Below are 61,729 nucleotides of genomic sequence, written 5' to 3' on the forward strand. Positions count from 1 at the left end.
GTGTCCTCGGCGATGATGGTGACGTCGCAGAACTGGCCCCGCAGGCGCTGCTCGTTCAGCTCCAGCAGCAGCGCCCGGCAGTGCCCGGCGTCCGACACCTCCACGACCGGAGCCATCCCCGCGCCGGCCACCTGCGGGGGGAAAAAACGGGGGCACGGGGTCACCTGGGTGGGCAGGGCCACGGTTTGGGTCACCTGGGTCTTTATTTGGGGTCACCCAGACACCTGGTTCACAATTTGGGGTCACCTGGGTGGGCGGGGCCACAGTTTGGGGTCACCTGGGTGGGTGGGGCCACGGTTTGGGGTCACCTGGGTTTTTATTTGGGGTCACCCAGACACCTGGTTCACAATTTGGGGTCACCTGGGTTCTTATTTGGGGTCACCCAGACACCTGGTTCACAATTTGGGGTCACCTGGGTGGGTGAAACCACCATTTAGGGTCACCTGGGTCCTTATTTGTGGTCACCCAGATACCGGGGTCCCCTTTTTGGGGTCACCTGGGTGGGTGGAGCTACAATTTGGGGTCACCCAGACACCTGGGTCCCCTTTTTGGGGTCATCTAGACACCTGGTTCACTATTTGGGGTCACTCAGGGGTTTTGGGGTCACTCTGGGGTTCAGTGTCCCCAGGTCCCTGTGGGGTTTTGGGGTCACTCTGGGGTTCAGTGTCCCCAGGTCCCTGTGGGGTTTTGGGGTCACTCTGGGGTTCGCTGTCCCTGTGGGGTTTTGGGGTCACTCTGGGGTTCGCTGTCCCCGGGTCCCTGTGGGGTTTTGGGGTCACTCTGGGGTTCGCTGTCCCGGGGTCCCTGTGGGGTTTTGGGGTCACTCTGGGTTCGCTGTCCCTTGTGGGGTTTTGGGGTCACTTTGAGGTTCACTGCTCCCCGGGTCCCTGTGGGGTTTTGGGGTCACTCTGGGGTTCGCTGTCCCTGTGGGGTTTTGGGGTCACTCTGGGGTTCAGTGTCCCCAGGTCCCTGTGGGGTTTTGGGGTCACTCTGGGGTTCAGTGTCCCCTCTCCCGGGGTCCCTGTGGGGTTTTGGGGTCACTCTGGGGTTCGCTGTCCCGGGGGGTTTTGGGGTCACTCTGGGGTTCGCTGTCCCGGGGTCCCTGTGGGGTTTTGGGGTCACTCTGGGGTTCGCTGTCCCTGTGGGGTTTTGGGGTCACTCTGGGGTTCGCTTGTCCCGGGGTCCCTGTGGGGTTTTGGGGTCACTCTGGGGTTCAGTGTCCCCTCTCCGGGGTCCCTGTGGGGTTTTGGGGTCACTCTGGGGTTCGCTGTCCCGGGGTCCCTGTGGGGTTTTGGGGTCACTCTGGGGTTTCGCTGTCCCTGTGGGGTTTTGGGGTCACTCTGGGGTTCGCTGTCCCCGGGTCCCTGTGGGGTTTTGGGGTCACTCTGGGGTTCAGTGTCCCCTCTCCCGGGGTCCCTGTGGGGTTTTGGGGTCACTCTGGGGTTCGCTGTCCCGGGGTCCCTGTGGGGTTTTGGGGTCACTCTGGGGTTCGCTGTCCCTGTGGGGTTTTGGGGTCACTCTGGGTTCGCTGTCCCCTCTCCCGGGGTCCCTGTGGGGTTTTGGGGTCACTCTGGGGTTTTGGGGTCCCCTCTCCCGGGGTCGCTGTCCCCGGCCCGGCGCCGCCATTTTGCGTCGGGGCCTGCCCGGCCTGAGGCGGCTCAAAATGGCGGACGGGAGCGAACCAACGGGAAGGAATGGCGGGGGGAGCGGGGGAAAAGGGCAGAACCATCGGGAACTGCGGGGGAAGCAGGGGCAGAACCACCAGCAGTGCTCCAGTATCCCCCAGTGCCCCCCAGTATCCCCCAGTGCCCCCCAGTATCCCCCAGTGCCCCCCAGTGCCCTCCCAGTATCCCCAGTGCCCTCCCAGTATCCCCCAGTGCCCCCCAGTATCCCCCAGTGCCCTCCCAGTGCCTCCCAGTGCCCTCCATTGCCCCCCCAGTATCCCCCAGTATCCCCCAGTGCCCCCCAGTATCCCCCAGTGCCCCCCAGTGTCCCCCACTGCTCTGCCTCAGTATCCCCCAGTATCCCCCAATGCCCCCCCAGTATCCCCCAGTGTCCCCCAGTGCCCTCCCAGTATCCCCCAGTGCCCTCCCAGTGCCCCCCAGTGGCCTCCGAGTATCCCCAGTGCCCCCCAGTATCCCCCAGTGCCCCCCCAGTGCCCCCCAGTATCCCCCAGTGCCCCCCAGTATCCCCCAGTGCCCCCCCAGTGCCCCCCAGTATCCCCCAGTGCCCCGAGTGCCCTCCCAGTGTCCCCCATTGCTCTGCCTCAGTATCCCCCAGTATCCCCCAGTGCCCCCCAGTGCCCCCCAGTGCCCCCCAGTGCCCCCCAGTGCCTCCCAGTGCCCCCCAGTATCCCCCAGTGCCCCCAGTGTCCCCCATTGCTCTGCCTCAGTATCCCCCAGTATCCCCCAGTGCCCCCCAGTGCCCCCCAGTGCCCCCCAGTATCCCCCAGTATCCCCCAGCGCCCCACCTGTGTGCGGGGGCCCTCATGGACTGGGTGTTGCAGCTCCGGGGGTCCTCGGGGAGGGGTCACAGCCGGCCGGGCCTCCTGGAGGGGGGGACACCGGGACAGGGGTCACAACACCGGGATTTGGGACGGAACACCCGGATCTGGGGGGGAACACCCGGATTTTGGGGGGGAACACCCGGATTTGGGGTACTCAGGGTCATTGGAGGGGTCACAACACCCGGATTTGGGACGGAACACCCGGATTTGGGGTGAAACCCCCGATTTGGGGGGGGAACACACGGTCTAGGTTTAAAACACCCGGATTTGGGGGGGAACACCCAGATTTGGGGGTACTCAGGGTCATTGGAGGGGTCACAACAGCGGGATTTGGGAAGGAACACCCGGATCTGGGGGGGGAACACCCGGATTTGGGGGGGAACACCCGGATTTGGGGGTACTCAGGGTCATTGGAGGGGTCACAACACCCTGATTTGGGATGGAACACCCGGGATTTGGGGTGAAACCCCCGGATTTGGGGGGGAACACACGGTCTTGGGTTTAAAACACGCAGATTTGGGGGGGAACACCCGGATTTGGGGGTACTCAGGGTCATTGGAGGGGTCACAACAGCGGGATTTGGGAAGGAACACCCGATCTGGGGGGGAACACCCGGATTTGGGGGGGAACACCCGGATTTGGGAAGGAACACCCGGATTTGGGGTGAAACCCCCGGATTTGGGACGGAACACCCAGATTTGGGGGGGAACACCCGGATTTGGGGGGGAACACCCGGGCTTGGGTTTAAACACCCAGATTTGGGGAGAACACCTGGATTTTGGGGGAAACACCCGGATTTGGGGGTACTCAGGGTCATTGGAGGGGTCACAACACCCGGATTTCAGGGAATACCTGGATTTGGGTGTAAAACACCTGGATTTGTGGGGGAACACCCGGATTTGGGTGTAAAACACCCGGGTTTAGGAGAGAACACTCAGATTTGGGTTTTAAAACACCCAGATTTGGGGTGAAACACCCGGATTTGGGGGGAAAACACCCGGATTTGGGTGTAAAACACCCGGAATTAGGAGGGAACACCAGATTTGGGTCTAAAACACCCAGATTTGGGATGAAACACCCGGATTTGGGGGAAAACACGCGGATTTGTGTGTAAAACACCCGGATTTAGGAGAGAACACCAGATTTGGGTGAAACACCCGGATTTGTGTGTAAAACACCCCGGATTTTGTGTAAAACACCCGGATTTAGGAGAGAACACCCAGATTTGGGTTGAAAACACCCAGATTTGGGGTGAAACACCCGGATTTGGGGGAAAACACCCGGATTTGGGTGTAAAACACCCGAACTTAGGAGAGAACACCCAGATTTGGGTTTAAAACACCCAGATTTGGGGTGAAACACCCGGATTTGTGGGAAAAACACCCGGATTTGCGTGTAAAACACCCGGATTTAGGAGAGTAACACCCAGATTTGGGTTTAAAACACCCGGATTTGGGGGAAAACACCCAGATTTGCGTGTAAAACACCGGACTTTGGAGGGAACACCCAGATTTGGGTTTTAAACACCCAGATTTGGGGGTGAAACACCCGGATTTGGGTGTAAAACACCCGGATTTAGGAGGGGAACAACCAGATTTGGGGTGAAACACCCGGATTTGGGGGAAAACACCCGGATTTGGGGGAAAACACCCAGATTTGCGTGTAAAACACCGGGATTTAGGAGGGAACACCCAGATTTTGGGTTTAAAACACCCAGATTTGGGGTGAAACACCCAGATTTGGGTGTAAAACACCCGGATTTAAGAGAGAACACCCAGATTTGGGTTGAAAACACCCGGACTTAGAAGGGAACACCCAGATTTGGTTTTTAAAACACCCAGATTTGGGTGTAAAACACCCGGATTTAAGAGACAACACCCAGATTTGGGTTTAAACACCTGGACTTAGGAGGGAACACCAGATTTGGGTGTAAAACACCCAGATTTAGGAGGGAACAACCAGATTTGGGGTGAAACACCCGGATTTGGGGTGAAACACCCGGATTTGGGGGAAAACACCCGGATTTAGGAGGGAACAACCAGATTTGGGGTGAAACACCCGGATTTGGGGGAAAACACCCGGATTTGGGGGAAAACACCCAGATTTGCGTGTAAAACACCGGGGATTTAGGAGGGAACACCCAGATTTGGGTTTAAAACACCCAGATTTGGGGTGAAACACCCAGATTTGGGTGTAAAACACCCGGATTTAAGAGAGAACACCCAGATTTGGGTTGTTGAAAACACCCGGACTTAGAAGGGAACACCAGATTTGGTTTTAAAACACCCAGATTTGGGTGTAAAACACCCGGATTTAAGAGACAACACCCAGATTTGGGTTTTAAAACACCTGGACTTAGGAGGGAACACCCAGATTTGGGTGTAAAACACCCAGATTTAGGAGGGGAACAACCAGATTTGGGGTGAAACACCCGGATTTGGGGTGAACACCCGGATTTGGGGGAAAACACCCGGATTTAGGAGGGAACAACCAGATTTGGGGTGAAACACCCGGATTTGGGGGAAAACACCCGGATTTGGGGAAAACACCCAGATTTGCGTGTAAAACACCGGGATTTAGGAGGGAACACCCAGATTTGGGTTAAAAACACCCAGATTTGGGGGTGAAACACCCAGATTTGGGTGTAAAACACCCGGATTTAAGAGAGAACACCCAGATTTGGGTTGAAAACACCCGGACTTAGAAGGGAACACCCAGATTTGGTTTTAAAACAACCCAGATTTGGGTGTAAAACACCCGGATTTAAGAGACAACACCCAGATTTGGGTTTAAAACACCTGGACTTAGGAGGAACACCCAGATTTGGGTGTAAAACACCCAGATTTAGGAGGGAACAACCAGATTTGGGGTGAAACACCCGGATTTGGGGTGGAAACACCCGGATTTGGGGGAAAACACCCGGATTTGGGTGAAACACCCAGATTTGGGGGAAAACACCCAGATATGCGTGTTAAACACTGGGATTTAGGAGGGAACACCCAGATTTGGGGTGAAACACCCGGATTTGGGGGTACCCCGGGTCATCGGAGGGGTCACAACACCCGACGCGGGTGACAAAGAGACGGCGAGGGATTCTCCAGAGTGATGCCGCCGTCACAGCAAGGGGACGGGCGTGATGTCATCGGGGGTGGAGAGTGATGTCATCACATGGGAGAGTGACGTCATGGGTCAGGGCTGGTTGTCGTTGTGAGGGGAGGGGTGTGACGTCACAGCGGCGGGGGGGGGTTGAGGGCGACATGACGTCACCACAAGGGGACACCGGTGACAACACGGGGGGGTGGGGCGGTGTGGACGTCATCGAGGTGACGTTGTGGGGGGGTGTGTCGCACCCAGCGGGGGGGGAGGGGGGGGACAAGGGGGGTGGGGACAGCAACAGCTGAGGGCAGGGGGTGACACCTGGGGGGGGGGGGGTGGGGAGGTGACACAGGTGGGAGGGGGGCGGGGACAACCTGACGCTACAACCGGAACCTCGCTACAACCGGAACCTCACGGGGGAATTTTGGGGGGGGGAAGGGGGGGGGGAGGAAAAGGCGGCGGGACCCCCTCCCCCCACCGTGCACCCCCTCCCCTTCCCCCGGGACACCCCCAAACCCCTCCCCCATCGCCCGGAACAGCCCGCGAGGGGATCCCGAGGGTCACCCGGGGGGGGAGGGGGGACACCCAACCCTCCCCCCCCCTCCCCCCCCAGCCGTGCCCCCCGCCCCCGCCCCCCCAGGTACCCCCGGAGCCGCCTGACAGCGGCGTCCCGTCCGCGACGTCACCGGGGGGGGGGGGGGAGGGGGGAGTGTCACCCAACCGTTACCATGGGAACAACCCCCCCCCTCCTCCTCCCCAGACCCCTCCCCTTCCCCGTCCGGACACACCTTTCACCTGCGGCCAATCAGGGGGAAGGGAGCGCCAGGCCACGCCCACCCCACCCCCCGCGACCACGCCCATTCCGTTCTAAGGGCCGCGCGCGCGCCGCTGACGTCATGGGCTCACCTGGATGCTCATTGGCTGGGCTGGGAGTGACGTCACGGGGCCCCGTCCTGCCGCGGGCGGTGTTAAAGGAGCAGGCGGAGGCTGAGGGGGCGGGGTCAGAAGGGGCGTGGTTAAAGGGCAGTGGTCAGGAAAGGGGCGTGGTCAAAAGGGAGAATTGGGGGGCAACGCGGAAGTGTGAGCGCGTCACGGGCGGGAGGGGACAACAGGACATGCACAGACAGGTGTGACACACACACACACACTCACCTGCCCACAGGTGTGACACACACACACACACTCACCTGCCCACAGGTGTGACACACACACACACACACACACACCTGCCCACAGGTGTGACACACACACACACACACACCTGCCCACAGGTGTGACACACACACACACACACACCTGCCCACAGGTGTGACACACACACATCTGCACACGCACACAGGTGTGACACACACACACTCACCTGCCCACAGGTGTGACACACACACACATCTGCACACACACAGGTGTGACACACACAAACAGGGTGTGACACGCACACCTGCACACATGCACAGGTGTCACACACACACAGGTGTCACACACACACACACCTGCCACAGGTGTGACACACACACATCTGCACACGCACACAGGTGTGACACACACACATCTGCACACGCACACAGGTGTGACACACACACACACATCTGCACACAGGTGTGACACACACACACATCTGCACACACACAGGTGTCACACACACACAGGTGTCACACACACACACACCTGCCTACAGGTGTGACACACACACACATCTGCACACGCACACAGGTGTGACACACACACACACATCTGCACACAGGTGTGACACACACACACACATCTGCACACAGGTGTGACACACACACACATCTGCACACACACAGGTGTCACACACACAAACAGGTGTGTCACACACACCTGCACACACACAGGTGTCACACACACATCTGCACATGCACACAGGTGTGACACACACACACACACCTGCCCACAGGTGTGACACACACACACACACACACCTGCCCACAGGTGTGACACACACACACACACACACCTGCCCACAGGTGTGACACACACACATCTGCACACGCACACAGGTGTGACACACACACACTCACCTGCCCACAGGTGTGACACACACACACATCTTGCACACACACAGGTGTGACACACACAAACAGGTGTGACACGCACACCTGCACACATGCACAGGTGTCACACACACACAGGTGTCACACACACACACACCTGCCCACAGGTGTGACACACACACATCTGCACACGCACACAGGTGTGACACACACACACACATCTGCACACAGGTGTGACACACACACACATCTGCACACACACAGGTGTCACACACACACAGGTGTCACACACACACACACCTGCCTACAGGTGTGACACACACACACATCTGCACACGCACACAGGTGTGACACACACACACACATCTGCACACAGTGTGACACACACACACATCTGCACACACACAGGTGTCACACACACAAACAGGTGTGTCACACACACCTGCACACACACAGGTGTCACACACACACATCTGCACATGCACACAGGTGTGACACACACACACACACCTGCCCACAGGTGTGACACACACACACATCTGCACACGCACACAGGTGTGACACACACAAACAGGTGTGACACGCACACCTGCACACATGCACAGGTGTCACACACACACAGGTGTCACACACACACACACCTGCCCACAGGTGTTACACACACACACCTGCACGTGCACACAGGTGTGACACACACAAACAGGTGTGACATGCACACCTGCACACGCACAGGTGTTACACACACACACCTGCACGTGCACGCAGGTGTGACACACACACAGAGACACAGGTGTGACACACACACACACCTGTACACACACAGCTGTTACACACACCTGCACGTGCACGCAGGTGTGACACACACACAGGTGTGACACACACACACAGACACAGGTGTGACACACACACCTGCACACACACAGGTGTGACATACACACACACAGTGTGACACACACACACCTGCACACACACAGGTGTGACACACACACACACAGTGTGACACACACACACCTGCACACACACAGGCGTGACACACACACCTGCACACACACAGGTGTCACACACACACACAGGTGTCACACACACACACAGGTGTGACACACACACATGGAGGTGTGACACACACACCTGCATACACACAGGTGTGACACACACACACACACACACAGGTGTGACACACACACCTGCACACACACAGGTGTCACACACACACACAGGTGTGACACACACACACAGGTGTGACACACACAACACACACACACAGGTGTGACACACACACCTGCACACACACAGGTGTCACACACACACACAGGTGTCACACACACACACAGGTGTGACACACACACACCTGCACACACACACAGTTGTCACCCACACACACACATAGACAGAGGTGTGACACACACACACCTGCACACACACAGGTGTGACACACATACACACCTGCATACACACAGGTGTCACACACACACACAGGTGTCACACACACACATGGAGGTGTGACACACACACCTGCACACACACAGGTGTGACACACACACACACAGGTGTGACACACACACACCTGCATACACACAGGTGACACACCCACACAACAGCCACAGCACCTGGTGCACCACGCACCAACACCTGTTCCACACACACAACACACGTGACACGTGTCAGACACAACAACCGCGCACGGGGCACAACACACGCAGCCCCACAACCCCCCCAACAACCGCGCCTGGATGCGCGGTTACGCTCGGACACAACGCACAACCGTGCGCGGGTGTGTGACGCACAGCCGAACACGGGTGTACAACCGCGCGGGGACATGCGACACAGCCAGCCGCGGGTGCACAACCGTACAGGGGATGTGACGCACAACCGAACACGGATGTGACAAACAACCGAACACGTGGATGTACAACCGCACTCAAACTTCTCCCACGCAACCCCCACACGGATGTTTCACCCGCAGAGGGACAACTGTAGATGGAAAACAACCCCCACACAGCCCTCAAACTGACGCACAACCACGCACGGACACTGACACAACCGCACACGGGTGTGACGCGCTCACAGCCACACTCAGAGGCACAACCGCACACGAACAGCCCCCACACAACCCTCGCATGGATGGACAAATGCACAGGGACACGTGACAGGCAGAGACACAGGCGTACACGGACCAACAACCGGACGGGGACAGCTGACGCGCACCCGCAGGGAGGTGTGCGTGAGTGCACAGGCACAGCTGCACAAAGAACACACACACAACCCTCAGTCAGGCGTACAACCGCACAAAACCCCTCATACAACCCTCAGACGGGCGTACAACCGCACAAAAACCCCTCATACAGCCGTCAGTCAGGCGTACAACCGCACAAAAACCCCTCATACAGGCGTCAGTCAGGCGTACAACCGCACAAAAACCCCTCATACAACCCTCAGAAGGGCGTACAACCGCACAAAAACCCCTCATACAGCCGTCCGTCAGGCGTACAACTGCACAAAAAACCCTCATACAGCCGTCAGTCAGGCATACAACGCACAAAAACCCCTCATACAACCCTCAGTCAGGCGTACAACCGCACAAAAAACCCCTCATACAGCCGTCAGTCAGGCGTACAACCACACAAAAACCCCTCATACAACCCTCAGATGGGCGTACAACCGCACAAAAAACCCCTCATACAGCCGTCAGTCAGGCGTACAACTGCACAAAAACCCCTCATACAACCCTCAGACAGGTGTACAACCGCACAAAAACCCCTCATACAACCTCAGACGGGCGTACAACCGCACAAAACCCCCTCATACAGCCGTCAGTCAGGCGTACAACCGCACAAAAACCCCTCATACAACCCTCAGACAGGCATACAACTGCACAAAAAATCCCTCATACGGCGTCAGTCAGGTGTACAACCGCACAAAAACCCCCTCATACAGCCCTCAGACGGGCGTACAACCACACAACAACAAGACACAACCACACAGGGGACACTTGACAGGCAGAGGCACAACCGTCCGTGGACAAACAACCCTCACGCAACCCTCACAGGGGTGCACAACCGCACAGGGACACGACACACAAGCGGACATGAACAGCCACGAGCACACGCAGATGCACAACCCTCACACAAACAACCCTCACACGGATGCACGACCGCACACGGGCGCTTGACAGCAGAGGCACGACCGCACACGGACACGCAACAGCCACGAGCACACACAGGCGCACAACCGCGCGCCAACCAACCCTCACACAGCTCCCACGCGGACGCACAACCAGACACGGACAAACAACCAGACACGGGACTTGACACAAACAACCGGACACGGACAAGCAACCCCCACGCAACCCTGACACAGACACACAACCGCACACCGCGCAAACACCCGCACACGCGCAGCCCCGCACGGACACGACACGCCCGGACAGACAGACAAACGCCCGCACAAACAACCGCACACGCGCAAACACCCGCACACGCACAGCCCCGCACGGACACGACACGCTTGGACAAACAACTGGACGCGCACAAACAACCCCGCGCGCCGGCCCCGGCACACCTGCGCACGCACAACCCCGACCCGTCACCCTCACGGCCGCGCAGGCGCGCCCGGCGCGCACCCCCACAACCCCCCTCAGGCCCCCCCACCCCGGCACAAACACGCGGCCGCCCCCCCCAACCCCCCGCCCGCGTCACCCCTGTCACCCCCCCGCGTCACCCCGTCACCCCCCCGGGGTCCAGCCCCCCCCTCCCAGCAGCATTTGGGGGGGCTGGGGGGTGTCGGGTGTGATTTGGGGGGGACAGAGCAGGGTCCTGGGCGGGGAGGGACGTTTTGGGGTGCGGGGGGGGGGGCGAAGCAGGCACTTTGGGGGGTCCCAGAGCACTTTGGGGGTCCCTGGGGACACTTTGGGGTCCTGCCAGGGTGTTTTGGGAGGGTCCGGGGGGCGTTTGGGGCGTCCGGGGGGGCGGTTGAGGGGGCGGGGGGGTATTTAGGGGGTGGGCGTGACCCGGGCAGTGCGGGGGGTGGGGGTCGCGTTCCCCCCGCCCTGCCCCCCCCCCCCAATCCCGTGGGGGTCGCGGCGCGGTGACAGCGCCGGGAGCGGGGCCGGGGGGAGGGGGGGCGCGGGGACGCCGCGGGGGCGGGGGGGGGGGGGGGGCTCGGGGGTTGGGGGGAGGTCCCGGCGCCCCGTGGGGGTCCCGGGGTGGGGGGTGGGGGGGTCGTTACCGGGGCCTGTCCCGGGGCCGGTGATGTCGCGACGGCGGCGGCGGCGGCGGCACAAGATGGAGGCGGCGCGTTGGGCCCCGGTTGGGAGGGAGGGAGGGACCCCCCCGCCCCACGGCGCGGGGACAAGGGGGGGACACGCGGGGGGATATGGGGGGACACGGGGGGGACACGGGGGGGATATGGGGGGACACGGGGGGGACACGGGGGGGACACGCAGGGGGATATGGGGGGGACATGGGGGGGACACGGGGGGGATATGGGGGGACACGGGGGGGGACACGGGGGGAACACGCAGGGGGATATGGGGGGACATGGGGGGGACACGGGGGGGGATATGGGGGGACACGGGGGGGAGACGGGGGGGATATGGGGGGACACGGGGGGGACACGGGGGGGGATATGGGGGGACACGGGGGGGACACGGGGGGAACACGGGGGGGGATATGGGGGGACACGGGGGGAACACGGGGGGGGATATGGGGGGGAACACGGGGTGGGATATGGGGGGACACGGGGGACACGGGGTGGGATATGGGGGGACACGGGGGGGGACACGGGGGGTATATGGGGGGGACATGGGGGGGTATATGGGGGGGACATGGGGTGGACACGGGGGGGGATATGGGGGGAACACGGGGGGGGATATGGGGGGACACGGGGTGGGATATGGGGGGGACACGGGGGGCGAAATGGGGGGGGATATGGGGGGACACGGGGGGGGATATGGGGGGACATGGGTGGGACACGGGGGGGACGTGAAGGGACATTGGGGGGACACGGGGGGATATGGGGGGACTCGGGGAGGACAGTCGGGGGGACACGGGGGGGGCACAAGCAGGGGTAAAGGGGGGGCAGTGGGACTCAAGAGGGACACGGGGTCATTTGGGGGACACAGCTGTGGGGACAGGGGGACACAAGTGGGGGACACAAGGAGGGGACACAAGTGGGCAGGCAGGGGGACACAGAAGGGACAGGGGACACAGCCAGGGGTGTGACAAAAGTGGGGACGGGGTTTGGGGGGCAGAGTTGGGGGTCAGCAGGACACAAGCAGGGGACACAGGGCTGAGGGGACGGGGGGACACAAGTGGGGACAAAATGACACAAAGCTGGGCACACGAGCACAGCACGCAACGAGACACGGGTGACACAGGAGGGGACACCACGAGACATGGGTGACACTGGCACACAGCTGGGGACACGAGGAGACAGAAGTGGGGACAAATTTGGGGTTACAGTGACACAAAAAAGGACACAGCGAGAGAGAGAGACGGGGACAAAAGCGGGGACACGGGTGCTGCACAGCCGAGGACACAACCACGGTGCCACAGCCCAAAAACTGGGACAAAAAACCGGCGACAAAACCAGGGGACAACGACGCCAGGGCCACAACAGCCACAGCCGGGTGTAGCAGGGACTCTGCTCGGGGTGTGGAGGGGGTGAGGTGTCACCGTGCCCTCGGTGTCACCTCGTGTGGCGTTGTCACTGTGGTGGGGGGTGTTGTGTGTCCGGCTGTGCGGTGTGGGGCTGTCCCGCGGTGTCACAGTCGTGTCGCGGGTCACGTTGTGTGTCCGGCTGTGCCGTGTGGGGCTGTGTCAGGTTGTACCTTTGGGTTGTACCTCAGACTGTGTCACAGTCAGTCACGGGTCACATTTATCGCGTTGCGTGTCCGGCTGTGCCGTGTGGGGTTGTCACACAATTTTGGGTTGTGTCACAGTTGTGTCACGGGTCACATTTGTCGCGTTTTGTGTCCGACTGTACCATGTGGGGTTGTCACACAATTTTGGGTTGTGTCACAGTCGTGTCACGGGTCACATTTGTCACGTTTTGTGTCCGACTGTGCCGTGTGGGGTTGTCACACGATTTTGGGTTGTGTCACACAGTGTCACAGTGACGTCACAGGTCACGTTGTGTGTCCGGCTGTGCTGTGTGGGGCTGTGTCAGGTTGTACCTTTGGGTTGTACCTCAGACTGTGTCACAGTCGTGTCACGGGTCACATTTGTCACGTTTTGTGTCCGACTGTGCCGTGTGGGGTTGTCACACAATTTCGGGTTGTGTCACAGTCACATCACGGGTCCACATTTGTCGCGTTTTGTGTCCGACTGTGCCGTGTGGGGTTGTCACACGATTTTGGGTTGTGTCACAGTCACATCACGGGTCACATTTGTCGCGTTTTGTGTCCGACTGTGCCGTGTGGGGTTTGTCACGCGATTTTGGGTTGTGTCACAGTTGTGTCACGGGTCACATTTGTCACGTTTTGTGTCCGACTGTACCATGTGGGGTTGTCACACGATTTTGGGTTGTGTCACGGGTCACATTTGTCACGTTTTGCGTCCGACTGTGCCGTGTGGGGTTGTCACACAATTTCGGGTTGTGTCACAGTCGTGTCACGGGTCACATTTGTCGCGTTTTGTGTCCGACTGTGCCGTGTGGGGTTGTCACACGATTTTGGGTTGTGTCACACAGTGTCACAGTCACGTCACAGGTCACATTGTGTGTCCGGCTGTGCCGTGTGGGGCTGTGTCAGGTTGTACCTTTGGGTTGTACCTCAGACTGTGTCACAGTCGTGTCACGGGTCACATTGTCGCGTTTTGCGTCCGACTGTGCCGTGTGGGGTTGTCACACGATTTTGGGTTGTGTCACAGTCGTGTCACGGGTCACATTTGTCGCGTTTTGCGTCCGACTGTACCATGTGGGGTTGTCACACAATTTTGGGTTGTGTCACACAGTGTCACAGTGACATCACAGGTCACGTTGTGTGTCCGGCTGTGCCGTGTGGGGCTGTGTCAGGTTGTACCTTTGGGTTGTACCTCAGACTGTGTCACAGTCATGTCACGGGTCACATTTGTCACGTTTTGTGTCCGACTGTGCCGTGTGGGGTTGTCACACGATTTCGGGCTGTGTCACACGGTGTCACAGTTGTGTTACACGTCACGTTGTGGGTCCGACTGTGCCAGGTGGGGTCATGGGTCGGGCTGTACCTTTGGGGTTGTACCTCAGACTGTGTCACAGTCACATCACGTGTCACATTTGTCACGTTTTGCGTCCGACTGTGCCGTGTGGGGTTGTCACACGATTTTGGGTTGTGTCACAGTCATATCACGGGTCACATTTGTCACGTTTTGTGTCCGACTGTGCCGTGTGGGGTTGTCACACGATTTTGGGTTGGTGTCACAGTTGTGTCATGTGTTACATTTGTCACGTTTTGTGTCCGACTGTGCCGTGTGGGGTTGTCACACGATTTTGGGTTGTGTCACAATTGTGTCACAGGTCACATTTGTCACATTTTGTGTCCGACTGTGCCGTGTGGGGTTGTCACACGATTTTGGGTTGTGTCACAGTCGTGTCACTGGTCACATTTGTCACGTTTTGTGTCCGACTGTGCCGTGTGGGGTTGTCACACAATTTTGGGTTGTGTCACACAGTGTCACAGTCACGTCACAGGTCACGTTGTGTGTCCGGCTGTGCCGTGTGGGGCTGTGTCAGGTTGTACCTTTGGGTTGTACCTCAGATTGTGTCACAGTTGTGTCACGGGTCACATTTGTCACGTTTTGCGTCCGACTGTGCCGTGTGGGGTTGTCACACGATTTTGGGTTGTGTCACAGTCGTGTCACGTGTCACATTTGTCACGTTTTGTGTCCGACTGTGCCGTGTGGGGTTGTCACACGATTTTGGGTTGTGTCACGGGTCACATTTGTCACGTTTTGTGTCCGACTGTGCCGTGTGGGGTTGTCACACGATTTTGGGTTGTGTCACAGTTACATCACGGGTCACATTTGTCACGTTTTGTGTCCGACTGTACCACGTGGGGTTGTCACACGATTTTGGGTTGTGTCACACAGCGTCACCGTCGTGTCGCGTGTCACCTCCCGTGTCCGGCTGTGCCGTGCTCACACCATGGCCCGGTGACGCCCTGTGATGTCACCCCCTCCCCTGGTGACACGGGGGAAACTCCCCCCCACTCCTGACCCCCCAAAATCCCCCCCCTGCTCCCCAAATTTTCTCCTTCTCTGCCCCTAAATCCCCCCCCAACCCCTTGTGCTCCCCACAAAACACTGTTTTCCTTCCCCCCCAGGTCCCCCCTCTCTGCCACTGTCCCCCCAGATTTCCCTTTCTTGCCATAATTGTTCCCAAAACCTCCTGCTCCTCTTGGATACCCCTCCCTGACCTCCAAACACCAAAATTCCCCCCCTTTTTTTTTTTTTTTTTCTCCAGTTATGGCCCTGTGGTCTTTCCTGCCCCTACAAAACCCTCCTCCAACATTCTTTTACTGCTCCAGTTGTCCCCCCAAACCCGACTGCTGCCCCAAGACACCCCAAAACCCCCTCCTGCCCCCCTAAATCCCCCTCCTTGTCTGCAGTTGCCCCCCAAACGCTCCTGCCTCTCTAAATGCCCCTTTCCTACCCCAATTATAGCCCCACACCCCTCCTCTTCTGCCCAGCAACCTTCACGCCCTTAATTGTGCCCCCAACCCCTCTTACCCCCCTCAAATTTTCCCTTCCCGCTCCTAAAATACTCCTCCAATAGCGCTGCGCCTCGCCCGGCCCCTTCCCCACCACCCTTCCGGAACAGGCCCCAAAGCCTCGGCCTTTCCCAGCGGCCACAGCCGGGTGGGGAGCGCCGGGAGCGGCCGGGCCGGGCGGGCGAGGCCGGGGCTGCGCAGGCCGCGGCCGGAGCGATGCTTCGCCCATTTCCGGCACCGTCCGCCTTTTTGCTTCGACTTCTTTCGCCATCTATTCGGATGTTTCCGTCATCTTCCGCTCGTGCTTCGGCATCTCTCGATAACTTCCGCCAATGCTTCGGCCAGGTTCCGTCTCTTTCCGTCAGCGTTCGGCCACCGCCGGTTAACTTCGGTCATTTCCGTCACTCTCCGAGGCTCTTCGGCGATCTCCGCCCACTTCCGGCAGTACTTCGGAAATCTCCGGCAGTTCTTCGGAAATCTCCGGCAGTACTTCGGAAATCTCCGTCAATCTCCGCCGACTTCGGAGGTCACCTCGTCAGCCTCTCTCCGCCCCCGCGATCTCTCGGCTCTCCGCCTCAGGGGGGCGGCGCTTTTAAAATAAATTATTCATGAACCGATCCCACCGTGCTGGAAGCGGGGGTTGGGGGGTTACGGTCCGACCACGGCGCGTCCCGTGAGGGCTTCACGGAGCAGCGGGCGACTGCCTGCCCCTTCCCCGCTCGCCGCTCGCCTCACGGGCCGTGACGGGACTCGTCTCTCCCTTTCTTTCCCGCGCCTCCCCCTTTTGCCTGTGGGGCGCTTGGTACGCTCCGGCCACGCCCCCTCCGGCGGCGCGCGGGGGGCCGAGGCTATATAGGCGGCGCCGGTGCCGGGCATCGCTCAGTCGCGCCTTAGAGCGCGGAGCGGCCGGAGCGGGAAAGGGGGAGCTCCGTGCCGGGGGCTCCGTGGGGCGCCGGTTACCCGGTGGGGTTCAAACTCCCCGCTCCCTCAACCCCTCCGTGAAGGGGTCGGTTCCCAACAGTCGGAGCGGCGCGAGGCCGCGGCCCCACCGGCGCCATGCACGGCGGGCCGCCCTCGGGCGACAGCGCCTGCCCGCTGCGCACCATCAAACGAGTCCAGTTCGGGATCCTCAGCCCCGATGAGATGGTACCGGGGCCGGGGCGGCGCGGACGGAACCGCGGGGCCGGCGGCTGAGGGCGAGCGGCGGCGGGAAATGGCGCCGGGGCAGCGAGAGCGGGGGGCGGAGAGGCCCCGTGAGGGGACAGCGCCCCCCACAGGCCCGGGGGGCTGAGAGGGGGAGAGGGGAGAGCTCGGAGCGGGATTTGGGGGGGTCCTCAGGGGGTTCGGGGGCACAAACGAGGTTCTGGAAGGTGTCGGGGTGCCCAGGGAGCCTCTGGAGAGGCCCCGTGAGGGGACAGCGCCCCCCACAGGCCCGGGGGGCTGAGAGGGGGAGAGGGGAGAGCTCGGAGCGGGATTTGGGGGGGGTCCTCAGGGGGTTCGGGGGGCACAAACGAGGTTCTGGAAGGTGTCGGGGTGCCCAGGGAGCCTCTGGGAGAGGCCCCGTGAGGGGACAGCGCCCCCCACAGGCCCGGGGGGCTGAGACGGGGAGAGGGGAGAGCTCGGAGCGGGATTTGGGGGGGGTCCTCAGGGGGTTCGGGGGCACAAACGAGGTTCTGGAAGGTGTCGGGGTGCCCAGGGAGCCTCTGGGAGAGGCCCCGTGAGGGGACAGCGCCCCCCACAGGCCCGGGGGGCTGAGAGGGGGAGAGGGGAGAGCTCGGAGCGGGATTTGGGGGGGTCCTCAGGGGGTTCGGGGGCACAAACGAGGTTCTGGAAGGTGTCGGGGTGCCCAGGGAGCCTCTGGGAGAGGCCCCGTGAGGGGACAGCGCCCCCCACAGGCCCGGGGGGCTGAGAGGGGGAGAGGGGAGCGCTCGGAGCGGGATTTGGGGGGGGTCCTCAGGGGGTTCGGGGGCACAAACGAGGTTCTGGAAGGTGTTGGGGTGCCCAGGGAGCCTCTGGGAGAGCTCTGGGGTGTCCGAGAGTGGCTCAGAATCCCTCGCAGCGTTTGGGCGTCCCTAGGAGTGGCTCAGGGAGCCTCGGGAAGAGTTTTGGGGTACCTGGGGGGTGCCCTGGAGGCCTCGGGAAAAGCACTGGGGTGGCTTGGAGGGGTTTTGGGGTGTCCTGGGAGGGGCTTTAGGTCTCTGGAGGTGTCTGTGGGGGCCTTGGAAGAGCTTCAGGCTGGTGCGAAGGACACTTGGGGTGCCTGGAGGTTTTTAGGGGAATTCTGGAATGGCTTTGGGGCGTCCTGGAGGAGTTTTGGGGGTCCCTGCGAGTCGCTCAGGGAGCCGTGGAGGGGTTTTGGGGGTCCCTGGGAGCTGCTCAGGGGGGCCAGGTGGGATTTTTGGGGTGATTAAAGTGTTTGTTGACACTCGAGGGGGTTACTTGGGGTACCCTCACCCATTTAGGGTTTTTGAGGGGAGCTCGTGGATGAATTTGGGGTTCCCCGGGGGCCTCAGTTTCTCTTTTGCCCCCCAGAAACGGATGTCAGTGACCGAGGGGGGCATCAAGTACCCCGAAACCACCGAGGGGGGACGCCCCAAACTGGGGGGGCTCATGGACCCCCGGCAGGGCGTCATCGAGAGGACGGGGCGGCGCTGCCAGACCTGTGCTGGTGAGTTAGGGGGGTCCCTGAACCCCAAAAATCCCTTCTGAGAGGGGGCCACTGAACCCCAAAAATCCTTCTGAGAGGGGGCCCTCTGAACCCCAAAAAATTCTTCTGAGAGGGGGCCCTGAACCCCAAAAATCCTCTTGGGGGGGCCCCTAAACCCCAAAAATCCTCTTGGGGGGGCCCCCTAAACCCCAAAAATCCTCTTCGGGGGGCCCCTAAAGCCCCAAATCTTCACAGGGACCCTCTCAGCCTCAAAAGTCCCTCGCAAGGAGGGTCTTGAACCCCCACATCTTTCACACGAAGGGCCCTCAACCTCCAGATCTTCACAGGGAGGGGGCCCCCCCCCGAAATTTTCCTGGTTTTGGGGGGGATTTGTTGGTTTTGGGGTGTCCTTTTTTTGTGGGCCTCCCCTTTTTGGGGAGCTCCCCTCATTTTCCTTTCCCCAGATTTCACTTTTGCTCCACCCATGGGATTTCTTGAGGGAGACTTTGGTGTTTTTGGGGGGGGGTTTCCTTCTCTTATTTTGGGGTTCCCTTTTTTGGGGTGATGTCCCCCTTTTTTGGCTTTTCCTTTTTTTGGGGGTTTCCTGTTTTTTTTGGGGTGCTCCCCTTTTTTAGGGTTCTTTTAGGGTTGTTCTCCTCCCAACCCCAAAACCCCATTCTGGGGGGGGGGGGGTTCCCCTCTATCCCAACCCCCTCCCCAATCCAGTTTTGGGGTGTCCCCCAATCCGATTTTGGGGTGTCCCCAGGGAACATGACGGAGTGTCCGGGCCACTTTGGCCACATCGAGCTGGCCAAGCCCGTGTTCCACGTGGGGTTTTTGGGCAAAACCATGAAAATCCTGCGCTGCGTTTGCTTCTTCTCGCTCCAAGCTGCTCGTGGACTCGGTTGAGACCCCAAAAAACCCCGGGGACCCCGATATTTTGGGGGAGGGCTTGGTTTTGGGTGGACAATGGCCCAAAATGGCTCCGTGGTGGCACCTTGGGGACATCTTGGGGACACGTCGGGGATGGGGGGTGGTTGGTGTGGGGTTTGGGGGATTTTGGGACCATTTTGGGGGTGTCCAAAAAGGGAGGTGACAGAGTCAGGGGGTGACAGAGCGAAGGGGACATCAAGAAGCGGTGACAAAATCTGGGGACGCAAAGGGGAGGTGACAAAGTTGGGGGACGTCAGGGAGAGGTGACAAAATTTGGGGGGCCACTGAGAAGAGGTGACAAAATTTGGGGGTACTAAGGGGAGGTGACAAAGTTGGGGGACGCCAGGGAGAGGTGACAAAATTTGGGGGCCACCGAGAAGAGGTGACAAGACTGGGGGTCACTAAGGGGAGGTGACAAAGTTGAGGGACATCAAGAAGTGACAAAATTTGGGGGGTACCAAGGGGAGGTGACAAAGTTGAGGACATCAAGAAGTGACAGAATTTGGGGGTACCAAGGGGAGGTGACAAAGTTGGGGGACATCAAGAAGTGACAAAATTTGGGGGTACCAAGGGGAGGTGACAAAGTTGAGGGACATCAAGAAGTGACAAAATTTGGGGGTACTAAGGGGAGGTGACAAAGTTGGGGGACGCCAGGGAGAGGTGACAAAATTTGGGGGCCACCGAGAAGAGGTGACAAGACTGGGGGTCACTAAGGGAGGTGACAAAGTTGGGGGACATCAAGAAGTGACAAAATTTGGGGGTACGAAGGGGAGGTGACAAAGTTGAGGGACATCAAGAAGTGACAAAATTTGGGGGTACCAAGGGGAGGTGACAAAGTTGAGGGACATCAAGAAGTGACAAAATTTGGGGGGTACCAAGGGGAGGTGACAAAGTTGGGGGACATCAAGAAGTGACAAAATTTGGGGGTACCAAGTGGAGGTGACAAAGTTGGGGGATACAGAGTTGTCACCTGCTGGGCGGTCCTGGAGGTGCTGAGGGACCACAATGGGACAACAGCAGACCCCCAAAATCACCTTTTATGACCCCAAAACCACAACGTGACCCCCCAAAGCGGCCTTTTCCCGCCCCAAAGTGGCATTTTGTGACCCAAACCTGCGTTTTTTTGGGGCAGAACAACCCAAGATCAAGGACATCCTGGGCAAGTCCAAGGGGCAGCCCAAGAAGAGGCTGACCCACGTCTACGACCTGTGCAAGGGCAAGAACATCTGCGAGGGGGGCGAGGAGATGGACCACAAGTTTGGGGTGGAGCAGCCCGAGGGCGACGAGGACCTCACAAGGAGAAGGTGGGCACCCCAAAATCCCCCTTGGTGGCCCCAAAGCTTCTGTTTGTGGCCCCAAAACTTCTCCTTGTGGCCTGTTTTCCCCCTCTTCTCTCCGTTTTAGAGCCAGCAAGTTGTGGCTGCTACCAGCCGCTCTTGCTGCCCCGCTAACGATCTCATTAACATCTCTGTCACCCCAATAATTTCCCTTTTTCACCCCAATAATCCCATTTTTAATTTCAATAGTTTCTACTTTCCCCATTTTAGGGCCACGGCGGGTGTGGGCGCTACCAGCCCCTGTTGCTAACCCCAATAATTCCCCTTTTTCACCCCTGTTACCCTGTTTTTAACCCAAATAATTCTCGTTATCCACCCCAATAATTCCATTGTGCCCCATTTTCCCCCTTTTTAGGGCCACAGGCTGCAGGTGGCTACCAGCCCCTGTGGCTAACCCCTGTAATTCCCCATGTTTCACCCCAAAAATCCCCATTTTTTCACCCCAATAGAATCTCCATTTTTCACCCCAATAACCTCAATTTTTCATCCCAATAATCTCCATTTTTCACCCCAAAAATCTCCATTTTTCACCCCAATATCTCCATTTTTCACCCCAATAATCTCCATTTTTCACCCCAATAACCCCATTTTTCACCCCAAAAATCCCCATTTTTCACCCCAACAATCTCCATTTTTCACCCCAATAACCTCAGTTTTTCATCCCAATAATCTCCATTTTTCATCCCAAAAATCCCAATTTTTCACCCCAACAACCCCAATTTTCACCCCAACAACCCCATTTTGCCCCCTTTTAGGGCTACAGCGGCTGCAGGTGCTACCAGCCCCTATTGCTAACCCCAATAACCCCGCATTTCACCCCAATAATTCCCCACGTTTCGTCCCGATAACCCCACGTTTCGTCCCAATAATCCCATGTTTTGCCCCAAACTCCATGTTTCACCCCAATTACCCCACATTTCACCCCAATTACCCCACATTTCACCCCGATAACCCCACGTTTCGACCCAATAACCCCATGTTTTGCCCCAAACCCCACGTTTCACTTCAATAACCCCACATTTCGTCCCAATAAGCCCGTATTTCACCCCAATTTCTCCACATTTCACCCCAATTACCCCGCATTTCACCCCACTAACCCCACATTTCATCCCAATTACCCCATGTTTTGCCCCAATTACCCCACGTTTCACCCCAATTACCCCACGTTTCACCCCAATTACCCCACGTTTCACCCCAATTACCCCACATTTCACCCCAATTACCCCACATTTCACCCCGATAACCCCACATTTCACCCCGATAACCCCACATTTCGACCCAATAACCCCATGTTTTACCCCAAACCCCAGTTTTCACCCCAAACCCCAAAGTTCACCTTAATTACCCCACATTTCACCCCAATAACCCCACTTTTCGTCCCAATAACCCCACGTTTCACCCCAAACCCCATGTTTTGCCCCAAACCCCGTTTTTCACCCCAATTACCCCACGTTTCACCCCGACAACCGCACGTGTCACCCCAAAAACCCCACGTTTCACCCCGATAACCCCATTTTCCCCCTTTTCCCCCCCCGTTCCAGGGCCACGGCGGCTGCGGGCGGTACCAGCCGCGCATCCGCCGCTCGGGGCTGGAGCTGTACGCCGAGTGGAAGCACGTCAACGAGGACTCGCAGGAGAAGAAGATCCTGCTGAGCCCCGAGCGCGTGCACGAGATCTTCAAGCGCATCTCGGACGAGGAGTGCTTCGTGCTGGGCATGGACCCCAAATTCGCCCGGCCCGAGTGGATGGTGTGCACCGTGCTGCCCGTGCCGCCGCTGTCCGTGCGCCCGGCCGTGGTCATGCAGGGCTCCGCCCGCAACCAGGTGGGGTTTTGGGGTGATTCTGTGGGGGTTCGGGGGGATTCTGTGGAGGTTTGGGGTGATTCTCTGGGGTTTTGGGGTGATTCTGTGGAGGTTTGGGGTGATTCTGTGGAGGTTTGGGGTGATTCTGTGGAGGTTTGGGGTGATTCTCTGGGGGTTCAGGGTCATTCTGTGGGGTTTGGGGTGATTCTCTGGGGTTTTGGGGTGATTCTCTGGGGTTTTGGGGTGAATCTGTGGAGGTTTGGGGTGATTCTGTGGAGGTTTGGGGTGATCCTGTGGAGGTTTTGGGGTGATTCTGTGGGGTTTTGGGGTGATTCTGTGGAGGTTTTGGGGTGATTCTGTGCAGGTTTGGGGTGATTCTCTGGGGTTTGGGGTGATTCTGTGGGGTTTGGGGTGAATCTGTGGAGGTTTGGGGTGATTCTGTGGAGGTTTGGGGTGATCCTGTGGAGGTTTTGGGGTGATTCTGTGGGGTTTTGGGGTGATTCTGTGGAGGTTTTGGGGTGATTCTGTGGAGGTTGGGGTGATTCTGTGGGGTTTTGGGGTGATTCTGTGGGGTTTTGGGGTGATTCTGTGGAGGTTGGGGTGATTCTGTGCAGGTTTGGGGTGATTCTCTGGGGTTTGGGGTGATTCTGTGGGGTTTGGGGTGAATCTGTGGAGGTTTGGGGTGATTCTGTGGAGGTTGGGGTGATTCTGTGGGGTTTGGGGTGAATCTGTGGAGGTTTGGGGTGATCCTGTGGAGGTTTGGGGTGATCCTGTGGAGGTTTTGGGGTGATTCTGTGGGGTTTTGGGGTGATTCTGTGGAGGTTTTGGGGTGATTCTGTGGAGGTTGGGGTGATTCTGTGCAGGTTTGGGGTGATTCTGTGGGGTTTGGGGTGATTCTGTGGGGTTTGGGGTGATTCTGTGGGGGTTTGGGGTGAATCTGTGGGGTTTTGGGGTGATTCTGTGGAGGTTTGGGGTGATTCTCTGGGGGTTTGGGGTGATTCTGTGGGGTTTTGGGGTGATTCTGTGGAGGTTTGGGGTCATTCTGTGGAGGTTTAGGGTGATTCTCTGGGGGTTCGGGGTCATTCTGTGGGGGTTTGTGGTGATTCTGTGGGGGTTTGGGGTGATTCTGTGGGGGTTTGGGGTGATTCTGTGGAGGTTTGGGGTGATTCTCTGGGGGTTCAGGGTCATTCTGTGGGGTTTTGGGGTCATTCTCTGGGGTTTCGGGGGTGTTTGGGGTGATCGGGTGGGTTTTGGGGTGCTCAGGACACCGTGCTGCCCGTGCCCCCCCTGTCTGTGCCCCTGGCCGTGGTCATGCAGGGCTCTGCCCACAACCTGCTGGGGTTTGGGGTCATTTTCTGGGGTTTTGGGAATTCACAGGGTGGTTTTGGGGGTTTTTGGGGTGATTGCCTAGGTTTTGGGGTGTTTGGGACACTGTGCTGCCCATGCCCCCAGCTGTGGTCATGCAGAGCTCCACCTGCAACCAGGTGAGCCCTGGGGCAGCTTTTGGGGGATCCCAGGGTGAGTTTTGGGGTCCCTGATGCCTTTTGGGGTCTCCTCACTTTTTAGGGTCCCCGCTCTTTTGGGGCATCCCCATTTTTCTCCCACCCCAAATCCACTCTGCACCTTTCCCACGACGCTTAGGCTTTTCTCACTTCCCCTTATCGACATCAAACTCTCTCATTAATTAATTTTGGGGTCGCCGCACTAATTTTGGGGTGTCCCCAGGATGACCTGACCCACAAGCTGGCCGACATCGTGAAGATCAACAACCAGCTGCGGCGCAACGAGCAGAACGGGGCGGCCGCGCACGTCATCGCCGAGGACGTCAAGCTGCTGCAGTTCCACGTGGCCACCATGGTGGACAACGAGCTGCCCGGCCTGCCCCGGGTACAGCAGGGGTCACAGGGGGGTTTTGGGGGTCACAGGGGGGTTTTGGGGGTCACAGAAGGGTTTTGTGGGGTCACAGAGAGGTTTTGTGGGGTCACAGAGGGGTTTTGTGGGGTCACAGAAGGGTTTTGGGGTGACACGAGGTGTGGGACGTTCAGGTGGTGGCCCCAAGTCGTGGCCACGGACGTCAAGCTGCTGTAGGTCCACGTGGCCACCATGGTGGACAACGAGCTGCTCAGGATCCAGGAGAGTCTGGGGGGGTCACAGAGGGGTTTTGTGGGTTCACAGAGAGGTTTTGTGGGGTCACAGAGGGGTTTTGTGGGGTCACAGTGGGGTTTGGTGGGGTCACAGAGGGTTTTTTTTGGGGTCACAGGGGGGTTTTGTGGGATCACAGAGAGGTTTTGTGGGGTCACAGAGGGGTTTTGGGGGTCACAGAGGGGTTTTGGGGGTCACAGAGAGGTTTTGTGGGGTCACAGAGGGGTTTTGTGGGGTCACAGACGGGTTTTTGGGGTCACAGAGGGGTTTTGTGGGGTCACAGGGGGGTTTTGGGGGTCACAGAAGGGTTTTGGGGTGACACGAGGTGTGGGACGTTCAGGTGGTGGCCCCAAGTCGTGGCCACGGACGTCAAGCTGCTGTAGGTCCACGCGGCCACCATGGTGGACAACGAGCTGCTCAGGATCCAGGAGAGTCTGGGGGGGTCACAGAGGGGTTTTGTGGGGTCACAGAGAGGTTTTGTGGGGTCACAGAGAGGTTTTGTGGGGTCACAGAGGGGTTTTGTGGGGTCACAGAGGGGTTTTTGGGGTCACAGAGAGGTTTTGTGGGGTCACAGAGGGGTTTTGTGGGGTCACAGAGAGGTTTTGTGGGGTCACAGGGAGGTTTTGTGGGATCACAGAGAGGTTTTGTGGGGTCACAGAGAGGTTTTTGGGGTCACAGAGAGGTTTTGTGGGGTCACAGAGGGGTTTTGTGGGGTCACAGACAGGTTTTGTGGGGTCACAGAGGGGTTTTGTGGGGTCACAGGTTTTGTGGGGTCACAGAGAGGTTTTGTGGGGTCACAGGGAGGTTTTGTGGGGTCACAGAGGGGTTTTTGGGGTCACAGAGGGGTTTTGTGGGGTCACAGACAGGTTTTTTGGGGACACAGAGGGGTTTTGTGGGGTCACAGAGGGGTTTTTGGGGTCACAGAGAGGATTTGTGGTGTCACATAGAGGTTTTGTGGGGTCACAGAGGGGTTTTGTGGGGTCACAGAGGGGTTTTGTGGGGTCACAGACAGGTTTTGTGGGGTCACAGAGGGGTTTTGTGGGGTCACAGAGAGGTTTTGTGGGGTCACAGAGAGGTTTTGTGGGGTCACAGAGGGGTTTTGTGGGGTCACAGAGGGGTTTTTTGGGGTCACAGGGGGGTTTTGTGGGGACACAGAGAGGTTTTGTGGGGTCACAGAGGGGTTTTGTGGGGTCACAGAGAGGTTTTGTGGGGTCACAGAGGGGTTTTGTGGGGTCACAGAGAGGTTTTGTGGGGTCACAGAGAGGTTTTGTGGGGTCACAGAGGGGTTTTGTGGGGTCACAGAGAGGTTTTGTGGGGTCACAGAGGGGTTTTGGGGTGTCCCAGCTGGGACACAAAGGGGACAGGCAGGGACAGCGCAGCCTAGGAACCCCCTGAGCCCCCCAGAGTCCCAGCAGGAGCTGGGGACGTTCCCAGGAGGTTCAATTTGTGTCCCCTGGTGGAGTCTGGATTTTTGGGGTGATTTTGGGGGTTCCAACCCCCCTTGAACCCCAATTTCTCCTCCCCCAGGCCATGCAGAATTCAGGGGCTCCCCCAAAATCTCTTTTGCTCCCCTGAACCCTCACAAGAACCCAGGGTGATCGAGTTGTGTCCCCCGGTGGAGTCTGGATTTTTGGGGTGCCTTTGGGGGTCCCAACCTCCCCTGACCCCCCCAATTTCTCCTCCCCCAGGCCATGCAGAAGTCGGGGCGCCCCCTGAAGTCCCTGAAGCAGCGGCTGAAGGGGAAGGAGGGTCGGGTTCGGGGCAACCTCATGGGGAAACGCGTGGATTTCTCCGCCCGAACCGTCATCACCCCCGACCCCAACCTGGCCATCGACCAGGTGGGCGTGCCGCGCTCCATCGCCGCCAACATGACCTTCGCCGAGATCGTCACCCCCTTCAACATTGACAGGTGGGCTTTGGGGGGGATTTGTGGGGTTTATAGAGGATTTATAGGGGTTTGGGATGGATTTATGGAGGTTTGGGGTCGATTTATGGGGGTTTGGTGCTGGTGTCCCCCGCTTCATCACCACCGATGTGACCTTCACTGAGATCGTCACCCCCTTCAACATCGACAGGTGGGCTTTGGGGGGATTTGTGGGGTTTATAGGGGATTTATGGGGGTTTGGGATGGATTTATGGGGGTTTGGGATGGATTTATGGGGGTTTGGGGTCGATTTATGGAGGTTTGGGATGGATTTGTGGGGGTTTGGGATGGATTTATGGAGGTTTGGGATGAATTTATGGAGGTTTGGGATGGTTTTATGGGGTTTTGGGATGGTAGATTTATGGGGTTTTGGGATGGATTTATGGGGGTTTGGGATGGATTTATGGAGGTTTGGGATGGATTTATGGAGGTTTTGAATGGATTTATGGGGGTTTGGGATGGATTTATGGGGGTTTGGGATGGATTTATGGAGGTTTGGGATGGATTTATGGGGGTTTGGGTGGGATTTATGGAGGTTTGGGATGGATTTATGGGGTTTTGGGATGGATTTATGGGGGTTTGGATGGATTTATGGGGGTTTGGGATGGATTTATGGGGGTTTGGTGTTGGTGTCCCCCGCTTCATCACCACCGATGTTTCCTTTGGTGTGATCGTCAGTCCCTTCAACATCGACAGATGGGCTTTGGGGGTTATATGGGGTTTATAGGGGATTTATGGGGGTTTGGGATGGATTTATGGGGGTTTGGGATGGATTTATGGGGGTTTGGGTGGGATTTATGGAGGTTTGGGATGGATTTATGGGGGTTTGGGATGGTTTTATGGGGTTTTGGGATGAATTCATGGAGGTTTGGGATGGATTTATGGGGTTTTGGGATGGATTTATGGAGGTTTGGGATGGATTTATGGGGGTTTGGGATGGATTTATGGGGGTTTGGGATGGATTTATGGAGGTTTGGGATGGATTTATGGAGGTTTTGAATGGATTTATGGGGGTTTGGGATGGATTTATGGGGGTTTGGGGTGGATTTATGGGGGTTTGGGATGGATTTATGGGGGTTTGGGATGGATTTATGGGGGTTTGGGGTGGATTTATGGGGGGTTGGGATGGTTTTATGGGGTTTTGGGATGGATTTATGTGGCTTTGGGATGGATATCCCCTGATCCATCACCGTAATTGTAACCTTTGGTGAGATTGTCGCCTTCAATGTTTACTGGAGGAGTTTGGGGAGGATCTGGGGGACTTTGGGGCAGTTTTGGGGTGTTTGGTGTGAATTTGGGTCAGTGTCTGGTGTGGTTGGAGGAGTCTGGGGGAGCTCAGGGAGATTTAAGGCTTGAGGGGTTTGAATTAAAAGGATTTTGGGGGGATTTGCGGGATTTTAGGACATATGTGGGGCAGTTTTGGGACGATTTAGGAACATTCAGGGAGCTTTGGGGTGGTTTTGGGGTCATTGTGGGGTTTGGGGTAGACACAGGGATATGGAGGGGGGCATTAGGATTATTTTGAGTAGATCCCAATAACCCAAAACCACCCCAAACGCCCTTTAAACCCCACTGATCCTTCTCAAGGTGACTCTGAGAGCTGTGAGGTGAATCCCTGACCCCCAAAATCCCCTAAATTGACCCCAAAAACCCCGCAGGCTGCAGGAGCTGGTGCGCAGGGGGAACAGTCAGTACCCGGGGGCCAAGTACATCATCAGGGACAACGGGGACAGGATCGACCTCCGCTTCCACCCCAAACCCAGCGACCTCCACCTGCAGATCGGGTACAAGGTCAGCACCCCAAAACCCACAGTGAGGATCCCAGAAATCTGAGGGACACCAAAAATTGGGTGTGGAACCCACGACGGCGGGGGGTGATTGTTGGATTGGGGGTTTAGAGCTTTGGGTTTTGGGCCAGTCCTTGATTTTGGGGTTCAGAGCTCTGGATTTGGGGCTCAATCCCTGATTTTGGGGTTCAGAGCTCTGGGTTTGGGGCTCAATCCCTGATTTTGGGGTTCAGAGCTCTGGACTTGGGGTTCAAAGTTGTGGGTCTGGATTTGAATCCCTGATTTTGGGGTTCAGAGCTCTGGGTTTTGGGTCAGTCTCTGGATTTGGGGCTCAATCCCTGATTTTGGGGTTCAGAGCTCTGGATTTGGGGCTCAATCCCTGATTTTGGGGTTCAGAGCTCTGGATTTGGGGCTCAATCCCTGATTTTGGGGTTCAGAGCTCTGGGCTTGGGGCTCAATCCCTGATTTTGGGGTTCAGAGCTCTGGATTTGGGGCTCGATCCCTGATTTTGGGGTTCAGAGCTCTGGGCTTGGGGCTCAATCCCCGATTTTGGGGTTCAGAGCTCTGCATTTGGGGTTCAATCCCTGATTTTGGGGTTCAGAGCTCTGGGTTTGGGGCTCAATCCCTGATTTTGGGGTTCAGAGCTCTGGGTTTGGGGCTCAATCCCTGATTTTGGGGTTCAGAGCTCTGGATTTGGGGCTCAATCCCTGATTTTGGGGTTCAGAGCTCTGGGTTTGGGGTTCAAAGTTGTGGGTCTGGATTTGAATCCCCGATTTTGGGGTTCAGAGCTCTGGGTTTTGGGTCAGTCTCTGGGTTTGGGGCTCAATCCCTGATTTTGGGGTTCAGAGCTCTGGGTTTGGGGCTCAATCCCTGATTTTGGGGTTCAGAGCTCTGGGCTTGGGGCTCAATCCCCGATTTTGGGGTTCAGAGCTCTGGATTTGGGGTTCAATCCCTGATTTTGGGGTTCAGAGCTCTGGGTTTGGGGCTCAATCCCCGATTTTGGGGTTCAGAGCTCTGGGCTTGGGGCTCAATCCCTGATTTTGGGGTTCAGAGCTCTGGATTTGGGGTTCAAAGTTGTAGGTCTGGATTTGAATCCCTGATTTTGGGGTTCAGAGCTCTGGGTTTTGGGTCAGTCTCTGGATTTGGGGCTCAATCCCTGATTTTGGGGTTCAGAGCTCTGGATTTGGGGCTCAATCCCTGATTTTGGGGTTCAGAGCTCTGGATTTGGGGCTCAATCCCTGATTTTGGGGTTCAGAGCTCTGGGTTTGGGGCTCAATCCCTGATTTTGGGGTTCAGAGCTTTGGGTTTTGGGCTCAATCCCTGATTTTGGGGTTCAGAGCTCTGGGTTTGGGGTTCAAAGTTGTGGGTCTGGGTTTGAATCCCTGATTTTGGGGTTCAGAGCTCTGGGCTTGGGGCTCAATCCCTGATTTTGGGGTTCAGAGCTCTGGATTTGGGGCTCAATCCCTGATTTTGGGGTTCAGAGCTCTGGATTTGGGGCTCAATCCCTGATTTTGGGGTTCAGAGCTCTGGGTTTGGGGCTCAATCCTTGATTTTGGGGTTCAGAGCTCTGGATTTGGGGCTCAATCCCTGATTTTGGGGTTCAGAGCTCTGGATTTGGGGCTCAATCCCTGATTTTGGGGTTCAGAGCTCTGGGTTTTGGGTCAGTCTCTGGATTTGTGGTTCAATCCCTGATTTTGGGGTTCCCACTTCTAGATTTGGGGTTCAATCCATAGTTTTGAGATCTGAATTCTAGATGTTGGGTTCGATCCAAAATTTTGGGTTCAGATCTTTGAAATTTGAGGTTCAACCCTCAATTTTGGCTTCCACCACCACCAGGGAGTGAATTTAACCCCAAACCCCTCATTCTCCTCACTCTGACCCCACCATTTTTGGGGGAAAGATGCCGGTTTTGGGGTGTCCCCCATTTTTGGGGTGTCCCCCTGACTCTTGGCGGGGGGTTTGGGGACAGGTGGAGCGTCACATGTGCGACGGGGACATCGTCATCTTCAACCGGCAGCCCACCCTGCACAAGATGTCCATGATGGGTCACAGGGTCAGGATCCTGCCCTGGTCCACCTTCCGTCTGAATCTGAGGTGAAACTCCCAAAAACTCCAAAATTTACCCTAAAATTCACCCCAAATCCTGCCCTGGTCCACCTTCTGTCTGAATCTGAGGTAAAACACCCCAAAAACCCCAAAATTAACCCTAAAATTCACCCCAAATTCTGCTCTGGTCCACCTTCCGTCTGAATCTGAGGTGAAACACCCTAAAAACCCCAAAATTTACGCTAAAATTCACCCCAAATTCTGCCCTGGTCCACCTTCTATCTGAATCTGAGGTGAAACACCTCAAAAACCTCAGAATTATCCTGAATTCTGTTTTGGATGATCTTTTATCTGAATCTGAGGTGAAAAACCCTAAAATTACCCACAAATTCTGTCTTGGTCCACCTTCTGCCTGAATCTGAGGTAAAACACCCCAAAAACACCAAAATTTACCTTAAAATTCACCCCAAATTCTGCCCTGGTCCACCTTCCGCCTGAATCTGAGGTGAAACACCCCAAAAACTCCAAAATTTACCCTAAAATTCACCCCAAATTCTGCCCTGGTCCACCTTCCGTCTGAATCTGAGGTGAAACACCCCAAAAACCCCAAAATTTACGCTAAAATTCACCCCAAATTCTGCCCTGGTCCACCTTCCGTCTGAATCTGAGGTGAAACACCCCAAAAACTCCAAAATTTACCCTAAAATTCACCCCAAATCCTGCCCTGGTCCACCTTCTGTCTGAATCTGAGGTGAAACACCCCAAAAACCCCAAAATTTACGCTAAAATTCACCCCAAATTCTGCCCTGGTCCACCTTCCGTCTGAATCTGAGGTGAAACACCCCAAAAACCCCAAAATTTACCCTAAAATTCACCCCAAATTCTGCCCTGGTCCACCTTCCGCCTGAATCTGAGGTGAAACACCCCAAAAACTCCAAAGTTTACCCTAAAATTCACCCCAAATTCTGCCCTGGTCCACCTTCCATCTTAATCTGAGATGAAACACCTCAAAAACCTCAGAATTATCCTCAATTCTGTTTTGGATGATCTTTTATCTGAATCTGAGGTGAGAAACCCTAAAATTACCCACAAATCCTGCCCTGGTCCACCTTTTGTCTTAATCTGAGGTAAAACACCCCAAAAACACCAAAATTTACCCTAAAATTACCCACAAATCCTGCCCTGGTCCACCTTCCATCTGAATCTGAGGTGAAACACCCCAAAAACCCCAAAATTTACCCTAAAATTCACCCCAAATTCTGCCCTGGTCCACCTTCCGTCTGAATCTGAGGTGAAACACCCCAAAAACCCCAAAATTTACCCTAAAATTCACCCCAAATCCTGCCCTGGTCCACCTTCCACCTGAATCTGAGGTAAAACACCCCAAAAACCCCAAAATTAACCCCAAATCTTGCCCTGCTCCACCTTCTGCGATGAGATGAACGTGTCCCTCCTGTATCCCCAACGTCCCTGATGTCCCAGTGTCCCCACAATGTCCCAGTGTCCCCACGACGTCCCCGATGTCCCCACGACGTCCCCGATGTCCCTGCAGTGTCACCACGCCCTACAACGCCGACTTTGATGTCCCTGCCGTGACCCCAATGTCCCTGAGATCCCTGATGGCCCCAGATGTCCCCGTGTCCTCACAATGTCCCAGTGTCCCCACAACGCCAACTTTGACGTCCCTGCCGTGACCCCAATGTCCCTGAGATCTTTGATGTCCCCGATGTCCCAGTGTCCCCACAACGTCCCCGATGTCCCCTCAACGTCCCTTCAGTGTCACCACGCCCTACAATGCCGACTTTGACGTCCCTGCCATGACCCCAATGTCCCTGAGATCCCTGATGGCCCCAGATGTCCCTGATGTCCCCTCAATGTCCCTTCAGCGTCACCACGCCCTACAACGCCGAATTTGACATCCTTGCCATGACCCCAATGTCCCTGAGATCCCTGATGGCCCCAGATGTCCCAATGTCCTCACAACGTCCCCGATGTCCCCTCAACGTCCCTTCAGTGTCACCACACCCCACAACGCCAACTTTGACGGTGACGAGATGACCCTGCCCCGTGTCCCTGCCGTGACCCCAATGTCCCTGAGATCCCTGATGGCCCCAGATGTCCCAGTGTCCCCTCAATGTCCCTTCAGCGTCACCACGCCCTACAACGCCGAATTTGACATCCTTGCCATGACCCCAATGTCCCTGAGATCCCTGATGGCCCCAGATGTCCAGTGTCCTCACAATGTCCCAGTGTCCCTACAACGCCGACTTTGATGTCCCTGCCGTGACCCCAATGTCCCTGAGATCCCTGATGGCCCCACAATGTCCCCGTGTCCCTGATGTCCCCTCAATGTCCCCTCAGTGTCACCACGCCCCACAACGCCGACTTTTGACGGTGACAAGATGACCCTGCCCCGTGTCCCTGCCATGACCCCAATGTCCCTGAGATCCCTGATGGCCCCAGATGTCCCAGTGTCCCCACGACGTCCCCGATGTCCCCTCAGTGTCACCACGCCCTACAACGCCGACTTTGACGGCAACGAGATGAACCTGCGCCGTGTCCCTGCCATGACCCCAATGTCCCTGAGATCCCTGATGGCCCCAGATGTCCCAGTGTCCCCACAATGTCCCTGATGTCCCCTCAATGTCCCTTCAGTGTCACCACGCCCTACAATGCCGACTTTGACGTCCCTGCCGTGACCCCAATGTCCCTGAGATCCCTGATGGCCCCAGATGTCCCAATGTCCTCACAACGTCCCCGATGTCCCCTCAACATCCCTTCAGTGTCACCACGCCCCACAACGCCGACTTTGATGGTGACGAGATGATCCTGCCCCGTGTCCCTGCTGTGACCCCAATGTCCCTGAGATCCCTGATGGCCCCAGATGTCCCAGTGTCCCCACAATGTCCCTGATGTCCCCTCAATGTCCCTTCAGTGTCACCACGCCCTACAACGCTGAATTTGACATCCTTGCCATGACCCCAATGTCCCTGAGATCCCTGATGGCCCCAGATGTCCCAGTGTCCTCACAATGTCCCAGTGTCCCTACAACGCCGACTTTGATGTCCCTGCCGTGACCCCAATGTCCCTGAGATCCCTGATGGCCCCACAATGTCCCAGTGTCCCCACAACGTCCCCGATGTCCCCGCAGTGTCACCACGCCCTACAACGCCAACTTTGACGGTGACGAGATGACCCTGCCCCGTGTCCCTGCCATGACCCCAATGTCCCTGAGATCCCTGATGGCCCCAGATGTCCCAGTGTCCCCACAATGTCCCAGTGTCCCCACAACGTCCCCGATGTCCCCGCAGTGTCACCACGCCCTACAACGCCGACTTTGACGGCGACGAGATGAACCTACACCTGCCGCAGTCGCTGGAGACGCGGGCGGAGATCCAGGAGCTGGCCATGGTGCCCAGGATGATCGTCACCCCCCAGAGCAACCGGCCCGTCATGGGCATCGTGCAGGACACGCTGACGGCCGTGCGCAAGTTCACCAAGAGGGACGTCTTCCTCGAGAGGGTCGGTTTTGGGGTCATTTTGGGGCTGTTTCGGTTGATTTGAAATGATTTGGGGTTGGTTTGAGGTCATTTGTGGTGGTTTTGGGGTGGTGGTCAATGGTTTTGGGGTGGTTTCTGGTCCTATTGGGTTGGACACACTGATGGCCGTGTGCAAGGTCACCAAGAGGGACGTCTTCCGCGTGAGGGTCGGTTTTGGGGGATTTTTGAGGTTTTGGGGTTATTTAGGACGATTTGAAATGATTTGGGGTTGGTTTGAGGTCATTTGTGGTGGCTTTGGGGTGGTTTCTGGTCCTATTGGGTTTGACACGCTGATGGCCGTGTGCAAGGTCACCAAGAGGGACGTCTTCCACGTGAGGGTTGGTTTTGGGGGATTTTGGAGGTTTTGGGATTATTTAGGACGATTTGAAATGATTTGGGGCTGGTTTGAGGTCATTTGTGGTGGTTTTGGGGTGGTGGTCGATGGTTTTGGGGTGGTTTCTGGTACCATTGCACTGGACACACTGATGGCCGTGTGCAAGGTCACCAAGAGGGACGTCTTCCTCGAGAGGGTCGGTTTTGGGGGGGATTTTGAAGGTTTTGGGGTTATTTAGGACGATTTGAAATGATTTGGGGCTGGTTTGAGGTCATTTGTGGTGGTTTTGGGGTGGTTTCTGGTCCTATTGGGTTGGACACGCTGACGGCCGTGTGCAAGGTCACCAAGAGGGACGTCTTCCTCGAGAGGGTTGGTTTTGGGGGGGATTTTGGAGGTTTTGGGGTTATTTAGGACGATTTGAAATGATTTGGGGTTGGTTTGAGGTCATTTGTGGTGGTTTTGGGGTGGTGGTCAGTGGTTTTGGGGTGGTTTCTGGTCCTATTGGGTTTGACACGCTGATGGCCGTGTGCAAGGTCACCAAGAGGGACGTCTTCCACATGAGGGTTGGTTTTGGGGGGGAATTTTGGAGGTTTTGGGGCTGTTTTGGTTTATTTGAAATGATTTGGGGTTGGTTTGAGGTCATTTGTGGTGGCTTTGGGGTGGTTTCTGGTCCTATTGGGTTGGACACACTGATGGCCGTGTGCAAGGTCACCAAGAGGGACGTCTTCCACGTGAGGGTCGGTTTTGGGGGCTTTTGGGGGTTTTGGGGTTGTTTAGGGTGATTTGGGATGATTTAGGGTTGATTTGAGGTGGTTTGAGGTGATTTAAGGTGAGATCAGGTGGTTTTGAGGAGGTTGAGGTGGTTTTGTTCAGGACGCGCTGATGGTCAGGCAGAAGTTCACCAAGAGGAATGTCTTCCTCAAGGTTTGGTCTGGGGGGATTTTGGGGGGTTTAAGGGCATTTTTAGGATAATTTAGGATCTCTGTGGGGTTTCCTTGATTGATGACATCTTCAGGGTGTTTTGGGGTGTCCCTCAGGGTGTGGTGACGAACCTGCTGATGTTCCTGTCCACGTGGGATGGGAAGCTGCCCTAGTCCCCATCCTGAAGGAGATTTTGGGGCGTTTTTAGGGTGCTTTGGGATCTCCGTGGGTTCTCCTGGATTGATGACAGTTTTGGGGTGTCCCTCAGGGCGAGGTGATGAACCTGCTGATGTTCCTGTCCACGTGGGACGGCAAGGTGCCCCAGCCGGCCATCCTGAAGCCGCGGCCGCTCTGGACAGGGAAGCAGATCTTCTCCCTGATCATCCCCGGCCACATCAACTGCATCCGCACCCACAGCACCCACCCCGACGACGAGGACAGCGGCCCCTACAAGCACATCTCCCCCGGGGACACCAAGGTGGGGGGATCCGAGGAGCTCTAGGGGAGCTTGGTGGGGTGGAAAGGTGATCTGAGGGAGCTTTGGGGTGGTCTGAGGGGCTTTTGGTGGGATCTGAGGGAGCTTTGGGGTTGTCTGAGGGGCTTTTGGTGGGATCTGAGGGAGCTTTGGGGTGGTTTGATGAGGTTTTGGTGGAACTTGAGGAGGCCTAGGGGGGCTTGGTGGGGTGGAAAGGTGATCTGAGGGGGCTTTGGTGGGATCTGAGGGAGCTTTGGGGTGGTTTGATGCGGTTTTGGTGGAACTTGAGGAGGCCTAGGGGGGCTTGGTGGGGTGGAAAGGTGATCTGAGGGGGCTTTGGTGGGATCTGAGGGAGCTTTGGGGTGGCTTGATGCGGTTTTGGTGGAACTTGAGGAGGCCTAGGGGGGCTTGGTGGGGTGGAAAGGTGATCTGAGGGGGCTTTGGTGGGATCTGAGGGAGCTTTGGGGTGGTTTGATGCGGTTTTGGTGGAACTTGAGAAGGTCTAGATGGGCTTGGTGGGGTGCAGAGGTGGTTTGAGGGGACTTTGGTGGGATCTGAGAGTGATTTGGGGTGGCCTGAGGGCGCTTAGGATGTTCTGAGGGGACTTTGGTGGAACCTGCTCTGATCTAGGAGGGCTTTGTAGACTTTGAGGTGATCTGGGGTTGTTTTTGGGGTGCTCCAGGTGGGTTTTGGTTTTGTTTTTTGGATCTTTGAGGTCCTGACCGCATTCTTTGGATGTCCCCAGGTGATCGTGGAGAACGGGGAGCTCATCATGGGCATCCTCTGCAAGAAGTCCCTGGGGACGTCGGCCGGGTCCCTGGTGCACATCTCCTACCTGGAGATGGGCCACGACACCACGCGGCTCTTCTACAGCAACATCCAGACTGTCATCAACAACTGGCTGCTCATAGAGGGTCAGCGTGGTCCCAGGGGACTCCTGGGGGGCTGGAGACCTTCTTGGTGGCATCTAATGGGGGTTTGGTCACCTGGGGATCTTCTTAGGTCCCATCTTGGTGGAGCCCTGGGGCTCTTGGACCCCATTCTTGAGGTCCTGGTGGTCCTTGGACCCCTTTTTGGGGGACTGGAGGGACCAGGGGGGCTGGGAACCTTCTTGGTGGCATCTAATGAGGGTTTGGTCACCTGGACACCTTCTCACGTCCCAGCTTGGTGGAGCCCTGGGGCTCTTGGACCCCATTCTTGAGGTCCTGGTGGTCCTTGGACCCCTTTTTGGGGACAAGGAGGACTCAAGAGTTTTGGGGGAGCGTCCCAACCCCATTTTTGCCCCTAAAGGACCTCATTGTCCCCATGTCCTCCCTTTGTCCCACAGCCTAACCAGAACCTGACCCAGGGTTGTTTTTTTTGGGGTGAGGGGTTGGAGATGACCCCAAATTTGGGGGGGGATCCCCCTGAACCCCAAACGTCCCCCCCAGGTCACACCATCGGTATCGGAGACTCCATCGCTGACGCCAAGACCTACCAGGACATCCAGAACACCATCAAGAAGGCCAAGCAGGATGTCATCGAGGTGGGATTGTGGGGGGGTTTCCTGGGAATTTGGGGAGTTCCTGGAGGATCTCAGGGGGTTTGGGGTGGTTCCTGGAGGACCTTAGGAGGTTTGGGGAGTTCCTGGAGGATCTCAGGGGGTTTGGGGTGGTTCCTGGAGGACCTTAGGAGGTTTGGGGTGGTTTCTGGAGGATCTCAGGAGGTTTGGGGCAGTTCCTGGAGGTTCCTGTGGAGTTTTTTGGGATTTTTATGATGTTCTTGAGATACTTTTGGGCACCAGGAGGTCTAAGACCAACATCTCCCAGGTTTGGGGGGTTCCAGAAGGTCTTGGGGTGCTCTATACAGGGTTTGGGGAGGTTCCTGGAGGATTTCATGGGGCTTTGGTTGGTTCTTGTGGAGTTTCGTGGAGTTTTTTGGGTTTTTTTGAGGTTCTCAGGTGGTTTTGGCCATCAGGTGGTTTCAAGGCTGCCCACTGACCCTTTTGGGGTGGTTTTTGGGGTCTCCAGGTGATCGAGAAGGCCCACAACAACGAGCTGGAGCCCACCCCGGGCAATACCTTGCGCCAGACCTTTGAGAACCAGGTGAACCGGATCCTCAACGACGCCCGTGACAAGACCGGCTCCTCTGCCCAGAAATCCCTGTCCGAGTACAACAACTTCAAATCCATGGTGGTCTCAGGGGCCAAGGGCTCCAAGATCAACATCTCCCAGGTTTGGGGGGTTCCAGAAGATCTCGGGAGGCCCCATGTGGGGTTTGGGGTGGTTCCTGGAGGGATCTCAGGGGGTTTGGGGCAGTTCCTGGAGGATCTCAGAAGGTTTTGGTTAGTTCCTGTTGAGTTTTGGGGAGCTTTTTTGAATTTCTTGAGGTTCTCAGGTGGTCTTGGGGGTCAAGGGCTCCAAGATCAACATCCCCCAGGTTTGAGGAGCTCTGTATGGGGTTTGGGGCGGTTCCTGGAGGATCTTAGGAGGTTTGGGACGGTTCCTGGAGGATCTCATGGGATTTGGGGCAGTTCCTGGAGGATCTTAGGAGGTTTGGGACGGTTCCTGGAGGATCTCATGGGAGTTTGGGGCAGTTCCTGGAGGATCTCATGGGGGTTTGGGGTGGTTCCTGGAGGATCTCAGGGGGTTTGGGGCGGTTCCTGGAGGATCTCAGGGGGTTTGGGGCGGTTCCTGGAGGATCTCAGGGTGGTTTGAGGCAGTTCCTGGAGGATCTCAGGGTGGTTTGGGGCAGTTCCTGGAGGATCTCAGGAGGTTTTGGATGGTTCCTGTGGAGTTCTATGGAGTTTTTTTGGGTTTTCTTGAGCTTCTGAGGTGATTTTGGGATGTGTCCCCAACGTCCCTGCCCGGTGTCCCCTCAGGTGATCGCGGTGGTGGGGCAGCAGAACGTGGAGGGCAAGCGGATCCCGTTCGGCTTCAAGCACCGGACGCTGCCGCACTTCATCAAAGACGACTACGGCCCCGAGAGCCGCGGCTTCGTGGAGAACTCCTACCTGGCCGGCCTCACCCCCACCGAGTTCTTCTTCCACGCCATGGGCGGCCGCGAGGGCCTCATCGACACGGCCGTGAAGACGGCCGAGACCGGTCAGTGTCCCCAGAACGTCACCGTGGGCCTTTCCGGAATCCAAAATTCCACCCACGTGGCCTTCAGGACCCCAAAATCCCAGTATGGAAAACCTGAGGGCCCTAAAACCCTCCCCAGATGCCTCCAGGATTCCCAAACCCTCCCCAGATGCCTCCAGGATTCCCAAACCCTCCCAAGATGCCTCCTAGAGATCCCAAACCCTTCCCAGATGCCTCCTGGAGATCTCCAAACCCTCCCCAGATTCCTCCAGGATCCCCAAACCCTCCCCAGATGCCTCCTGGAGATCCCAAACCCTCCCCAGATTCCTCCAGGATCCCCAAACCCTCCCCAGATGCCTCCTGGAGATCCCAAACCCTTCCCAGATGCCTCCTGGAGATCCCAAACCCTCCCCAGATGCCTCCTGACCCCTCCCCACCCCTCAGGGTACATCCAGCGGCGTCTGATCAAGTCCATGGAGTCGGTGATGGTCAAGTACGACGCCACCGTCAGGAACTCCATCAACCAGGTGGTGCAGCTGCGCTACGGCGAGGACGGGCTGGCCGGCGAGAGCGTCGAGTTCCAGAACCTGGCCACCCTCAAACCCTCCAACAAGGCCTTCGAGAAGAAGTGAGGGACACGGTCTGGGGCAGGGCGTGGTCATGGGAGGGGTCAACGGCCCCCGTTGGGGTCATTGGGGGGCCCATTTCAGGAGTTGGGGACATTTTGGGGTCTTCAAATGGGAGTTGAAGGCATCTTGGGCTCTTCAAAGGAGTTGGGGACATCTTAGGGTCTTCAAATGGGAGTTGGGGACATCTTGGGCTCTTCAAAGGAGTTGGGAACATTTTGGGGTCTTCAAGTGGCTCCTCCCAAACCTGGGTGACATTTTGATGTCCCCAACCTCTTCCACCCCAAACCAGGACCCACATTGGCGTCCCCAACCTTCTCCTCCCAAACTTTGGTCACGTTTTGGTGTCCACAACCTTCTCCTACCCAACGCGGACCAACGTTTTTGATGTCCCCAGGCTTCTTCAGCCTGACGTGGGTGACACTTTGGTGTCCCCTGGATGTCCCTGAGGTGTCCCCGGGTCCCCACAGGTTCAAGTTCGACTACACCAACGAGCGGGCGCTGCGCCGGACGCTGCAGGAGGAGCTGGTCAAGGACATCCTGTCCAACGCCCACATCCAGAACGAGCTGGAGCGCGAGTTCGACCGCATGCGCGAGGACAGGGAGGTCCTCAGGGTCATCTTCCCCACTGGGGACAGCAAGGTGACACCAAAATCCACCCCGAAAACACCTGGGACGCCCCAAAACCCGACCGAGATGCCCCAAAACCCAACCGAGATGCCCCAAAACCCGACCGAGATGCCCCAAAACCCAACTGGGATAACCCAAAACCCAACTTGAATCACCCAAAACCCAACTGAGATGCCCCAAAACCCAACCGAGATGCCCCAAAACCCAACTGGGATAACCCAAAACCCAACTTGAATCACCCAAAACCCGACCGAGATGCCCCAAAACCCAACCGAGATGCCCCAAAACCCGACCGAGATGCCCCAAAACCCGACCGAGATGCCCCAAAACCCAACCGAGATGCCCCAAAACCCAACTGGGATAACCCAAAACCCAACTTGAATCACCCAAAACCCAACTGAGATGCCCCAAAACCCAACTGGAATCACCCAAAACCCCAAATTCCAACCAAGACATCCCAAAACCTCCACGAAATCCAACTAGGGCACCCTAAAAACTCCTGGGACACCCCAAAACCCACACAGATCATCCCAAATTCCTCTTTTTTGGGGTGTATGAAGGACCTCAGGGTCATCTTCCCCACCGGGGACAGCAAGGTGACACCAGAATGCACCCAGAAAACACCTGGGCCACCCCAAAATCCAACCAAGACCCCAAAATCCAACCAAGCCGCCCCATTTTTGGGCTCTGACTCCCTATATTTGGGGTTCTTCCCCCATTTTGGGGTGCTGATCCCATTTTTGGAGCTCTGTCCCCCAGTTTTGACCCCTGACCCCCCGTTTTTGGGGTTCTTCTCCCCCCAGGTGGTGCTCCCCTGTAACCTGCTCCGCATGATCTGGAACGCGCAGAAGATCTTCCACATCAACTCCCGGCTGCCCTCGGACCTGCACCCGGTCAAGGTGGTGGAGGGTGAGTGGGGCGTGGGTCTGGGGTCCCTCTGGGAGGTTCTGGAGGTCCTTGAGTCCCTCAGGAAGCTGTGATGGGCTTGGAGATGCTCTGGAAGGTTCCAGAGGTCCTTGAATTCTTCAGGAAGCTGTGATGGGTTTGAGGTCCCTCAGGAAGATTCTGGAGGTTCTTGAGTCCCTCAGGAATATTCTGGTGGTCCTTGAGTCCCTCAGGAAGGTTCTGGAGATCCTTGAGTCCCTCGGGAAAGTTCTGGAGACCCTTGAATCCCTCAGGAATGTTCTGGAGATCCTTGAGTCCCTCAGGAAGCTGTGATGGGTTTGAAGTCCCTCAGGAAGATTCTGGAGGTTCTTGAGTCCCTCAGGAATGTTCTGGTGGTCCTTGAGTCCCTCAGGAAGCTGTAATGGGTTTGGGGTCCCTCAGGAAGGTTCTGGAGATCCTTGAATCCCTCAGGAACGTTCTGGAGATCCTTGAGTCCCTCGGGAAAGTTCTGGAGGTTCTTGAGTCCCTCAGGAATGTTCTGGAGGTCCTTTGAGTCCCTCAGGAAGCTGTAATGGGTTTGGGGTCCCTCAGGAAGGTTCTGGAGGTCCTTGAGTCCCTCAGGAAGGTTCTGGAGATCCTTGAGTCCCTCAGGAAAGTTCTGGAGGTTCTTGAGTCCCTCAGGAATGTTCTAGAGGTCCTTTGAGTCCCTCAGGAAGCTGTGATGGGTTTGGGGTCCCTCAGGAAGGTTCTGGAGATCCTTGAATCCCTCAGAAACGTTCTGGAGATCCTTGAATCCCTCAGGAACGTTCTGGAGATCCTTGAGTCCCTCAGGAACGTTCTGGAGATCCTTGAGTCCCTCAGGAAGCTGTGATGGGTTTGGGGTCCCTCAGGAAGGTTCTGGAGGTCCTTGAGTCCCTCAGGAAGGTTCTGGAGATCCTTGAGTCCCTCAGGAACGTTCTGGAGATCCTTGAGTCCCTCAGGAAGCTGTGATGGGTTTGGGGACCCCCAGGACCGTTCTGGCCGTCCTCAGGAGCCCCCTGTGACCGCGCTGTCCCCGCAGGGGTGAAGGAGCTGAGCCGCAAGCTGGTGATCGTCAACGGGGAGGACCCCCTGAGCCGGCAGGCGCAGGAGAACGCGACGCTGCTCTTCAACATCCACCTGCGCTCCACGCTCTGCAGCCGCCGCATGGTGGAGGAGTTCCGGCTCAGCGGGGAGGCCTTCGACTGGCTGCTGGGGGAGATCGAGTCCAAGTTCAACCAGGCCATCGTGAGAACGGGCTTTGGGGGCTTTGGGGTCGTTCTGGGGAGGTTTGGGGTCTTCTGGGGAGGTTTGGGGTCATTCTGGGGAGATTTGGGGTCGTTCTGGGGAGATTTGAGGTCATTCTGGGGAGGTTTGGGGTCGTTCTGGGGAGATTTTGGGTCGTTCTGGGGGGCTTTGGGCTCGTTCTGGGGAGGTTTGGGGTCATTTTGTGGAGGTTTGGGGTCGTTCTGGGGAGGTTTGGGGTCGTTCTGGGGGGATTTGGGGTAGTTCTGGGGAGATTTTGGGTCGTTCTGGGGAGGTTTGGGGTCATTCTGGGGGGCTTTGGGGTCGTTCTGGGGAGGTTTGGGGTCGTTCTGGGGAGATTTTGGGTCGTTCTGGGGGGCTTTGGGGTCGTTCTGGGGAGATTTTGGGTCATTCTGGGGGTCTTTGGGGTCGTTCTGGGGAGGTTTGGGGTCATTCTGGGGTGATTTGGGGTCGTTCTGGGGAGGTTTGGGGTCATTCTGGGGAGATTTTGGGTCATTCTGGGGGTCTTTGGGGTCATTCTGGTGTTTCGAGGGGGTTTGGGGTCAGATCTTGGGGTGCCTTGGATGTGCTGCTGGGGGAGATCGAGTCCAAGTTCAACCAGGCCGTCGTGAGAACGGGCTTTGGGGTCGTTCTTGGGCTTTGGAGTGACTCTAGGGTTTGGTGACCCCACTGTGACAGTGTCCTATCCCCATGTCCCGTCAGGCCCACCCCAGGGAGATGGTTTGGGGTCACTCTAGGGTTTGGTGACCCCACTGTGACATTGCCCTATCCCCATGTCCCCTCAGGCCCACCCTGGTGAGATGGTTTGGGGTCACTCTGGGGTTGTGACGTTCCCCTGTCCCCGTGTCCCCTCAGGCCCACCCTGGTGAGATGGTGGGCGCGCTGGCCGCGCAGTCCCTGGGCGAGCCGGCCACGCAGATGACCCTCAACACCTTCCACTACGCGGGGGTGTCGGCCAAGAACGTCACCCTGGGCGTCCCCCGCCTCAAGGAGCTCATCAACATCTCCAAGAAGCCCAAGACGCCGTCGCTCACCGTGTTCCTGCTGGGCCAGAGCGCCCGCGACGCCGAGCGCGCCAAGGTGGCACTTGGAGACACGCTGGGGACAGCAGCTGGGGATCTGGGGTGGTCTGGTGGTGGCTCTGCGTCCTCGCAGCCCCATGGTGGCCATGTGGCTTTGTGTCCTCTCTTTGACCCCACAGCTCCATGGTGGCCCTGTGGCTTTGTGTCCTCTCTTTAACCCCACAGCCCCATGGTGGCCCTGTGGCTTTGTGTCCTCTCTTTGACCCCACAGCTCCATGGTGGTCATGTGGGTTTGTGTCACCTCCTTGTCCCCTCAGCCCTGTGGTGGCTCCGTGGCTTCACGTCCCCATGGTGGCCCTGTGGCTTTGTGTCCTCTCTTTAACCCCACAGCTCCATGGTGGCCATGTGGGTTTGTGTCACCTCCTTGTCCCCTCAGCCCTGTGGTGGCTCCGTGGCTTCACGTCCCCATGGTGGCCCTGTGGGTTTGTGTCCTCTCTTTGACCCCACAGCCCCATGGTGGCCCTGTGGCTTCGTGTCACCTCTGTGTCCCCACGTCTTCCTTGTTCCCATGTCCTCGTCCCCTCAGGACATCCTGTGCCATCTGGACCACACCAATGTTCCTCTGTCCCCTCCATGTCCCCCTGTCCTCTGACTGTCCCCAGTGTCCTCAGGACATCTGTGCCACCTGGAGCACACCACACCCCACGTCCTTCTGTCCTGTCCACGTCCCCAATGTCCCCATGTCCCCTGACTGTCCCCAATGTCCCCAGGACATCCTGTGCCGCCTGGAGCACACCACGCTGCGCAAGGTGACGGCCAACACCGCCATCTACTACGACCCCAACCCTCAGAGCACGGTGGTGGCCGAGGACCAGGAGTGGGTCAACGTCTACTACGAGATGCCCGACTTCGACGTCAGCCGCATCTCGCCGTGGCTGCTGCGCGTCGAGCTCGACCGCAAGCACATGACCGACCGCAAGCTCACCATGGAGCAGATCGCCGAGAAGATCAACGCCGGTGGGTGGGCCGGGCACGGGTCCCCGAGGGGGATTTGGGGGTTGTTTGAGGAAGTTTGGGCGTGTTTGAGGGACTTGGAGGGGGTTTGAGGTGATCTGGATGAGTTTTGAGGGCATCTGAGCAGCTTTTGAGGGGCCTGGAGGGGGTTTGAGTTGACCTGGATGAGGTTTGAGTGCATCTGATGAGCTTTTGGGGGGTTCTGAGAGGATCTGGGGGGACCTGGAGGGGGTTTGAGGTGACCTGGATGAGTTTTGAGGGCATCTGAAGAACTTTTGGGGTCTCGTGGGTGAGTCTGGAGTGGCTTTTCAGGGACCTGGAGGGGCTTTGAGGTGACCTGGATGAGCTTTGAGGGCATCTGAGCAGCTTTTGGGGGGACCTGGAGGGGGTTTGAGGTGACCTGGATGAGTTTTGAGGGCATCAGAGGAGCTTTTTGAGGGTTTTTGGTGACCTTTGAAGGCATCTGAGGGCTCCTCAAGGAGTTCTGGGTGAGCCTGGAGGAGCTTTGGGATGATCTGGGTGAGCTTTGGTAGTTCCTGGCAGATCTTTGAGGAGACCCTGGAGGTCCCTTGGGTGCCGTGACCTTGGAGGTGACCGTGTCCCCACCCTGTGTCCCCTCCCAGGCTTTGGTGACGACCTCAACTGTATCTTCAACGATGACAACGCCGAGAAGCTGGTGCTGCGCATCCGCATCATGAACAGCGACGAGAACAAGATGCAGGAGGTGGGCGGGGACCAGGGGACACCTCAGGGGACACCTCAGGGGACACCTGGGATGGCCTGGGCGTCACCTGTGCCCCACCATGTCCCCAGGAGGAGGAGGTGGTGGACAAGATGGACGACGACGTCTTCCTACGCTGCATCGAGTCCAACATGCTGACGGACATGACCCTGCAGGGCATCGAGCAGATCAGCAAGGTGGGGACACCTGGGGGGGCTTGGGGACACCTTGGGGGGTCCATGAAGGAATGGGAGGTCTCCAAGGATACCTGGAGAACTCCATGGTGACCTTTGGAAGGTTCCTGGAGACCTTTAGAAGGTCCAGGATGGTTCCTGGTGACACCTGTGGGCACCTGAGGTCTTTGGGTACCAACCAGGTTCTCTGAGGGTTCAAGATCTCCAGGTAGATCTTGAGACGCATCAGGAGCTCTCCATGGAGACTTTTAGGAGGTTCCAAGAGACCTTTAGAAGATCTGGGACACCCATGGTGACACCATGGTGACACCTGTCCCCACCTGCCCAGGTGTACATGCACCTGCCGCAGACAGACAACAAGAAGAAGATCATCATCACCGAGGACGGGGAGTTCAAGGCTCTCCAGGAGTGGATCCTGGAGACCGACGGCGTCAGCCTCATGCGGGTGCTGAGCGAGAAGGACGTGGACCCCGTGCGCACGACCTCCAACGACATCGTGGAGATCTTCACCGTGAGTCACCTGGGCTGGGGACGCACCTGGGGGGTGGGGTGAGGGACACACCTGGGGGCTCGTGGTGGAGATCTTCACCGTGAGTCACCTGGGCTGGGGATGCACCTGGGGGGTGGGGTGAGGGACACACCCGGGGGCTCGTGGTGGAGATCTTCACCGTGAGTCACCTGGGGACAGCTGGGGTGGGGTTTGAGGGACATCATGGTCTTCATGGTGGAGATCTTCACCGTGAGCCACGTGGGGACAGCTGGGGCGTGAGGGACACCTGGGGTGGGGTTTGAGGGACATCTGGGTGCTCATGGTGGAGATCTTCACCGTGAGTCACCTGGGGACAGCTGGGGTGGGGTTTGAGGGACATCTGGGTGCTCATGGTGGAGATCTTCACCGTGAGTCACCTGGGGACAGCTGGGGTGGGGTTTGAGGGACATCTGGGTGCTCATGGTGGAGATCTTCACCTGGGGACACACCTGGGTTGGGCTTTGAGGGACATCACGGTCTTCATGGTGGAGATCTTCACCGTGAGCCACGTGGGGACAGCTGGGGCGTGAGGGACACCTGGGTCCCCAGGCTAATGGGATTTCCATCCCCTGGATTTTGGGAATTCCCACCCCCTGGATTTCAGGAATTCCCAAAGCCCTGGACCTCAAGAATTCGCACACCGTGGTGTTTTGGGAATTCCCACCCCTGGATTTCGGGAATTCCCACCCCCTGGGTCTCAGGAATTCCCAGCCCCTGGATTTTGGGAATTCCCAAAGCCATAGAGCTCAGGAATTCCCACCCCCGGATTTTGGCAATTCCCACCCCTGGATTTTGGCAATTCCCACCCCCGGATTTTGGCAATTCCCACCCCTGGATTTCGGGATTTCCCACCCCTGGATTTTGGCAATTCCCACCCCCGGATTTTGGCAGTTCCCACCCCTGGATTTTGGCAATTCCCACCCCTGGATTTCGGGAATTCCCAAAGCCATAGAGCTCAGGAATTCCCACCCTCAGATTTTGGCAATTCCCACCCCCGGATTTTGGCAATTCCCACCCCCCGGATTTTGGCAATTCCCACCCCCGGATTTTGGCAATTCCCACCCCCGGATTTTGGCAATTCCCACCCCTGGATTTTGGCAATTCCCACCCCTGGATTTCGGGAATTCCCAAAGCCATAGATCTCAGGAATTCCCACCCCCGGATTTTGGCAATTCCCACCCCTGGATTTCGGGAATTCCCACCCCCCGGATTTCGGGAATTCCCACCCCCCGGCTTTGGGATGCGCAGGTTTTGGGGATCGAGGCGGTGCGGAAGGCGCTGGAGCGGGAGCTCTACCACGTCATCTCCTTCGACGGCTCCTACGTCAACTACCGGCACCTGGCGCTGCTGTGCGACACCATGACCTCGCGGGGACACCTGATGGCCATCACCCGGCACGGCGTCAACCGCCAGGACACCGGGCCCCTCATGAAGTGCTCCTTCGAGGAGACGGTGCGGGAACGGGAGCGGGGATTGGGAATGGGGATTGGCAACGGGGGATTGGGAACGGGGGATTGGGAATGGGGAGTGGGAACGGGGGATTGGGGATTGGGGTGGGAGTGGGGATTGGGAACGGGGGATTGGGAATGGGGGATTGGGAATGGGAACGGGGGATTGGGGATTGGGGTGGGAGTGGGGATTGGGAACGGGGGATTGGGAATGGGGGATTGGGGTGGGAATGGGGGATTGGGGTGGGAATGGGGATTGGGAAGGGGGGATTGGGAACGGGGGATTGGGGTGGGAATGGGGATTGGGAACGGGGGATTGGGGATTGGGGTGGGAACGGGGGATTGGGGTGGGAACGGGGAATTGGGAACGGGGGATTGGGGATTGGGGTGGGAACGGGGAATTGGGAACGGGGGATTGGGGATTGGGGTGGGAACGGGGGATTGGGGTGGGAACGGGGATTGGGAACGGGGGATTGGGGTGGGAACGGGGATTGGGAACGGGGGATTGGGGTGGGAACGGGGATTGGGAACGGGGGATTGGGGTGGGAACGGGGATTGGGAACGGGGATTGGGAATGGGGGATTGGGAACGGGGGATTGGGAATGGGGGATTGGGAACGGGGGATTGGGAATGGGGGATTGGGAACGGGGGATTGGGAATGGGGGATTGGGGTGGGAACGAGGATTGGGAACGGGGGATTGGGGTGGGAACGGGGATTGGGAACGGGGATTGGGAATGGGGGATTGGGAACGGGGGATTGGGAATGGGGGATTGGGGTGGGAACGGGGATTGGGAACGGGGGATTGGGGTGGGAACGGAGATTGGGAACGGGGGATTGGGGTGGGAACGGAGATTGGGAACGGGGATTGGGAACGGGGGATTGGGGATTGGGGTGGGAGTGAGGATTGGAAATGGGGATTGGGAACAGGGGATTGGGGTGGGAGTGGGGATTGGGAACGGGGGATTGAGGTGGGGATAGGATGAGGTGGGAATGGGGTTTGGGATTGGGGGATTGGGGTGGGAATGGGGGATTGGGGTGGGGTGGAGATGGGGTGGGAGAAGGTTTTGGGATGGGAATGGGGATGGGAATGAGAATTGGGGGCTGGGAATGGGGTTTGGGAGCTGGGAATGGGGGATTCTGTGGACATTTTACAGGATTTGGGGCTCAAGAAGGACATTTAGAGGTTGAAGCTGATTTTGGGCTGTCCCCTCGCTCAGGTCGACGTCCTGATGGAGGCAGCTGCCCACGGGGAGAGTGACCCCATGAAGGGCGTGTCCGAGAACATCATGCTGGGCCAGCTGGCCCCGGCCGGCACCGGCTGCTTCGATCTCCTGCTGGACGCCGAGAAGTGCAAGCACGGCATGGAGATCCCCAGCGCCCTGCCCGGCCTCGGCGTCGGCGGCTGTGAGTCCCCAAAACCCTGCGGACACCCCCGGGAAAATGGGGACACGCCTTGGAATGGTGGCCGGGTTCCTCCAGGAGCAGCTGGGGACACCCCAAGGGTGGTGGCACAAAGACCTTCAAGGTCACGGTGGTCGTTGGCCAGTTCTGGGTGTCCCATGGCAAGAGGGGACAGCCTCAGATTTTGGGGTCCACGCAGATTTTGGGGTGCACCAGGACTGGATTCTTCAAGGGAGGAGTTAGGGTTGTGGTGGTGGTGACACAAAGACCCCTGATGTCACCGTGGCCACCACCGTGTCCCAGCCCTGGTCACCTGGTGTCCCTCAGATGTTGATATCTCCCAGATTCTGGGGTTCCCCAGATGTTGATTTCCCCAGATTTCGGGGTCACCCCCCGATCTTTGGGTCCGTGGGGGAGGAGGGGACACCCCAAGGGTGGTGGTGACACAAAGACCCCTGATGTCACCGTGGCCACCACCGTGTCCCAGTTCTGGTCACCTGGTGTCCCCCAGATGTTGATATCTCCCAGATTCTGGGGTTCCCCAGATGTTGATTTCCCCAGATTTCGGGGTCACCCCCAGATTTTTGGGTCCGTGGGGGAGGAGGGGACACCCCAAGGGTGGTGGTGACACGAAGACCCCCGATGTCACCGTGGCCACCACTGTGTCCCAGCCCTGGTCCCCTGGTGACCCCCAGATGTTGATATCTCCCAGATTCTGGGGTTCCCCAGATGTTGGTGTCCCCCCGATGTCGATGTCCCCCCATATTTTGGGGTGCCCCCGCTTTTGGGGCGCCCCTGACCCCGCTCTCTCCGCAGCCACCGGGATGTTCTTCGGCTCGGCCCCCAGCCCCATGGGGGGGATGTCCCCAGCCATGACCCCCTGGAACCAGGGGGCCACCCCGGCCTACGGCGCCTGGTCCCCCAGCGTGGGTGCGTTGGGGCGCTGGGAGGGACTGGGAGGGACTGGGATGGACTGGGAGGGGTTCTTGGGGGGGTCTGGGGTAAAATGGGGACCACTGGGATGGCTGTGGGGGGAATTTGGGGTGTCCTGGGGTGCATTGGGGGGTGAATTGGGGATGATGAGGGTTCCCCTGACCCCTTTTCCCCCACAGGCAGTGGGATGGGGCCGGGTGGTGTTTAAGGGATGGTTTTGGGGTCCCAGGCTGGTTCTGGGGTCCTGGGCTGTATTTGGGGGTGTTTTTGGGGTCTCAGGTTGTGTTTTGGGGTCCCCCCGACCCCCTTTTCCCCCACAGGCAGTGGGATGACCCCGGATGGGGCCGGGTTGTTTTTAAGGGATGGTTTTGGGGTCCTGGGCTGGTTTTGGGGTCCCAGGCTGGTTCTGGGGTCCTGGGCTGTATTTGGGGGTGTTTTTGGGGTCTCAGGTTGTGTTTTGGGGTCTCCCCGACCCCCTTTTCCCCCACAGGCAGTGGGATGACCCCGGATGGGGCCAGGTTATTTTTAAGGGATGTTTTTGGGGTCCTGGGCTGGTTTTGGGGTCCCAGGCTGGTTCTGGGGTCTTGGGCTGTATTTGGGGGTGTTTTTGGGGTCTCAGGTTGTGTTTTGGGGTCCCCCCGACCCCCTTTTCCCCCACAGGCAGCGGGATGACCCCGAGTAGGGCCTGGCTGTTTTTAAGGGATGGTTTTGGGGTCCTGGGCTGGTTTTGGGGTCCCAGGCTGGTTCTGGGGTCCTGGGCTGTATTTGGGGGTGTTTTGGGGGTCTCAGGTTGTGTTTTGGGGTCCCCCCTGACCCCCTTTTCCCCCACAGGCAGTAGGATGACCCCGGATGGGGCCAGGTTGTTTTTAAGGGATGTTTTTGGGGTCCTGGGCTGGTTTGGGGGGCCCAGGCTGGTTCTGGGGTCCTGGGCTGTATTTGGGGGTGTTTTTGGGGTCTCAGGTTGTGTTTTGGGGTCCCCCTGTCCTCCTTTTCCCCCACAGGCAGTGGGATGAACCCAGATGGGGCCGGGTGGTGTTTAAGGGATGGTTTTGGGGTCCCAGGCTGGTTCTGGGGTCCTGGGCTGTATTTGGGGGTGTTTTTGGGGTCTCAGGTTGTGTTTTGGGGTCCCCCCGACCCCCTTTTCCCCCACAGGCAGCGGGATGACCCCGGATGGGGCCAGGTTGTTTTTAAGGGATGTTTTTGGGGTCCTGGGCTGGTTTTGGGGTCCCAGGCTGGTTCTGGGGTCCTGGGCTGTATTTGGGGGTGTTTTTGGGGTCTCAGGTTGTGTTTTGGGGTCCCCCCGACCCCCTTTTCCCCCACAGGCAGTAGGATGACCCCGGATGGGGCCAGGTTGTTTTTAAGGGATGTTTTTGGGGTCCTGGGCTGGTTTGGGGGGCCCAGGCTGGTTCTGGGGTCCTGGGCTGTATTTGGGGGTGTTTTTGGGGTCTCAGGTTGTGTTTTGGGGTCCCCCTGACCCCCTTTTCCCCCACAGGCAGCGGGATGACCCCGGGCGGGGCCGGGTTCTCCCCCAGCGCCGCCTCCGACGCCTCCGGCTTCAGCCCCGGCTACTCCCCGGCCTGGTCACCCACGCCCGGCTCGCCGGGGTCACCCGGCCCCTCCAGCCCCTACATCCCCTCCCCTGGTGAGTACGGCCCCAAAAACGCCCCAAAACACCCTAAAATACCCTTAAAATAACAAAAACACCCGTAAAACAACCGGTAACACCTAACAACACCCCAAAACTCACTGAAACACCCCAAAATAACCCAAAACACACTGTGACACCTAGCAACACCCCAAAACTCACTGAAACACCCCAAAATAACCCAAAACACACTGTGACACCTAGCAACACCCCAAAACTCACTGAAACGCCCCAAAATAACCCAAAACACCCTGTAACACCTAACAACACCCCAAAACTCACTGAAACAACCCAAAATAACCCAAAACACACTGTGACACCTAACAACACCCCAAAACTCACTGAAACAACCCAAAATAACCCAAAACACACTGTGACACCTAGCAACACCCCAAAACTCACTGAAACACCCCAAAACAGCCCCATAAAGCCCGATCACTGAGCCCCACAACACCCGAACAACACCTCAGAGGGACTCCCAACACCCCCACAACACCCCAGCACCACCAACAGCCCCACAACACCCGAACAGCGCCTCCAAGGGACTCCCAACACCTGTACAACACCCCAACACCCCCACAACACCCGAACACCTCCTCAGAGGGACTCCCAACACCTGCACAACACCCCAACACCCGAACAGCACCTCAAAGGGAGTCCCAACACCCCCACAACACCCGAAAAACACCTCAAAGGGACTCCAAACACCCGAACACCACCTCAGAGGGACTCCCAACACCTGTACAACACCCTAACACCACCAGCAGCCCCACAACACCCGAACTGCACCTCAGAGGGACTCCCAACACCCCCACAACACCCGAAAAACACCTCAGAGGGGCTCTGAACACCCCCACAACACCCGAACACCACCAACAGCCGCACAACACCCAAACAACAACTCAAAGGGACTCCCAACACCTGTACAACACCCCAACACCACCAACGGCCCCACAACACCCGAACTGCCCCTCCGAGGGTCCCACACCCCTCTCCAACACCTCCACAACACCCCAACCAGCCTCCCCAACGCCCTCCTGACCGCCCTGTCCCCTCTCCGCAGGTGGGGCCATGTCCCCCAGCTACAGCCCGACGTCCCCCGCCTACGAGCCGCGGTCGCCGGGGGGCTACACCCCACAGAGCCCCAGCTACAGCCCCACTTCTCCCAGTTACAGCCCCACTTCCCCCAGCTACAGCCCCACCTCGCCCAACTACAGCCCCACCTCGCCCAGTTACAGCCCCACCTCTCCCAGTTACAGCCCCACCTCGCCCAGTTACAGCCCAACCTCGCCCAGCTACAGCCCCACGTCCCCCAGCTACAGCCCGACGTCCCCCAGCTACAGCCCCACCTCGCCCAGCTACAGCCCAACGTCGCCCAGTTACAGCCCGACGTCGCCCAGCTACAGCCCCACTTCGCCCAGTTACAGCCCCACCTCGCCAAGCTACAGCCCCACCTCTCCCAGTTACAGCCCCACTTCTCCCAGTTACAGCCCCACCTCGCCCAGTTACAGCCCGACCTCTCCCAGTTACAGCCCCACCTCGCCCAACTACAGCCCCACCAGCCCCAACTACACCCCGACCTCTCCCAGTTACAGCCCCACTTCCCCCAGTTACAGCCCCACCAGCCCCAACTACACCCCGACCTCGCCCAACTACAGCCCCACCTCGCCCAGTTACAGCCCCACCTCGCCCAGTTACAGCCCCACCTCTCCCAGTTACTCCCCGTCCAGCCCCCGCTACACCCCGCAGTCGCCCACCTACACCCCCAGCAGCCCCAGTTACAGCCCCAGCAGCCCCAGTTACAGCCCCACATCCCCCAAGTACACCCCGACCAGCCCCAGCTACAGCCCCAGCTCCCCCGAGTACACCCCGACCTCGCCCAAGTACAGCCCCACGTCCCCCAAGTACAGCCCCACCTCGCCCAAGTACAGCCCCACCTCGCCCACCTACAGCCCCACCACGCCCAAGTACAGCCCCACCTCGCCCACCTACAGCCCCACCTCGCCCGTCTACACCCCGACGTCGCCCAAGTACAGCCCCACCTCGCCCACCTACAGCCCCACCTCGCCCAAGTACAGCCCCACCTCGCCCACCTACAGCCCCACGTCGCCCAAGGGCTCCACGTACAGCCCCACGTCCCCCGGCTACAGCCCCACGTCGCCCACCTACAGCCTCACCAGCCCGGCCATCAGCCCCGACGACAGCGACGACGACAACTGAGGGTCGGCCTGTGGGGACGGGGGTGTCACCCCCCAAAACCCCCGCCCCAGGCCGTGGGGGTGACCCCCAGATCGACACGGGGTCGGGGTTGTTGTCGCTCCCCAACAACCCCACCTGGATACGGGGACGGGGTTGTTGTCACCCCCAAACCCCACAGGCCGTGGGGGTGACCCCAGAATTGATTTGGGGATGGGGTGGTTGTCACCCCCCAACCCCCCACATGGATACGGGGTCGGGAGTGTCACCCCCTGAACCCCCAAATTCTGATGGGCTCGGGGTTGTTGTCACCCCCAAACCCCACAGGCCACGGGGGTGACCCCAAAATTGACACAGGAACGGTGTTGTCACCCCCACGCTGAAATGGGGTTGGGGGTGTCACCCCCCCAAAACCCAAAAGAGGCCGTGGGGGTGACACCCGAATTTCCGTGGGAATGGGGCTGTCACCCCACCCAAACCCCACAGGCCGTGGGGGTGACCCCAATATCCAATGGCGACGGGGTTGTCACCCCAACTGGAAATGGGGTTGTCACCCCCAAACCCCCGAGTTCCGGTCGGGACAGGGCTGTTGTCACCCCCCAGGTCCCCATGGGCTGTTGGGGTGACCCTGAAATTGGGGTGACACCAAAGGGTGGTGATGGCTAAATTTGGGATCACCCCTAAATTGGGGTCACCCCCAAAGTTGGAGAGACCCTCAGGTTTGAGGGGGAACCCCTGAATTGAACTCGACCCCAAAGTTCAGAGGGGGCGACCTCCAAACTGGGGCTGACCCCCAAACTGGGGCTGACCCCTAAACTGGTGGGGAACCCCTAAATTGGGGGAGACCCCTAGATTAGAGTGAAACCCTAAATTGGGGTGAAACCGTTAAACTGGGGGGGTTGATCCCCAAACCAGGCTCTGACCCTTAAATTTGGGGTGACCCCCAAGTCGAGGGTGACCCCCAAGTTAGAGGTGAACCCCCAGTTGGGGTGGGGGAGGGGCAGGCGTGGGCGCTCCCCCCCCATTTTGGGGGGGGTGGGGGGAGGTTGTAATTTATGGGGTTCGTTAATGAGGAGGGGGGAGGGGGGGCGCTCGTTGGTGGCGGTTTTGGGGGTTTGGGGGGGAAGTCCTTTGCCCCTCCCCCACCCCCCCCTTAATTTTGCTCTTTTCACTTTCGGGGTTGTTGGTGGGGGAGGGGAAGCGAATTTCGGGGAATTTCAGTTTTTGGGGGGGAAGTTAATAAAAGTTTTATTGATTTTCGACCTGTGACTCTTTTTTGGGGAGAGGGGAGACCCCAAAACTCCTCATTTGGGGACACCTGGACACAACCTGGGCACCTGTGGTGGCCCTGAGGAACTTGAGGGGGTGTGGAGGAAGTCACGGTGGGTCATGGGAGAACATCATGGTTGGGTCACGGTGGCCATGGGGAGTGGTGGCCATGGTTGGGTCATGGCAGCCATGGTTGGGTCATGGTGGCCATGGTTGGGTCGTGTTGGCCACGGTTGGGTTGTGGTGGCCATGGCTGGGTCGTGGCGGTCATGGTTGGGTCATGGCGGCCACGGTTGGGTTGTGGTGGCCACGGTTGGGTTGTGGTGGCCACGGTTGGGTCATGGCAGCCACGGTTGGGTCATGGGACCATGGCTGTTTTATGGTGGCCATGGTTGGGTCATGGTGGCCACGGTTGGGTCATGGTGGCCATGGTTGTGTCATGGCGGCCACGGTTGGGTCATGGTGGCCATGGCTGTTTTATGGTGGCCACGGTTGGGTCATGGTGGCCATGGTTGGGTCGTGGTGGCCACGGTTGGGTCATGGTGGCCATGGCTGTTTTATGGTGGCCACGGTTGGGTCGTGGTGGCCACGGTTGGGTCATGGTGGCCATGGCTGTTTTATGGTGGCCATGGTTGGGTCCCCCTTGGTTGCTCCCCCACTCCCTCCAGGACCCCTTTAGGGGCCCCCAAACTCTCAGGTGACATTTTGGGGTGCCCTGTGTCACTCTGACCCCCCCCGGGTCACATTTTGGGGTCCCCCGGACCCCCCAAACCCTCAGGTGACATTTTGGGGTGCCCTGTGTCACTCTGACCCCCCCCGGGTCACATTTTGGGGTCCCCCGGACCACCCCAAACTCTCAGGTGACATTTTTGGGGTGCCCTGTGTCACTCTGACCCCCCCCGGGTCACATTTTGGGGTCCCCTGGATCCCCCAACCCTCAGGTGACATTTTGGGGGGTCCCAGGTCCCCCTGGACCCTTTTGGGGTCGCATTTCGGGGTCCCCAAATCGCGGGCGTCCCTTTTGGCGGGAAAAGCCGAGACCCCGCCCACAGAGGGCGGAGACAACCCAAATCGCTCTCAGTCCATATATGGAGATGGGGGCGTGGCGAACAGATTGTCCGCCAGGGGGCGTGGTCACCAGGGGGCGTGGCCTCCGCGCTGTCATGGCGGCGCCCACGGTGGACGGTGCGCGTTGTTGGGGGGGGGGCGGGAGGATTTGGGGTGGTTTTGGGGGATTTTGGGATTTTGGGGGCGATTTTGGGTTTTTTTGCGGGTGGGGGCGGGGCTCTGACCTCTCCCCTCCCCCCGCAGCCCTCAGGGGGTCCCCGCCCCCCCCGGGACCCCTCAGGACTCGGCCCCGGAGGAGCCCCGAGGAGCTCGAGTGAGTTTTTTTTTGGGGGGGGAGTTTATTTTGGGGTGGGGTCTCCGACTCCCTGAGGGGTTTTGGGGTCCCTGACCTCCCCCCCAACGCCGGCTCTCCCCCAGTTTCCCCCAGTACGAGCTGGGCCGCCCCCCCCCGCCAGGTTTGGGGGCGCGGGAGGAATTCGCGCGGCGCCCCGAAAATTTCCTGCGAGGCTGCAAATGGTGAGGGACCCCAAAACCGCCCCAAAACCCCCAAAAAATCACCCCCAAAACCCCCCAAAAACCACCCAAAAATCACCCCAAAATCACCCCAAAAATCACCCTAAAACCGCCCCAAAATCACCCCAAAATCACCCCAAAAATCACCCCAAACCCCCCCCAAACTCACCCCAAAATCACCCCAAAATCACCCTAAAATCACCCCAAAGCCCCCCAAAAATCACCCCAAAAAATCACCCCAAACCCCCCCCCCAAACTCACCCCAAACTCACCCCAAAATCACCCCAAAAATCAACCTAAAACCACCCCAAAACCCCCCAAAAATCACCCCAAAACCCCCCAAAATCACCCCAAAATCACCCCAAAATCACCCTAAAACCACCCCAAAGCCCCCCAAAAATCACCCCAAAAATCACCCCCAACCCCCCCCCAAACTCACCCCAAAACCCCCCCAAAATCACCCCAAAATCACCCCTAAAATCACCCCAAAGCCCCCCAAAATCACCTAAAATCACCCCAAAGCCCCCCCAGAATCACCCCAAAACCCCCTCGGGGAGAGGCCTGGGGTCCCTGGGGGTTCCTTGGGAGGGTTTTGGGGTCCCCTGGGGGTTATTTGGGGGTGACAGTGGGGGTCTCCTGGGGGTTATTTTGGGGTGACAATGGGGGTCTCCTGGTGGTTATTTTGGGGGTGACAATGGGGTGACAATGGGGGTCTCCTGGGGTTATTTGGGGGTGACAATGGGGGTCCCCTGGGGGTTATTTGAGGGTGACAATGGGGGTCTCCTGGGGGTTATTTTGGGGTGACAGTGGGGGTCTCCTGGGGGTTATTTGGGGGGTGACAATGGGGGTCTCCTGGGGTTATTTGGGGTGACAGTGGGGGTCTCCTGTTGGTTATTTAGGGGTGACAATGGGGGTCTCCTGGGGGTTATTTTGGGGTGACAGTGGGGGTCTCCTGGGGGTTATTTGGGGGTGACAATGGGGGTCTCCTGGGGGTTATTTTGGGGTGACAGTGGGGGTCTCCTGGGGGTTATTTTGGGGTGACAATGGGGGTCTCCTGGGGGTTATTTTGGGGTGACAGTGGGGGTCTCCTGGGGGTTATTTGGGGGTGACAATGGGGGTCTCCTGGGGGTTATTTGGGGTGACAATGGGGGTCTCCTGGGGGTTATTTTGGGGGTGACAGTGGGGGTCTCCTGGGATTATTTTGGGGTGACAATGGGGTGACAATGGGGGTCTCCCTGGGGGTTATTTGAGGGTGACAATGGGGGTCTCCTGGGGGGTTATTTGGGGTGACAGTGGGGGTCTCCTGGGGGTTATTTTGGGGGTGACAGTGGGGGTCTCCTGGGGGTTATTTGGGGGTGACAGTGGGGGTCTCCTGGGGGTTATTTGGGGTGACAGTGGGGGTCTCCTGGGGGTTATTTTGGGGTGACAGTGGGGGTCTCCTGGGGGTTATTTGGGGGTGACAATGGGGGTCTCCTGGGGGTTATTTTGGGGTGACAGTGGGGGTCTCCTGGGGGTTGTTTTGGGGTGACAGTGGGGGTCTCCGGGGGGTTATTTTGGGGTGACAATGGGGGTCTCCTGGGGGTTATTTGGGGGTGACAATGGGGTGACAATGGGGGGTCTCCTGTTGGTTATTTTGGGGTGACAGTGGGGGTCTCCTGGGGGTTATTTGGGGGTGACAATGGGGGTCCCCTGGGGTTATTTGGGGGTGATAGTGGGGGTCTCCTGGGGGTTATTTGGGGGTGACAGTGGGGGTCTCCTGGGGGTTATTTGGGGTGACAATGGGGGTCTCCTGGGGGTTATTTGGGGGTGACAATGGGGGTCTCCTGGGGTTATTTTGGGGGACAGTGGGGGTCTCCTGGGGGTTGTTTTGGGGTGACAATGGGGGTCTCCTGGGGGTTATTTGGGGGTGACAGTGGGGGTCTCCTGGGGGTTGTTTTGGGGTGACAGTGGGGGTCTCCTGGGGGTTATTTGGGGGGACAGTGGGGGTCCACTGGGGGTTATTTTGGGGTGACAGTGGGGGTCCCCTGGGGGTTATTTGGGGGGTGACAGTGGGGGTCCCCCCAGGGCCCCCGACGGCTCCTGCGTCCTCACCTGCAGCAACGACAACGCCCTGAGGATCTTCGACCTCCCCTTCCCCCCGGGACCCCCCCCGGGGGGCGCCCCTCCCCCAGCTGGTGGGGCTGGGGTCCTGGGAGAGGGGATTTGGGGGGGCTGGGGGTCAGGATGGGGGGGGGTTTGGGGTCACTTTGGGGGGGTTTGGGTCACTCTGGGGGGGTTTGGGGTCCCTTTGGGGGGGTTTGGGGTCACTTTGGGGGGGGGTTGGGGTCACTCTGGGGGGGTTGGGGTCACTCTGGGGGGGTTTGGGGTCACTCTGGGGGGGGTTGGGGTCACTTTGGGGGGGTTTGGGGTCACTTTGGGGTCACTCTGGGGGGGGGTTGGGGTCACTTTGGGGGGGTTTGGGGTCACTTTGGGGGGGTTGGGGTCACTTTGGGGGGGTTTGGGGTCACTTTGGGGGGGTTGGGGTCACTTTGGGGGGGTTTGGGGTCACTTTGGGGGGGTTGGGGTCCCTTGGGGTCACTCAGGGTCACTTTGGGGCCAGTGGTCATTCGGGGGTCAGTGTTGACTCTGGGGTCACTCAGGGGTCACTCAGGGGTCACTTGGGGTTACTCTGGGGTCACTCGGGGTCACTCTGGGGTCACTCAGGGGTCACTTGGGGTTACTCTGGGGTCACTCAGGGGTCACTCCCAGGTCACTCTGGGGTCACTCAGGGGTCACTCCCGGGTCACTCAGGGGTCACTTGGGGTCACTCTGGGGTCACTCAGGGGTCACTCAGGGGTCAGTGGTCACTCGGGGGTCAGTGGTCATTCAGGGTCACTCAGTGGTCACTTGGGGTCACTCAGGGGTCACTCAGGGGTCAGTGGTCACTCGGGGTCACTCAGGGGTCACTCGGGGTCAGTGGTCATTCAGGGTCACTCAGTGGTCACTTGGGGTCACTCTGGGGTCACTCAGGGGTCAGGGGTCACTCAGGGGTCAGTGGTCATTCAGGGTTACTCTGGGGTCACTTGGGGTCACTCTGGGGTCACTCAGGGGTCAGTGGTCACTCGGGGTCACTCAGGGGTCACTCGGGGTCGCAGGTCCCGGCCGTGCAGGTGGCCGAAGGTGACACCATCTACGACTTCACCTGGTACCCCCTGATGGACTCCAGCGACCCCCCCCAGCTGCCTGTGAGGCACTGGGAGCACTGGGAGGAACTGGGAGGGACTGGGAGGGAACTGGGAGGGACTGGGGGAGACTGGGAGGGAACTGGGAGGGACTGGGAGGGAACTGGGATGGACTGGGATGGACTGGGAAGGACTGGGGGGAAACTGGGAGGAACTGGGAGGGACTGGGAGGAACTGGGAGGGACTGGGAGGAACTGGGAGGGAACTGGGAGGGACTGGGAGGAACTGGGAGGGACTGGGGGAGACTGGGAGGAAACTGGGAGGGACTGGGAGGGAAACTGGGATGGACTGGGATGGACTGGGAAGGACTGGGGGGAAACTGGGAGGGAACTGGGATGGACTGGGGGAGACTGGGAGGGACTGGGGGGCACTGGGAGGGACTGGGATGGACTGGGAGGGACTGGGAGGGACTGGGAGGGACTGGGGGAGACTGGGAGGGAACTGGGATGGACTGGGGGGGAACTGGGAGGGACTGGGGGAGACTGGGAGGGACTGGGGGGCACTGGGAGGGACTGGGATGGACTGGGAGGGACTGGGGAAGGACTGGGGGGGATTGGGGGGGGCTGGGATGGAACTGGGATGGACTGGGAAGGGACTGGGAGGGACTGGGAAGGGACTGGGGTGTACTGGGCGGAACTGGGAGGGAACTGGGATGTACTGGGGGGCACTGGGAATGGACTGGGGGGGGGTGTACTGGGAGCAGGGGTGGTTCCTGGGAGGTCGCTACTGGTCTGCACTGGTCCATGCTGGTCCGTACTGGTCCGTACTGGTCCGTACTGGTCCATACTGGTCCATACTGGTCCGTACTGGTCCGTACTGGTCCATACTGGTCCATACTGGTCCGCACTGGGCAGGGTGGCCGCCAGCAGCCGGGACAGCCCCGTGCACCTCTGGGACGCCTTCGACGGGACCCTGCGGGGGTCGTTCCGTGCCCACAACCACCTGGTGGGCACTGGGAGCACTGGGAGGGACTGGGAGCACTGGGAGGGACTGGGAGCACTGGGAGGGACTGGGATTGGGGACCCCTGGGATGTCCCGGGTGGGTTTTGGGGTCCTGGAGACACTTTTGGGGACCCCTGACCCCTTTGAAGGGAGGGGATTTGGGGTTGGGGACCCCCCAGAGCTGTCCCGGGTGGGTTTTGGGGACCCCCGAGATGTCCTGGGTGGGTTTTGGGGGCCCCCGGTACCTGGGTGGGGTTTTGGGGACCCCCGGGATGTCCTGGGTGGGCTTTGGGGGCCCCCGGTACCTGGGTGGGTTTTGGGGTCTCCCTGGTACCTGGGTGGGTTTTGGGGTCTCCCTGGATGTCCCGGGTGGGCTTTGGGGACTCCCGGATGACCCGGGTGGGTTTCGGGGACCCCTGGGATGTCCTGGGTGGGTTTTTGGGGTCTCCCCGGTACCTGGGTGGGTTTTGGGGACCCCCGGGATGTCCCAGGTGGGTTTTGGGGTCTCCCCGGTACCTGGGTGGGTTTTGGGGTCTCCCCGGTACCTGGGTGGGTTTTGGGGGCCCCCGGGATGTCCCGGGTGGGTTTTGGGGTCTCCCCAGTACCTGGATGGGTTTCGGGGTCTCCCCGGTACCTGGGTGGGTTTTGGGGGCCCCCGGGATGTCCCGGGTGGGTTTTGGGGTCTCCCCAGTACCTGGATGGGTTTCGGGGTCTCCCCGGTACCTGGGTGGGTTTTGGGGTCTCCCCGGTACCTGGGTGGGTTTTGGGGGTCTCCCAGGATGACCCGGGTGGGTTTTGGGGACCCCCAGAGCTGTCCCGCGTGGGTTTTGGGGTCTCCCCAGTACCTGGGTGGGTTTTGGGGACCCCCGGGATGTCCCGGGTGGGTTTTGGGGGGCCCAGGAGTGACGGGGGGTCCCCAGGACGAGCCGGTGGCCCCCACT

At 58.5% G+C, this 61,729-nt stretch overlaps 1 protein-coding gene and 2 long non-coding RNA genes across 3 annotated transcripts; 2 read left to right on the forward strand and 1 right to left on the reverse strand.

Moving 5' to 3' along the window:
• Positions 1 to 2,478: 2,478 nt before the first annotated feature.
• LOC137467499 (uncharacterized) lies at positions 2,479 to 11,944 on the reverse strand. The gene is made up of 3 exons (XR_010995540.1): positions 11,839 to 11,944; positions 6,509 to 6,589; positions 2,479 to 2,548 (listed from the first exon to the last, which is right to left on the reverse strand). It is a non-coding gene; the product is annotated as an uncharacterized lncRNA (long non-coding RNA).
• A 5,221-nt stretch (positions 11,945 to 17,165) lies between these two features.
• On the forward strand, positions 17,166 to 54,545 carry POLR2A (RNA polymerase II subunit A). The gene is made up of 29 exons (XM_068178972.1): positions 17,166 to 17,443; positions 18,830 to 18,965; positions 19,711 to 19,848; positions 21,010 to 21,185; positions 22,756 to 23,037; positions 24,742 to 24,903; positions 26,847 to 27,067; positions 28,741 to 28,873; positions 30,839 to 30,963; positions 34,227 to 34,437; positions 35,978 to 36,187; positions 36,930 to 37,098; positions 37,615 to 37,709; positions 38,194 to 38,397; positions 39,045 to 39,267; positions 39,691 to 39,874; positions 40,343 to 40,514; positions 41,306 to 41,411; positions 42,448 to 42,653; positions 43,527 to 43,751; positions 44,464 to 44,710; positions 45,331 to 45,431; positions 45,521 to 45,625; positions 45,951 to 46,133; positions 47,400 to 47,603; positions 48,818 to 49,004; positions 49,818 to 49,931; positions 51,427 to 51,576; positions 52,643 to 54,545. Exons 1-29 carry the CDS (start codon positions 17,354 to 17,356, stop codon positions 53,797 to 53,799), a joined length of 5,916 nt encoding a protein of 1,971 aa, XP_068035073.1. The 5' UTR covers positions 17,166 to 17,353; the 3' UTR covers positions 53,800 to 54,545.
• A 1,959-nt stretch (positions 54,546 to 56,504) lies between these two features.
• On the forward strand, positions 56,505 to 60,032 carry LOC137467500 (uncharacterized). The gene is made up of 3 exons (XR_010995541.1): positions 56,505 to 56,628; positions 58,690 to 58,799; positions 59,760 to 60,032. It is a non-coding gene; the product is annotated as an uncharacterized lncRNA (long non-coding RNA).
• The last annotated feature ends 1,697 nt before the right edge of the window (positions 60,033 to 61,729 follow it).

This window comes from Anomalospiza imberbis, unplaced genomic scaffold (genome assembly GCF_031753505.1).
Source record: "Anomalospiza imberbis isolate Cuckoo-Finch-1a 21T00152 unplaced genomic scaffold, ASM3175350v1 scaffold_651, whole genome shotgun sequence".
Classification (NCBI taxonomy): Eukaryota; Metazoa; Chordata; class Aves; order Passeriformes; family Viduidae; genus Anomalospiza; species Anomalospiza imberbis.

What these genes read in the sequence shown, in the direction of transcription:
- POLR2A (XM_068178972.1), top strand. Translation starts at nt 17,354, where the DNA reads ATGCACGGCGGGCCGCCCTCGGGCGACAGCGCCTGCCCGCTGCGCACC. An exon ending in CCAAGATCAACATCTCCCAG is followed by an intron (nt 38,398 to 39,044) that starts GTTTGGGGGGTT and finishes GTGTCCCCTCAG; the next exon opens with GTGATCGCGGTGGTGGGGCA. An exon ending in AACAAGGCCTTCGAGAAGAA is followed by an intron (nt 39,875 to 40,342) that starts GTGAGGGACACG and finishes GGGTCCCCACAG; the next exon opens with GTTCAAGTTCGACTACACCA.